At 40.3% G+C, this 63,593-nt stretch overlaps 1 protein-coding gene across 6 annotated transcripts; it reads right to left on the bottom strand.

Moving 5' to 3' along the window:
* Positions 1-704: 704 nt before the first annotated feature.
* Positions 705-38,731, bottom strand: SH3BP2 (SH3 domain binding protein 2). Of its 6 annotated transcripts, XM_071556927.1 has the most exons (14): positions 18,798-18,901; positions 18,366-18,428; positions 12,774-12,913; positions 11,645-11,747; positions 9,943-10,060; positions 9,276-9,346; positions 8,829-8,917; positions 7,468-7,533; positions 6,311-6,899; positions 4,638-4,749; positions 4,247-4,302; positions 3,769-3,850; positions 3,454-3,513; positions 705-3,032 (listed from the first exon to the last, which is right to left on the bottom strand). In XM_071556927.1, exons 2-14 carry the CDS (start codon positions 18,389-18,391, stop codon positions 2,895-2,897), a joined length of 1,650 nt encoding a protein of 549 aa, XP_071413028.1. In that variant the 5' UTR covers positions 18,392-18,428; positions 18,798-18,901; the 3' UTR covers positions 705-2,894. The 6 variants fall into 6 exon arrangements, with proteins under 6 accessions (XP_071413028.1, XP_071413031.1, XP_071413033.1 ...); XM_071556930.1 differs by lacking the exons at positions 18,366-18,428; positions 18,798-18,901 and adding an exon at positions 38,617-38,731; XM_071556932.1 differs by lacking the exons at positions 18,366-18,428; positions 18,798-18,901 and adding an exon at positions 38,466-38,475.
* Positions 38,732-63,593: the final 24,862 nt, after the last annotated feature.

A 63,593-nucleotide genomic window follows, 5' to 3' on the forward strand; every position in this document is an offset into this window, starting at 1 on the left:
CACCAGAAATTTAACTTCATTTGATTTGGCATTAAACAGACCAGACTAATACACAGGAGCAAGAGAACTTGGAATAAAGCATTTCAGTGGGTGCAGATTTTTTGGAATCCTTCTACCTGTTTCTGGAGGGTTGAGAAGATGACCTAGCACATCCTTATCTCTAACTCCTGCCTTGAGGTCTGGAGGTGAGAGATGGAAGTCCGCGAGGTTGTGAGCCCACTGCACTGCAGTAGCCTCCAGCTGTAACCCCACCAGGTGATGCTGATGTTCCTGAGCAGAAGGGCTGTTTGGTGCTGGGAAACAGAAAGATTCTCTTCTCCCAAGCAAGACCCTGAAGAACACCCTTGGACATTTGGCTTTCTTGCTCAAACATTCCTGCTCCTCCAAGATGCTCCTTTTCTTACAGCCATACTTGCATTTCGTATCCATAAATAAAAGGAATACTTCAGTCCCCAACCCTGCACTGGAGAAGCCTTTAAGTCAATGGAAAATAAGTAATTTCCATCCCCAGCTCCATCATCTGATGACCAGAATGCCAGATTCCTGAGTGTTGCTTACATGAAGATTTGCTTCTTGAAGGGGCTGAAAACTAACACTCCTCTAACTCCACAGTTAGAAGAATCTAACAGTATTTGACACCACCACAAACAAAAGCATCAAAACAGACACCCATGAAACTAAAGATGACCACACAAAATGAGGTGAACTGGCATCGGAAGTTTTTATCTATTTCAGAAATCTATACACTTAGATACAAAATGGAATTAACACAAAAATGTACATATTTGCAACTCTTGTATTACACAGGTAAAGAGAGTGTTATGTCTTAAACGTATGTTTACAATTTAAAAATATTCTGAGTGTATGGTTGAAAAAAGGTATCTGTATAGAACCCCAAAGAGAACATACTGTAAATATGACTGTCATGACACAATGAACACAATTATTCCCAGAGAAAAATTTAGCCTCTAAGCAGTATATGTGAATACTGCAAAAAAACTTGAAATTGCTCTGATATACATGTATTTATTTGCTAAAAATGTTTTTTAAATGCTGTCTTGGCTGGGCCTTCTTTAGAGCGGATCACGTGAAGGTAGTGAACCACAGGGTACTAATTTAAAATAAAAGGAATTAGAAACATAAAATATGCAATATCCAACAGAATCTGAATTTTGAATACCTCATGTACACATAAGCCCTATTACCACAGGAACAGGGAACAGACAACTGATATTGCGTAGGTCTGCCTCCTGCAAAGGATGGAGGCAGTTTATTGTCTCAATTCCTATGTATGATCCTCATATGAAATCTGATTTGTAAGAAAAATTCCTTGGGAACTAAATCCTGGTTTATTGCTTTCATAAATAGAATTTAAGTCTGTAGTAGTTTTGTTATGTTTTTAAAGTTGGGACCACCTAGTGGCAACAAGATCAAAACGGGCACATATACACTTTGAAAAGGTCACAGAAAAATAATAAAGTTTGTGGATACAGATTCAGACTGATAGAAACTAGACACCACCTCCTGTTTCAGGAGTGGCAGATTTTTTAAAATATTATTATTAAAAGTTCTGTAAACATTATTAGAATATGAAATCACTATGACAGTACTTCTGCAGCAACAGAATTACTCAACAGGTTACAAAAACATATTTCTCCTCCTTATTAAAATTTAGGAATAGAGTAATTTGGCCATAAATATCAAGCCCTTGGATTTAGGATACCTGTCCCCAAAATATGAAGGAACAAATATTACAAGCACCCTGGTACTGTCTATCACTGATAGTATGTTAAAAATAGATTTTATTTTGGATGCAACTCCAAACTGAGTAGAAATTTTAATAATGGAAAAACTGTTGGTAGCAGATTTGGGCAGTGTGTTTTGCCACAGAACAGAGAACAGTGCAATGGGCTGACAATCTGATCCCAAGAGACTGACCACAAAGATTGTGGAGCGATAGCAGTAACACAATCATGGTTTCAGTGGTTATTTTGTGTTCTGTTTTAAAGAACCTTCGGCTATGGCACTGTGAGAGAACTGTGAGCTGGAATTTGGGATGTTCCAAAGACTCCCTCCCTTCCCCCTGCATCCCAAGCAGCCCTTTCTCTTTTCTCACACCCATTAGAAACAGCAGTGGCACAAACCCTTTCAGTTCAGAACTGGGTAATGGGGCTCCCAGGAAGCCAAATCCATATTGTTCCACACCAATCTGAATGCATGTCATGAAGGAGTCTGAGGTGCCACAAATGTATCAGCTGGATAGCACCTGATGGTGATTCCTGCAGACATTGTACTCAAAAGTACATGTACCTATGAGGTGGCTTAAAAAAAAGCCACATTTCCTGATCATCTTTACCCATAGTAAATCAAACAGTTTGCACTGAAGTCATCATTATTTACACATCAACTATACAAGTAATACAAAAAACCCCCAAAAAACTATCTCAGTTGAGCACCACTGCTGACTTTAGGAGTACTCCCTTCAAGTCAGAGTATTAGTATTCCCTGTCACAAGTAAATTCTGATATACATTCAGAACCTTCCATTCTCTGTATCAGTTGTATTCAGATCACTTCTTTCTTCATGTCCATCTTCGACATTCCAAGGAGATTAGGAATAGCAGCAGTTTTATAAAAAGTCTGGGTATCCTGGACAGCTTTCACAACATAATCAGTTCAGATCTTTTTAAAAGAAAAGACCATAAAATCCACTGATCTGGATTGTAAGGTTTTACCAAGAGTTCATTATATGGCATTTACATACAACTCATCTGAGAATAAGTGGTGGGAACAGAATCAGTTTGTGTGTGCAAACAAAAGGATGGATGTCCACCAGTGGCAGGAGTCCACAGTTACCCCCAGGGCAGGGGGGGTCAGGGAACCACAGCTGTCATGTCATCTTGGCTTGGAGTAACCGTAAGGACACCCAAGCATCAGGCTGTCGTGACTAGGCAAGACATGAGTGCTGTAGTATTCAACCAAACTTCCCATGTTCAAAAACATGATGTCTGAATCCAGGTAGAACTTGTCATCCTGTTGTAGAACAAAAATGTGTGTAAGCATTGACAGTAATGTTACCAACTCCACGTTTAAAGAAAAATGGCCAAAACACCATCATCAGAACTCAGAAGTTCTTTCAAACATACCACTGCTCTGCAAACAAGTCAGTCACACAAGTAAGTCCACATTAAACTCAGGAATTTAATATTCTATCCTTTAGGATTTGACTGGAGATGAAGTTAGATATGAACATTTACAGTTTATCTTTTGCAACCACAAAGCCCAGATCTGAGCACTCAAACTCTTATCCTAGACAAAATATTTGTAAATCAGCTGATTCTTACTTTCAGTTCATGGGAACAAGTTTAGACTTTAACTTGTTAATTCCAATATATACCTCCATGCATGCACATTTTACACATACACACATATATAATACAGTGCAGCCACTAACCTTTTCAAAGATTCTGTAGTTTCTCACTTTTCCTGCAGGTTCATCCCATACAACCAATACCTTCAAGATGAAAAATGCGACATATTCAGTCTCTGCTACCAAGCTCTTCTAAGTCAATATATTATTAAGGAGTTAATTAAAATTCAGCCTAAAAAATTGTTTAAAAAAAATCACTGACATGACAGAAATTGTCTCAGATTTTCCTGCTTTAGGAAAAGAGCACATCTAAATTGTGAAGTACTTTGTCATATATAAGATCCAGTATGCCTCAACCAGGATGTTTTTTTAGGGGTAGATTCTGCAATTCCAAGTTACCTTTCCAGCCTTAGTAGATGAGTTCCTAATGCAGTACAATCCATTTTGTGGTTGTCCTCGTGGGCTACTAGCTTTAAATATCCTGAAAAGAATAAGCAATTACATATATTAGCATTTTCTGACTCAGATAAGTGAAGTGCTTGCAGTCTTAAAATTCTTCTTACAAATCTGTGTATCGGTAATAATAATTCATAATAGATCATGGCTGAAAGAATGTCACTGTTCTACCACCTGAACCAGCAATGCAGCACAGAAGACCTGGCTTTCTGCTCCCACCCTGGCAGAACAACCTTCCCCAGACAGAACAAAAGCATGATGCATTCTCGTCTGTCAATTTATACAAGAGCACTGAACTACCCTGAGAAGTGATTTCTGTATTAAATACTTCTAGTGTGTTTTTAAACACAAGTTGTACCTATCAAAATTATCTTTGGACTTCGTAGGACTTCTAAGTAACTATTTTAAAATCACATTTTACCTTTCAACTTCAAAGGATTCAGAGGTATTAAGAAATACTGAAGCAGGCAGCCCGACCTGTAAAAAATTGGAAGAAAATAAATCACTGTGTAAGTCAATGACAACTCAAAACACGAGCAACTTGTTATGCAAATAAGTTACAGCCATCACTATCTGAAATCATTAATGGTGATTTAATCAATACCTTAATGCTTCTTCCTCCTTTATATCTAATTTTAAAATCCAAAATTTACCAAGGCATTATCAAAAAGAAAATTAAAAAAATATTACACAGCACTGTATTTTCAGAAAGCTATTCTTTTCCTGAAATAATGCATTTAAAACATTCAAAAAAGTATACATCAGCAAGGAAAAAAGGGGTCTTTGAGAATGGATCATCTGCTTGATCTTACCTTTTCATAGTCGTCATCAGAGTCATCATCATCCCGTTGGCTTGGCTTGGATGGTAGTGCTGGTTTTTCAAATGTAAAGCTTCTAAAACTCTGTCCATCTGGTGGTGATCTCCTGGCAGAAACAGAACAAAAACTGAAGGGTATCTCATCAGGAAAACAGAACAAATACACACAAAACACTGAAGGGATAGTAAAACTAGAACAGAAGTTTCAGTTTAGCTCCCAAATCATAGAATGGTTTGGGTTGGAAGGGACCTTAAACATCATCTCGTTCCAATCCCCTGCCATGGACAGGAACACCTTTCACTAGACCAGGTTGCTCAAAGCCACATCTAACCTGGCCTTGAGCACTTCCAGGGATGGGGCATCCAAAACTTCTCTGGCCAACCTATTCCAGGGTTTCACCACTCTCACAGTAAAGAATTTATTCCCAATATCTAAACTAAACCTACATCTCCCTTCTTTCAGTTTAAAGCCACTCCCCCTTGTCCTATCACTACATGCCCTTGTGAAAAGTCCCTCTCCAGCTCTCTTGTAGCCCCTTTAGGTTCTAGAAGGTGCTGTAAGGTCTCCCTGGAGTCTTCCCTTCAACAGGCTGAACAATCCCAGCTCCCTCAGCCTGTCCTCACAGGGGAAGTGCTCCAGCTCTTGGATCAACTTAGTGGCCTCCTCTGAACCAGTTTCAACAGGTCAACACCTTTCTTGTGATGAGGGCCCTAGAGCTGGAGGGCAGAATAATTTTGGTAGGAAGAGACCTATAGAGGTCATTTAGTCCAAGCTCCTGCAAAAAGAGTTCCAACCAAATCAGTTAGCTCAGGAAGCCACGCCCAGTCAAGTTTTGACTATCTCCAGCGATGGAGATTCCACAGGAACCTGTTCTGGTTTTTCACCATCTGCATGGTAAAAAGTTTTTCCTAATATCTAACTGTAATTTCCCAAGTTGTGACTTCTGCCTATTGCCTCTTACCCCCAAAACACTACAGACCTGAAGTTTTGCTCAGTCTTGCCATACCCACTGATTAAGTAGTAGCAGGTACCAGTGATCTCCCACTGGCATTCCTAAAGGTTGAATGCATACAGTTCTTTGAGCACGTATGTGCTACAGCCCAAATACCTTGGTGGCCTGACACTGGACTCACTCCAGTCTACCAGTGTCTTGCTTGTCCTGCCTTTAAAGAGTGTATTACTTGGTCTTCAGAGCTACTGAATGATCCAATGGACAAAAATATTTCTATCTTATTCACAACCATAATTAGTTCCACATCCCTTTCTAAAGCTGATCGTGACATAAAATGGAACACATTTCCAATCTCCACAGAAGCCTAAAATTGTTTTTGCAGTTCACTGAGGTTCTGACATAAAGTCTTTGTATTCATTGCAATCAAAGGCTATTAAGGCTTCGTGACACATCTGAAAACAAATGAACCATAAAATTTTGGTGTAATGTTTTTTTTGAAGTTTGGTTTATCTCCTATTTCCTTCTGAACTATTTCAGAAGCTAAATCCATTACAGAATTTTCAAATAAACACAGGCAATAAAAGCACAACTCTGAGGAAGAGAGGGTGCAGGGAAGAGAAACAGATATCAACATGAATCTGAGAACAATGTCTGTCAACTAGTTAACTAATCCACAGAGGAAAAATGTAATAATGCATTGTGTTCCCATACTTACTGTAACTGGGGACAAGAAGACTTCTCTGCTCTAGGCTTGATTCCGGGGGGCTGGTGGCTTGGCACAGGTGGCTTTGGGAGCACCGGTGGCACAAACAGCCCAGGTTTACCATGTTCCCGTGGCACTTTGGGCTCCACTGGTTTTTCAGTGAGCTGTGATAGCTTGGGTTTATTGGCTGGTAGCGGAGGAGGAGTTCGTGGTGAAAGGTTTAAGTTTTTCAGCTTCTCGCATCCTTCTGGAGGGGCAAGAACTTGGGCTGGAGGCAGAGGGTCTGGAGGCAATGGGTGAGACTCCTTGAGACATACAGGCTTTTTGAAAACAGGCAAGGGGGGCACAGGGGGCAGCTGTTCGCTTAGTCTCCGGCTTGGGGATTGAATCTTTAGGTTGGGTTCAGCTCGGCACTGTAACTGGGCCTCTCTCACGGTCACAAGGTCCTCCAGTTTGATATCAGGTAAGCTTCTCTTGGGAGGTGGTGGTGGAGGTGGTGCAGTAGGTTTGCCAGCATAGGAATTTGCCCTTGCTTCTGAGTAGGCAGGTTTTCTGACGTGAGGAATGGGTGGAGGTGGGTATGCTGGGGGCAGGACCATATCTGCAGAAAGAAAACATCCAAAAAGCGTGACACACTGAGGGGAAATACAGTGTATCAACAAACATGACTTTAGAAACTGATTTTCTATGTGATTTAAGGTATTTCACTGGCATCTGGTCTGACAGTACCCAAAAGGCTAGATAAGCATTTAAATTTCAGCACAATTCTGAATGTTACAGGTAGTAAACTCCTGCTACTTTAATTCAGGCATGGCTTATGATGGCTTAGCAAAGACTTTTCGCTTTGCTAAAATAAAGTGAAAACAGACAACATTAAAAACATTAATCCTGCCCCAGACTGCTGGACGGATATGGGTTATCTCAGGCAGGAGGCCTGCAAGAAAACATGCCCCTAAAGGCACACAATGCTTCCTGTAAGTGGTTACTGCTGTTACTGTAAACTTCTGACCCTAAATACCTCTCAAGATTAGATGCCTGTGCATTACTTCAGTTATTTTATCACTTGCAATGTTTTAGTTATGACCAATGCAAAATCGTAACCTGGCATTCCACATGAATATTGCCTTCACTGGGGGCCCTTCATAAAGGGAATTAAAGAAATCACATACCATCTTTCACTATGTCACAAGTATCTGGCTGCAAGTAAGACTCATCCTCTTCCTCCTGGTCATAATCTGCAGATAAAAATAAGCATGTCAGACTCTGATAAGTACTCCTGGGACCAAGAAAGTGTATCAAGTACTTAGGGCTCTTTAGTAAACAAATATTTCTCTGGGATTTTTTATTTTAAGAGTTAAAAATAAATTAATAATTTTGGTCCACCTCTCTGCTATCTAAATAGGTGTTTCCCTAATTTTTTATGCCAATTAAGAAAGCAACCACTTACAACAGGGAGAGGTGAAGTAAACTGCACATGAAATTTTTATCCAACTTTGAAGTTAAAAATTATTTTTGGTAACACTTCCTAGTGGTATCGCCTTCCTGAGAAGCTGCAGAGACACAACTACATGGATGCACTGACAAAACTATTTGGAAAAAATATAATCCCCAAACCTTGACCCCAACATAGAAACATGTATGATTTTGCAATATGGAAATCTAAGCAAACCTGGTGATCTACAAACAATTAATTCATTGCGTTGCTCTGGCAAGAAAAAACCCACACCACAACAAATGGCTTATGTGGTTTCAGTGTTGCCTTTAACTACAAGTCAGAATAATCAAGACATGAAAAACGTGTCACTTCTAGGCAGTAATTTCTCATCACTGATAATAAGAGGAGGACAATATGAGAGGAATGCACTGAAACAAAATCTGATAAAAATCAGTTCTTCTAATTTTCCTAATTTAAACTTGTACAAGGCCTCTTACCATAATTCATCTTGCATGCAACCATTCTCTTCCATAAACATACAAGGACTAAACTAGAGTCCTACATGAAATGCTGATAAGTTGGTTTTCCTCTGCTTTGCAATTGAACCGGATTTCCCACCAAGACACAGTCCTGCCCTTTTGTCCTACTCAGGAAAAATAGTTGGGAATTTCCTTTCAGGAAATGAGAGTACTTGCTCCCATCAACCCTGCCCTTAGAAATCTGAAAGGGAAGATGAGAAAAGGCCTAGTAAAGGATTTCTCCTGAACCCTGAGGCAAGGTTTCTTATATTGGATTTTAGGAACATATTTCTTGACTTGGAAGTCAGTTGCTGAAATATGCTGTGAATGCCTTTCAGGTTTTCTGTCATGTCCTCACTTGTAATTAAACTCCTTGAAAGATCAGAATTTCTTCAGTTTATTTTTCCTAACAGAAAATCTGCTTCTGATTTGAAATTACAACAGCCATACACCTTGTAAGAAAAACCAGTTCCAAAATGGATCAGTTTGCTTAAGTTATGGGAATAATTCCTGTAGAATCCAGAAGAAATAAATAAGCAAATAAAGAAGTCTTATTCATCAGTGTCTGATTTGTCACCTTCATTGTCTGCTGAATGATGAGAATACTTGATATCAATGGGACGTTCTACTGAGCCATAGAAACTGTCTGCATCAGAACCAGAGTCACTGCAAAAGAAAAGACAGAGTACCTTCTGTTTAGCAGGACTGCAGCACTGGAAAGGAATGTTGAAAGAGCAGAAGTAATCTGTTCCTACTTCCTAATTAACAGTCACATATGTGGCTGCTGTCTTTTAAAAAGATTGTTTTACACAAAGCTGACATTTAAATTTCTCTTGGTAAAAAGATTTAATTTTGTCTTGGTATTCTTTGAAGTATGAATTAGAAAGGGCCTTCTTTCTTGGGTCCTACTGCACCTGTTCTTATTTTAACAGCAAGTTACTTGTAGGTGCAAAAAGCCTAAAATACCACTGTCAAAAGCTAGTGCAAAAGGGGCAAAAGGCCAATAAAGATTAAGGGTTTATACCTGAATTCTGTTATTGTTTCTTTCTTCTCATGGTAGTGATCAATTTCCCTCCTCAAGGACAGCATCCAATTCTAAATAAAGATAAAAATATAACATTCAACACATCCATCTTTAAGTCATTAAACACAGATGTATCTGTCCTCTACAAATACAGCAACTGTGCAGAGAACATACACTGGAATAGTATTTATCTATGACTTTACACTGAAAGGACTCATCAGTCAAATGTTTTGACTGCCTAAAATGCTGTAAGAACATACTGAAATACTAAATTTTTAGTTTGCAATTTTCAAGTTGTTATTTCTAAAGCCAGGTACCTATTCATACTATGTTTATGGGTCAGAGATTTCACTGAGCAGTTTTCTTACTTTATCAAAGGCTTAACATTAATATTTGCTCCTTGGCTAAAAAGAAATACGGAGTATTTACGGAATATGGAGAAACATGTGCTATATAGCATTCATTTACAGCCATTCCCTAAATGGCAAGTTGAATGAAGACTAACTTAATAGTTAAAACTTCAGACATGATTTTCAGAGCAGCTCAAAGAACTAAGTATACAAATTTCAGTGACAGCTGCATTTCCAGTTCATTTAGATTTTAGGGAAGTCCAAGATTCACTTTCTGCTTCAAGGAAAACTACACTGCAAAAGAAGAAGAAAGTTACCTTTCTTTCATCTTCAGAAGAAGCTGAAAAAAACCACGTCCTGTGCTTCTTGCTGATGTGAACTAACTTGAAAGGAAACACATTACTTGAAGTTGTCTCCTCTGCTGCCCGCATAACCCTGAGAACAGACCAGCCGATTCAGAAACACCTTAATCCATAAGTTAATGCTGCTGAGCAAGTCACAAAGCTCTGCCTGAAAGCAGTTTTACTGGTCAGTTGTGCCTTATGAAAAAATAACCCAGGAAAACACCACAGAAATCCCCATATGTGCCTTTGTAGTACTTCTCCATTTAAGGGGCAGAAAGGACAAGGCAAGAGCTCTGACAGGAGGAAGAGCCCTTGTTAAACCACCAGCCAGAATTATAAACCAATGCCTTGACATGGTCAAGTGTTTAAAAGAACAGCATTAATTCACAAGTGTCGCACACAGTAAGAAGCATTTGGGGTTCTTGTGGTCCTTCTTTCAGGAAGGCACTACTTAAGAGCAGAAATCAAAAACATACTTTCCATTAAAAAAAGGAAAATTAAGAAAATTAATATTAAAAATTAAATTAATTTTCCTACTTTTCCCTTATAAACACTTTCTTTCACTTTTATTTTTTACCATCTTAAAACAAGCATAATTCAACCTCTTTCTTTTTTTGTGCGTATAAGGAATTTCCTCATTTGAGACTCCTCTGGGGAAAAAAAATAGTACAAAACCTCTTATGCAGCTACCCAATCTAATTCTTTCATTTCAATTTCTTTTCCTATAATGTTTCTCTCTGTTCATAATGCTAATCAAGACCTGGTCCCTATTCCAACCAAGGTCTCCATGAGACTACTCAAATGCAGATATACAAAAAGCAGTGACACAGTCTCTAGTATTTACAAATTCCATGGTGTTTTTCACATCAGTGTGGATTACAGAAGCTCATGTCATGACCAAATTGCAGTGTGGGTTTCTTCTACAAATTGTCACTTGTCATGCTCAGTTAGAAAAGCTCTCAAAAAGATAATTCCTTATTCCAAAAGTCTTGAGAACATTATTCAGTGCAAGAATAACATATGCAAATATAATAAAATTGCTCTGATATTTCTTTACATTCTCTTTCTCATTAAACCTCTTTTAGCATTAATTACAACAGCAATTTCCTATTTCTATTAGTAGGCCTTGTACATCTGAAGCACTCAGTCAGACTCTGACAGGACTGGGTAACTTGAAAGCCAGGTATTTTTGTCTTCAACTTATAGAGCAAATATTAAGATTTAAAACGTGCAGCAAAAGCAATCAGATATCTGGCATGTGCATTTTGTTATTTATCACTCTGTAGTTCATACAGTTTCAACACTGGAGTTGCTGAATCAGTAACTCCTTTCTGGGTTTGTGATGACCACTGAAATCACTACAGAACAAAGGGCATCTGTCTGACAGAACTCACATCTATCTGCACTTGCAGCCTGCATTAAGTCAATCACAGGAAGCCCATTGCAATTCAAACAGCTTTACTGGTCAAATGGCAGTGGATGAAGGCTATCCCCTTGCCAAGCACAGGAAATGTCACATATACCATTAGAAAGGAATACAAGTCTTGGAATCCGAGATCAATACTTAACCCAAAGAGCAGTAGTAGTTGTGTTTAACCTAGTAGGAAATGAAACACACAATCTCCTGTATAAAGGAAAAGGAGTTTGGATGTTAAACAAGCTCTTTGGCACTCACCTGTTGTAACCTTTCAAAGAAAAGGCACCCTGGGGAGATGCAGATGTGCTGCTTTTAAAATAGTAGATACATCCCTCATGGATAATCACAAATCTCAATGGCCCTGAAAAGATAAATAGTGAGCAAAATACAAACCCAAGGGCAGTACAATAACTAGAATTTGGGTAAAATTATTGAGATTTTAATAATCTTATTAATCATCATAAATGAGCACAAACTAGTGAAGTGACAGCTTGCTGATGATCAGTCACATGGTAAAGCTGTCCATTCACAGTTTCAGGACTAGGAGCAGTCAGTATTTGATTTCCTCATTTAAGAGGCAGCTGATCTGAAAACTGCCAAGGAAGCCACAGAGACTGCAGGTCTGACCTCCACCTGTGCTCCTTTACTGGGAAAATAAGCAACAGGAGGAAGGGAACCACAGGCTACAAACACTTATTTACATCCATCACAAAACCATGATGGTGTCTCTTCTTTCACCTCAATACATAATGCTGCCCATGAAATGATGTTCTATTTTCTTTTTTTGAAAGTTGTCAAGTCTCCTTCTTTTATCAAAAGTAGTAATCTTTGTCCTTAACCATGTAAGTATAGTTATGCTATAAACATGGATACCAAATAAGTAGCATATAAATAAACCCAAAATCTGAAGTTTTCTCCATGTAAACACATGCTGATTTCAGAATAAATTACTGGTTTTAAGCATAGCCCAATGTTGGCAGTGAGAAAATTTCCATTTCACAACAGCAATAGGAGATGGGATGTTTTTCCAGTACAGATTAACCACTGGAAAAAAAAAAAAAGCTGAGTACTAATTTCTTAAAAGAAAAGAGTATTTGAAATTGATACATATCCCAGGAATCTGATTGTCTTGAAAAATCTTACTTGTGAAGGACTTGACAAGAAATTTAAACAAGTAAAATAAGATCAATCACAACATTCATTATACAAAGATTCAGAGTTCCAAAACAATTAAAGGAAGATCTTTCAGCATGGCTCTTTCATACATATATTCCAGTAAAATTGTATTCCAGTACAAAGTAACTGGAAGAACAGCTTCAATAAAGTCTGCTAACATGAAATGTGTTAAGGCAAGCATTTAATGTAGTTAATACCTCATTCAACTTACACTTCAAGATCTGCAGCTGGGTGCCTCCTTTTTTATGAAGATACCCTGATTTGGTCACTCCTCCAGGCATCGTCAGAAGGTTTTGTGCTCCAATTGCCTTCATTGGGACTGGCCAGACCTGCTCCTGCGAGGCCATCGTTCTGCGATTAACAATAGTTAAAAACAGTTTAAAACTTAGATTTGACCTTAAGGAATGAGCACTGAGAAACAAAGCTTGTTTCCTTAAACAAGCTTTCCAAACAACTAAGGTGGTTCAGCACTCAAGAATGTGGCACAGACGAGTGTTCAAAGATTCCAGGAACTTCCTAATGTATGAAAAACCATGGTGCAAAAAGTCCCGGTTTATTTTTATACAGCTCTCAAAAGTGATTGACAGTACTTGAAACAATGGAAGAGTGCTTAGTGCATGTTATTTAAGTATTTATGTTCTCAAAATGCTCCAGATAACACTGTCAGACTTAGGCAGGTCACTACAGAGAAAATTGGTTTCTCCTCCCAGTGCTGCACCACTCATTGTACAGTGACACTTTCTGTACAATGAGGGAATCAAGTTTAATAACTGAAGATTCCAATACTCCTTACTTCTGATATTTATATGTTTTATTCTGAATGAAAAGAGTAGTATATAATCTCATACTGGATATTATATGCCACAGTATCCTGTGCAAGTGAATTTTGTCTCAGATTGCTGCAGGATTCCATTTAATTCATATACCAATTATTAACACCATGCTCCACTAAGCACCTTTGCAGTTACCACTCTTTCTGCTGTCATCTTAATCCAGAAAGATTAGTTTCTTAGGTAGTAGCTTTTTCTCATATATAACTATGAACCCTTTCTTTCTGCAAATGGTACCAGAACTAGCCCACAAATCCTCCTGTGTAATAGAGAAAAGAAATCATGCATGGACTGAATGGGAATTTTGACCTAGACATAAAAGGGTCACTTATCCTCAGGTGTAGGGCTAGAGACCTTTGCTGGTAAAAGGCAAACTAATGAAGTTCCAGCTAATTAATTTCTGATAAAGGAATGATGGCTTAGAACTGATAGGCTTTCAGTGGAGGATTGAAATCTAATGGATCTTGTTTGTTTCTCCTACACCCAAAAGCAAGGGAGGGTCAATAGTGAGGGTCAGCACAGAATCCAAGAGCCTTGGCACAACTCCCTGCCCAAGCACTAATCCCTCCAGCCCAAGAAGGCAACTGGAAGTTCCCATACTGAAAAGAATGAGGAGGCGTTTCAGTTTTGTTGAGGGATTAAGTGCAACAGCAGAGTACACATCCACTGTATATGTGTTAGGAAAACCAGAAATGCACATCAGTGGACAGGCTTAGGATTCAGAACTAACTGCTTGCCCTTTGCTGATGTTGTCTACATGGGAAAAGGTGGAAATTCCCAGCAATTTCTACCAAGAGAGTTTAAACTAAATTAAATTTCCTGGCAGCCTAGAACAAAAATTAGGTTTTGGTCCCCAGAGTTATGAAGCAGACACAACCAGAGAAGGCAGGATCCAAGGCCCTGGAAAGGCTCTGACAGCAGACACATCAAGGCACCATGGTATCCCAAACTTCCCCCCTTGGCTTTCCTCCTCATCAAAAGCTGTTACTTTTGTTGTATTCAGCTACATCCTTCCTTTTGTTGCTTCCTCTCCGTTCTTATTATATGATTGAGATCTTTCCAAGCTGAGTTGTTCCTTCCTCTTCCTCCCCCTCGATGACATTTCTAGCACCAGCAATGTGTTAACAGGTCCAAGAAGGGGCTACTCAGATACTTTAAGATTTTAATAATAGTAATAATAATTAAAAAATAGTAGTAGTAGAAGTTAAAACACAGGCCCCCCCAAAAAAAAACCCCTTCAACTTGTTTCTCCACATCTTGCAGGAAGGTCAAAGTGAGGGAAATGGAGAGTGTCACCCAGCTGGCCACTGACACTGCAGTACTGCTAAGAGTGATTTCCTTGAAATAAGGAGGGTAAAGGCAAGTCCTGGGCTAAAGTCTTCTTTTAAGAACATGCCCACCGACATTCAAACATTACAAATTAATCTATGATTAAGTTATTTCAGTCTGTTTCTAGTTCTTTTCAGAGAAATGAACAAGTAAAAGTTGAACCTTTTTATTCAGATAAATATGCTCTTATGCCACTTTCCTTGAACTAACTCTAATTTTGGTCTCAATGCCATCCAACAGTTTCAAATTCATCATGGGTCTTCAAATTCTGTGTGCCTTCACTACACAGAATAGAAAAAGAAAATACTTCAGCGTCCAGAGTATGGCATGAAACTGTTTGAGTGTTTTATACGTAGGTAGAAACCTATCAGAAGAGGCAGAGTTAAATGTTTTAGAGATGTTATCCAAAACAACTAGTAAGCTGAAATTTCTCTGAAGCTAAAGTCAAACACTGGGAACAAGTGCATGAGACCCTAAGCAAACACAGAAAACAGAAATATTTGTCCAGGTCGTGTTGTCCTAGTGGGAGTATACCAGTCAGACTACTCATTAAAGTCTGACTGGATGGGCATTTTCTTCTTCACCTGAAAAGCCAGAATTTCAGGCAGACAGGAAAAAATGAAAAAGAATATCATAGAAGCAGAGGGAAAAAAAGAAATCCATTTCTACAGTGCGATGGCTACAGGATTTAACTGAGAGGAAAGGACAGCAATGTATCAGGTTCTGCTTCCTCTATTCACAATCATTTCTTTCTTTTGACTACTTACTATAAAGCAGTCCCAAGAATAGAGACCAAAACTCAGAACTTGCCCAGCCCAGCTCACTGAATAAATGGAGACATGGCTCAAGTCCATTCAACCAAGTACACACTACTTGAGCTAAAGAGTCCACCTAATGTACCATGCTTTTCAAGATTTAGAGGCTGCTAAGCCTGTTATCTGGATTTCAAAGTGGCTTATAGCACTCCCCATCACATCCATAGCTCCTCAAGCACTTTCATTTGCCAGCACATTGCAGACACTTAGGGAGGACTCTGGCATTCTGAGTTGAAATATGAGTTAGGCTTCTAAAATCCATTTAAGTACTTGGAATCTAGTCCCAGACAGATTTTTCTTCTTTTCTTGACAGCAGAAAACAACTCTGTAAGGACAGTGATGCTATTTTGCATCAGGCTGGTGAGACAAAGCTGTCAAAACAATGTAACTGCAGACTCTTTATTGTAGGGGTAGGAGAGAGGAAGGAAAAATGGAAGCTCTTAAAGATTTTTCTGGTCTTAGCATCTACAGTATGGTTGTCTTTAGCTCAAGGAATTAGTTCCTTCTACCCTTGATATTCATCTTATAATTTTTTAATACATTACATGACGAACAGATTGATGTTGCACTACCAGGTATGCACAATAGCAAGCACTGAGGTCACTGGAGGGTCTGTTAACTTTGACACCACCAAGAATAGAAAGCTATTTCCAAGTTATTCTATATGGAGTTATATTCTTGCACTGCAAGCCAAAGCCCCCAGCACACATTTTTAGTCCTGGTGCATAGGCAGAGTCTCTTCCAAGGAGCTGACAAGGAAGTTCACAGGAAGGACCCACTGTGTGCAACCAGAGCCAGGACAAAGCTCTCTGTGACACTGGTCCTCTGCTACAAACAGGAGGCTACATCACCCAGAGCCTGGTGAAAGCATCTAGTAATAGCTACATACTTTATTCTTCTTCCCACTCACAGACAAACCAGATGCACATTTTTATATCAACTTTTCCATCAAGCCCCAGCCCCATTACAAGTGGCTATTGAATTAATTTTTCCCCACAGAACAGAACCCTCTGAACCACGTGAGAATGGCAGCAGACAGGGAAAGGCGTTGCACTACTTTGTTTCTCAGGTGATCCCCACGACAATTCTATGTCCCTGAGGGAGGTGACAGGTCTTGGACCGTAGCAGGAGAAATGGCAGAACAGCAGTTCACAGGATCTGCTTCACCATTCAAGAGTACTTTTGGAAAGACAGAACAGTGCAGTTTGAGCTCTTGAGCATGAAATAAAGCTTATATAATTATTATTGTAATTATTTCATATACCAGACTGAAAAACAATCCAACATGCAGTGTATTGCTAAAGTATCAATAAAGTCAGTCCAAGCCTGTCATGTGAGCATACTTTTCTCAAACACTATCACAATGAGCCATTTTTTCCCAAAGTACTCTGAAAGTCACCACAGCATGAAAAAAGTGAAATTACACAGCTCATCATGTAACCAGCATAATGCCAGTCTGAAGGAGTTTTTTTTTAGTCATTATACTGCTACCCAGCTCAAACTCTAAATGAAGAAGACTTCTGTTGTTTTGTAGTAGAAAAACATACACATCTGTGAAGCAGTTTTAACCTCTCCTCTCAGTCAGTGTATATAGATTGGAGGCAAGGGCATCATTTTACAGCCTAAAGGTCCTTCCATGAGTAAAAGTAAAATTCTGCCACATTAAAAATCTGGATTACATTACAGAAGAATACTTATCCCTCTTGGCCTTAAGAGCTATTGGCATTCAACCCAATTAAAGCAAGTACAAGCTGATTCAATTAAGGATTGCATCCTGGAAAAGCCACAAGTCCTCAGCTCTTGCTTAACTTCAGCAGAACATCTCCACATCCTGCAGTTATATAGGCGTAAAAAAACATTACTCTCATCCTTGAAACTATAGATGCCAAAAGTTATATTAAAAGTTCTCACTTGTTATAATAATATTTATGGTCTGTCCTGGAGCCCAGTTTGGTCATGCTGGAAAAAAATAAACAGCCTTCAAAGCTGCAGTACAAAAATTAAACCTGATCTGAATTTATAACAACTACCTCTATGTCAACTGTGTCTGAGAACTCTTGAAACTGTAATATCTCTAACTCCTAGTCTTTAAATTCTGTTTTGAAAGTAAAACCTAAAGAGCCAGATGCTAGTTTCCTTCTGAATAGATAACTTACATATAACAGGACATACATAAACCATAACTTATATAAATGAATGTAATCCTCACATCATGCAGAGGGAGACTGAAGTACCAGTGTCTACAAAAGGCTTTACCAAAACCAAGGCAGCATTGCATACTGCAAAACCATAAAATGAAAGCTTCCCCTACGTGCTCTCATTAGTTCTGAGCAAAAATGAGTTTTCTGATTCAGCCATCTAAGTATTTACCATCTGTTCTTAAAGCTGCTTTCTGCAGACTTTTCAGGTCTTGTCCACTTATTCTCCAGTACTTCTGAAATACTCTTCCATATCTCTCCTGCTTTTTTGGTTACACATTCCATTCCTTAATACTTAACAGCCCCTTTCACAATAGTTTCTCAGAAAGATTAATAGCACAGTACAAACACTGTGAAGTAAATCTTACAAGACAAAGGGAACAGAGAACTAAGCTCAACTGTTGTAAGTAAGTTTACTCTCTTTAACTTGCTTCAACTTGCTTTTCTTTTCTGGCAAAAGTTTTCAACCAACATCCGACTCATCTCTTCCCCCTCCGATTCTATATCCTCTAATTTTCTGCACGAGTTAAAAGTATTTTACCCCAGAGATCATATTCTACTCCTAGTCGTTGTCTGCTCTCTACCTTAAAGAGAAAAGATGATAGAAACACAAGCCACAAAAAGCACTAACCTGGTGACATTGCTCGATCGACACATAGTTTTTCTGCCAGCAGTTTCACCGAATGATTGTTTCCTTTGGGATGACAAAGCCATTAATAACTTATGACCCCTCTCAGGCATGACAGGAACATCCCTGCCCTTCTCCCCGTCCTGGGTATTGCCAGGTTGGACGTGCTGGAGGCGAGAGCTGCTGTACAGTCCACACAGGAGGGAGAGAAACCCTTCCCTGCACCGAGCTGTGGCCAAAAGTGACGCCGCGGCAATGACTTGTTTCCTTTGCTGCTTCCTGTTTCCCCCAGTGTCAGTGGGCAGCACTATCTCTGTCAGATTTCCCGGCTTCCCAGAGCGGTTATAAACCAATTCCCGCATACCTCAAACTTCTGCCAGACATCGGGCTAGAAAGCAGAGGGGATTTTCCAGGGCTGACTTTCTTCCTGCTCACCTTTCAAACCTTTCTTCACCTTTCAAACAACCTCTCTCCCATGGGAGAAGAAGAAAGTTGTCCCTTTTTCTTCCAGCATTCTCAGGCTCTCACAGTGGCAGAGGCACACCTCAGAAACACTGCCTGTGCTGCTGCAGAGCCTGTGCCTCAGGTACTTGCACTGCACCCCAGAACTATTTTAAGTATTTAATCTGTTTTCCTCCCAGTGGTTGGAGCTTGTCCTTCCCTCTTCAACCCGAGAAAATCAAAATAGCCATTTGGAAAAATTCTCAAGCATAGACATGCTCTAGAGCAAGTCTTGCCTGGACATTTCATACTACAGAAACCACAAGAGACAATAAAATTTTAATTCGAGAGGCTGCAGTGCACAATTCCAAGGATGAATATCGCCAACTGATGATAACTAAATGCCATTCTTTTACACTTATTTTCATCTGGAGTTCTTAAAATGATTCAAGTATTTCACTGCTTTGTCTGGAATTAAACAATATCCCAGGCAAGAAAGTTCAAATAAGACAAAACCGACAAGCAAGTTTCTGAATGATAGACAAAACATACATAAGCAAAACTTACTTCATGTATTTTTGGGGAAATGGACATGAATCTGTACCCTAAAATAGAAAGGAGAACAACTCTCTATACAACATCATCTCCTCTTGTAAACTACTCAACAGTCAAAGCACAAAAGAAATTAATATTTCAGGTAGTGCCCATGGCTGTATTGGCAGAAAACCAGCTCTCTCATGGCTGGGCACCTGCCTGCACCCCTTCCATAGCCAGGCTCCATAGGAAGGGGAAGCAAACCATCAATACCACACAGCTGTTGTTAGCCAAAGGATCAGTACATCAACACAAAATCCCAATGCTCTTCAATAAGGATCAACACCCAGTTGTCTCAGGGGCTCAACTAACAGATTTTTCACACAGAAGATACGTAACAGAGGACTCCAGCTCAGTGGCTTGTGAGTTAAATTCACTTGCTTTATTTGCTGCAGTATCAGTTGCCCATTTAGACTTCAGGCAGTAACACATGCTGCTTTAAAGCCGCTTTTCCTCTCCAGGTTCTCTCTCTAAGCATACTCTTCCAGGCCTGCACTGGCATCTCTGCAAGCTTTATCTCTGCCCCAGTAAAAAACCTACAATCAAAATGACAGTCCTTCAGTGTATGTAACACTGGGAAAAAAACTTCAGTTCCTCTTTCCCTTTTCTGGTATGACACCAGAAGTCTTGGTTTTCCCCCTCCAAATTCTGCAACTTACAGTTCCAAGCTCTTTGGCCTCGACAGTGCCAATAAATTATGTCTCCTTTATCCAACACGTTTCTGAAGTACTGCTTTTGCACCCTAACCTTTCTGATGCTGTCCTCTCCCTTTCCTCACTTTAACACTCAAATGCAGCAGGATTTTTCATTTCAAGTTCCAAGATCCTGTTTTGACTTTTCTGGTGATTTCCAACACTATAAAGATGCTCCCAGAGTCAAAGCAAAAGCCATTTTACACTCACAAGCTGTTGTCCCACCAAGGCACAACACAAGTTTAGATGTTTCACAGTTTTGGTAAAATTAAAATTGAGCTTAACTTTCATCAGAAGGCTTGTGTTTTCAAAATTGCAAATAAGGAATCTGAAGAGACATGAAAGCTTTATGGATTTGATTGACACATCTGTCAGGGAAGTGAAAGAGTATTAAATATACCCTTCCTCACAAAGCAAAATTCTGTCAGGCATGGGCCTTTGGCATATGGTTTTCAGACCACTAACCTTCATTTGTCCCCACAAAAATCACCTGTGAGAAGCCGCCTTGCACCAAGCCAGTTACTTCATTGCTTTAACATTATAAGACATCACTTAGAGAGCCTTAAAATGAAGAACCAAAGCATCTGGAACCAACGTTTGGATTTCATTCCAGCAGGGCCACTGTCTGGGGAAGTGAGCCAATCCCCTCTGCCATTGGTAGGCACGGTTCTTGCTGGCAGAAAAAAGCAATCCTACTTATCATTAGTTAATGGAACATGAGAGCAGTAAAATATGGTATAAATTCACCAGTCTCTCTGCAGGGCTGAGCTGTCTGTGCACCAGGAGCGCTTCCTCTTGCCGGCAAATCTACAGGAAACTGCAAGAGTGGACTGCAAATAAAAGCAGTGCAATGAGAGCACGGCAACAGGCGGGGCAGAAAAATTAACAAAGCAACCAAACAGTTAAAACAGCACGAAAACCACTTTCTTTCAGCTGCAGCAAGAGGTCAGTTCAGTAGTCAAGCTCCACAGAGAATAATGTAAGAGCTCATACATTATATATTTCCATAAAAGCCCACGGTATAGTAGGCATTAAGGAAGGCCACATTCTGTTAATCCTCTTTAATAATCTTGGACCAGGAGTAGATTATTAGAAGTATTATTTTATCAATTCTACCAAACTAGTTTTGTCTGAAGTTTCTAGATCACAGTGGAAACACACCCACTGTACTAAGAGATGATATCTGTGTCCACTGTATTCTTCACAACTGCAGACTGTAAAAGAGCAAGAGCAAATCCTTGCCTGAATCCTTCATCTCCTAAGGCAATCTTGCAGAAACACAAATAACCAGGCATCAGAATTACTTCTGCTGGGGGAACTGCAGCATTATCACAAAAAAAAACCCCACAAAACGCAGCAACAGAGCAGAAATGAGGCCAGAACTTTCAAAAAAATCCTCTTTCAACGCCAAAAGAATTCCTAGTCTTTAAACTTCAACTATTATTCCTTCAGCTTACTTTAGAAGAGTTGAGAAAGTCCTAATAATATTTTTACTTATTTATTATACATACTTAAAAAGGTAGCTGAAGTCTTGATAATATATATTCAGTCTAAAACCAAGAAACACTTGAAGTCAAAAAGCTTCCAAATTGCTACTTATACTCATCTGACTCTTAAATTCTGAGTATCTATAGACATGTTTTTGGCTTGGAACTTCAAAATAAGCCAACCAGCACAGGTCCACAATAAATAAGCCATGCCTCAGAGAAAAAGTGTATCAATTTTAAAACAAAGTTAGAACTTTTCATGATTGTGTCACCAAACAGCTTGGCACACATCCCTGAAGATGATGTCATGACTTTGATTTTGATCAAAGTACACTCACAAAGTATTTGCAGTATATCCACAGCTTGTAAAAAAGTAAATTGGACTGGAAGACAAGACCCTTCTGCAGACTGTCAATATAAGAACATTACCATTTAACAGATTATCTTACACCCGATAACCTTGAAAAATAATGCAAGATTTTGTATTAATGCATTGTAGGGCCCCTCACTACTAGAAAGATACTGAGATGCTGGAGCATGTTCAGACAAGGGCAATGAGACTCATGAAGGGTCTGGAGCAAAAGTCCTATGAGGAACATCTGAGGGATCTGGGTTTGTTTAGTGTGGAGAACAGGAGGTTCAGACAGACCTTCTGCAACTCCCTGACAGGAGGTTGTAGCCAGATGGAGGTCATTCTCTTCTGCCAGGTAACAAGTGATAGGGCAAGAGGAATTGGCCTCAAGCTGTACCAGGGGAAGTTTAGATGGGAAAAATTTCTTCACTGAAAGGGTTGTCAAGCACTGAAACAGGCTGTCCAGGGAAGTGGTGAACTCACCGTCCCTGAACGTATTTAAAGACATGTAGATGTGACAGCTGAGGACATGGTTTAGTGGTGAACATGGTGTTGGTGCAAAGGTTGATATTGGACTTGATGATCTTAGAGGTCTTTTCCAAACATAAAGTTCTGTGAAATAAGGACTGAATTAAAATCAGTACAGATATTTCAGCATAATTTTCTATGTTGGCAATTTTTTTATGTGTAGCTTTTCAAGTTAAGTTTAAGGGATTTCTACTGAATCAAAAGCCTCCCCAAACTGTATAGGAGCATTCACTCAGCAATTTAACTAGGTCAAGTCTATGCCAGTCAGACCATACCAGTAAAATTTGGTATAAGTAACACTCAAAGTAGAAGGCAAGTTCGTAAAGCACTTTGCTGCTTTTTTTGTTGTTGTTGTTGGGGTTTTTTTGTTGTTTTTTTTTTTTTGAGGGGGGGGGGGTTGGTTGTTTGGGACATTTTTTTGCTTTTTAAAATAAATTCAGGTGAATTACCAAGATTCCACTTCCATTTACTAACTCAAACTAGATGGACAAATTCTTTGTTTCTTTTAACTGCTACCTATACACAAGGTCATTGAGAAATGACTGTAAATGCTGTTCTGGCTATGATTAGCTTCTATCTTTCATCAGTGCTTGCAGAAGAATTTAAACTAGAACATAGGTTAAAAAAAATGTCATGGAACTGAGTAGAAGTGGCACCATGATTGCCAAAGTCCTATTCCTGCAGACAGCTACAAAGGGAGTTCCCTAAATACACACAGACACCGAAAGTGGGACTTTCCACAAATGATTTATTGCCTTGGCAGACATTTTTGATTCCAAGATATTACTGTTCAAATAATTTTACTGCTAGGCTGGTTTGTGATGAACTGTGTACTATTCTATCACTAAGGTACTCATAACTGATAAATTAGGAAGCACTGTTGGACCTCAAAATAATTCCTGCTTAGATGTCAAAACAGCTTTAAGTATTTAAGATGGTAGACCATGGAAAATTAGTAAAAGTAACATTGTAGGGGGTAACTGTGAGTCCATACCTTAAGGAAAGTTGTTTGGAGTGCACTTTCAAGAGAAGAAAGCTACCTGGAGTGTGTGTGTGGTCCTGTGACCGATGAGACGCTTCAGTGTATGTGAGGTGAATTGGTTAACCAATGTCATGGCATGTTGGATGTGAGAGGATATAAAAAGTGTGGATGTTACTGAGTGAGATTAGATCCAAGAGGAACTTCTAGAACTATCTACTACTACTACTATGAGCTATGAGGAACTGTGTGAATCTATCTTGAATAAAGTCTTGTAAGCCTTCTGAACAAGCCTTCTGATGCCTGCTGTGCCTGAGCATTTTGGACCGTCATTTTGCTGCACCCTTACTCGGGACTAAGGGGGTACCCCTACACAACACCTAAATAAAGGCTTTTAGAAATTTATAAGTGGGAGTCATATCTATTCTGTCCACATCTGACAGGTACATTTACCCAGGAGACATCTTACCACACAAAGTTAAGCCTACTGTTAGGAAATATTTTTTACAGTTGTCTTACAATTCTACTTAAACTGATTTAAATTACATCAAGAGTCCAAGAAAAAAAGAAAGGCAAAAATCCCACCTCAGCAGCCTACACTTATATTCACCATTTTCTACCATTTCTGATACTAAAGCATTCTGAAAAATACACACCATCCATCAGTTCATTGCACACTGTGCTTGTACAAGACTAAGATAACTTAGGTCCAGGACTACTATTGCCAGTTAAAGAGACTATTTTGTGTGAATGCATATGCAATTGGTGGTGTAAAGGTGTAAAGGAGAGCACTCTGGACTCTGAATCCCAAGGACCTGAGTTCCAGTCTCAGTAGGGACTGTCCCCTGGCAGTTCAAGCCTCCCTGCCATCCCATCCCATCTCGGATGCTCAGCAGGGTCAGCCCTGGTCAGTACCGGGTGCTGTGACAGTCCTGAGGACTTCACTGTCACTGTCCAAGCTCGCTCGGCCGTGGCAGATGGACCTTGGGACTGAAACGGTGGGGCCAGTTCTGTGCACGCTGTGCCTCACCTAAACAATCCACTGAGCAGGCTGGAAGGGCACGTGAGGAGGGCCCTGCCCAAATCTGTGTTCCCAAAGTCTGGCCATACATACACAAATAAACAGAAAAATTAACTGAATATAAGCAATTTTGAAACATTCCTGCTGCAGTAGGATCTCAAAACAAACAAACCCACAAAAAGCTTATAGAGAAAGTCCTTTGGAAAGTCTATCAGCAAAAATCTGCAGTGAGTAAGCTCATGAACTCTCTTGCTGACCCCAATAACAAACTACTAAGTGGATCCTAAAGAAATGCAGCAGGCCCTGGTTTAGGGAAGCACTTGGTTATGTCATCCGAGAGTCCTTCAAGCCTGCGTGTCCCTCTCCTGGTGAACTGCAGGAACCTTAGAATTGAGCAAATGTACCTCTGCAGGCAAATGGCCGCAGCCAGCACCAAAGGGGAAGCCCAACTTCTGCCAGACCCTGGAAAAATGAAACAAAACAAACATTTTCTACTTTCATTTCGCTGGGAAAGAGACTATATGATACAATTTAAAGACACAGTGTAACCGCAAAGGCTCACTCTATACTTCACTGCTGTACAACACAGTGGATGGTACTGGTTTTTAAATAACTATTCAGTGAAGCATCTCAGAGTTTGCTGTTCTCATACCTGGAAACTCTGTGAACCAGACTATTAGAATAAGTTAATAACCATGCAAGTGTAATTTATAGAATTAGAAGGCTCAACTGGACTGTATCATTAATGGACTGTCCCCACCTTCAGCAGCTTTGAAGCCACTTGGGCTCAAAACCTCATGCAAGTAAAGTAGGTGCACCAGAAACATGTATTCTTTATTCCAATTCCAAAAACTGTTCCCTTTTAAATCACAATACCAACTTTTTCATCCATGTCCAAAGGATGTTGTAAAGCATAAGTATTTTGCCATTCCTACCTCATAAAACACTAGATCAAAGGACTGAAACAGGTAGGAGCAATTTAGAATAACCAGCATTTAAGGCTACCATGTATTCTATCACTTTGGTAAATCTTCAGGGTTTGGTGGTTTTTTTGTTTTGGTCTGTTTTTTAACAAGCACCAGAAAGAAGATCATGCTTAATTTCTACAAAAGCTGAATTTAATTATGAACACCACATCATGTGTACTTGGGATTTTAAGTGAAGATCTTAAAATTAAAACAGTTCTGCAAAGCTGTGCCAAAAGGACAGCAGTAAACAGTTTTAATCTGGAGGACATGAGATGGAACAGTCAATTCATATTACTTAAAATAACCATCAAATGTATAATCACATGCTTCTTCTACAAGACAATTTGGACAATGGTCTTTTATATTACCATTTCTTCATGGAAATCACTACTTGCTTCAGAAGGATGACCAAAAGCAAAAAAATCCATTCCCCTAAATCTTGTTTAAATGAACTACAAGAGCAAGGATTAGCCTGACATTGACCTATGTCTCCAAAGCTGTCGAGTTGCACTCAAAAGTAAGTTTACACAGGGCTATTTTCAAGTGGAGAAGACATTCATCCACAATGTTTCATAAGTTACAAACATTCATATTTCACACCACAGATCAGTTTGCCCAATCAAATATAGCACTGGCACGGTGCCAGCAGTTTGCAGAAAGGTTTCTCAAACTGTACAAAACCCATGCAGAGTATTATAAAAGCACCAAACACCTGAGAGTAAGACAGGCCACAGGCAGGGAGCTAAAATTCTAAATTCTAACTTTCCATCTGACCTTGACACCACTTAACTCTTCTCAAATCAGCTCCTCCTTTGACCTGTCTTGTATGTCAAGACACATACACTTAAAAATGCCTTTATAAGGATGAACTCCTTCACACCGGGAAAAGGACTTCAGAAAACTACAGGTAATGGGAACAGATTTAATAGTACTGCACATGTAAATCAAAACTCTTCCCAGACCAGTGACCATTAAAAGAGGAGGAAAAAAAGAAAAAAAGCTGTTATGCATCTTGCTTAGCACACAGCAACTGAGAAACTGGAAGTACAGAAATCCATCTCAGATTCCAAGATCTCAGCCTCTGGCAGTTCAAAATGACACCAGTAAGTCCCTGAGCTGCAAATTCTTAGGCTGGAAGAATATTCCATACCTGTGCCCAGTTCTTCCACTTTTCAGCCAGCACTCCTCAGAGCTGACTCCAAACAGCTATTCCTACTGTCCCATACAACTTTGAATGTCTGTTCTTTCCATTCTTATGGCCACATCAAAGATGGTCCAGGTCATTTGGCCGATTCCTGGCCTCACTGACTTTTCATCTCCCAAAATTACTTTTCTTTACTACAGACTAAAAAGAAACACACACACATATATATATTATATATAAATATATATAAGCTCTTAAAGAAATGGTGTATATTATAAACTTCAGCAACCCTTCTTGGTAGGATGAACCACAAAGAATAAGAGCCTTTGGGCACTGTTCTTTGTTACACTGTTTTCTTAAAAAACTCTTTTAAAACAGTGGAGCCAGACCCTTTACAGAGATGATCTGGTTATGACAGAAGGGCTCCCTTCTTCATGACCTCTGAAGTCTTACATTTTGTGCACTGCTAGAACTAATAGCCATTATGTCCAGGGAGTCTGTATAGTATTCTTTCATTTCCAAGTTTTGGTTCTACATAGAATTCACATCGACCATATAACATTTCCAGCAAAAGCTTTTATAGTATTTACAGAATGTTTTCCTTCTATACACATCCTAGACAGTCTTAAGGCATTCTAAACAAAAGTCACTTGGTGTTCACAATGAAGAGCTGAAGCTGGATTTCACTTGCAGAAAGGAAATTCAGGAATATGGGTCAATGGGATTTGTCCTGTTTCAACCTAAGTAATCAAACCTGACATCTTTGTATAGTAAACACAAGAGCAGTTCACTCAGACCCACACGAAAGACAGATCACACATATCACAGATGCACTGATTCAGCTGTGTGCATTACAGCCACCACAAAATAAAAAGGTCTACAAAAGCTGAACTTTAAGGAAAAAGTGCCCTTTCTGTACACTTTAAAAACATTTAATGATATTTGTGACATTTTATTTAGTATTTGAAACCACACAGATTGATACACAACATACTTTAAAAACTGCACAGAATAACTATAGCAAGGTTGAGCTGCACTTTTTTTACAGCCATAAAAAGAATTCTCAGCTTTAGATGTGTACTAGAAAGCATTAAAAGTGCATTACACTCTGTCCAAAAAGCCTCTCCTTCTTCCAGAAAGCATGTGACAATCTTTTGTGCATTCTAGTAATTAATTTTTAAGTAGCAAGCCACTATTTTAATGAAAGACATTCCCAAGATATAATGGATTTAATTTTCAGTTTCTGTCAGGTACATCTTCAACAGACCAAAATGCCATCAATCCCAACACTTCAAACAAAAATTATCCCATTATATACTTAAAACAGTTTTGTCTACAGAATTTTATGAAAAAATTCTAAATTGTCACAGATTAGCAAAGATTGACCTAATCACAAACTCACTGTGGGTCATATCCATTGCTCCAGTGCCACTTCCTCTCCTGTGCAGTCTATCAGAGAACCAGCAGCTGCCAAGGCACAGTCAAGAATAACAAGTACAAAGACTGCACTAGTTGTAGTTTAACTGAATGTGAAAAAATAAGCCTTTAGTCAGGAAGAACAGGAGAATTTTTGAGTTCTGGCTATGTACTGTATACCTTGACATCTTAAAGCTCACACTTTTTGTTCCTTTGGAATACTGTGTAATTTTTCTCTTTTTTTTATTCCACTTTGTTGGAGATTAAAGTTATTCTTGTGATAATTCATGTGATTATCCTTGTGATTACAGTTAGAAATCACAAGGAATCTATTCTCCAAGTCTCACCATTCATTTTGTATTTTGGCTGTTCAACAGAGCACTACCATCAATACTTTTCACTCTAATACAACCTCCCTCTTCTTTTTCTAAGTCATGTCGCTGAAATACACAACATAAACCCATCAAATCTTAGATCACTAAGGATTAAATAGTGAACAGTGATATAATTTATCTTCTTCTTAACACAGCATTTTTAGGAACAGACCAGGTTTGTATTTGCCTGTTTTGTGGACTCACGCCCAAGTATCAGGCCAAGTTCATATTTGGTCTTCACCTGTGAGTTACTCAAAAACCTAAAAACCTAACCACAAGAAACTTAAAGAAAAGGAAGTCTGCCCAATGCCACTGCTACAACTGATAGACTGTGTGGGAGACAAAGCCCTTCCACAAATTTGGTTTCTCTAAGAAGGACACTTCACAACTCCTGATTCATGTGTCAGGTGTGTGTCTTCCACATACCTTCCCAATTAAAATAGACAAGCAACCACATTTAGAGAAAAGTTAAACCAGGCCATGCACTTCATCTGCTTAGAGCTCCAAAAATTACAGGGGATGAGTAACACATGGCAGGCAAATTACTCAATATGTGGACTAGAAAGATGAAATGGCATAGAAACAAGGATTAATTAGAAGCAACTAATTAGCATGTTCTTTGCTATCTAAAATGGAAGAGAACAGTCTAGGAAGGAAGGGAATTGTGTAAAGATGCCACATTAAGATTTTCAAGCAAGAAGACCTCTATTTGCTGGTTTTCCTAGCAAAGACTCTGCTGCAAATCCCTTCTGCTTGGCTTTGCCTCAATAAACAAAACTCATCAATCAAGTGCCACATTCTTCGGAGTAAGATCTCCAACTTGGAAGAAGAGACACAACTTCCAGTTCAATTGCTCAGCAGTGAGCTTCCCACTGCCAAGGAATTATTAAGCAGCATGGTAAGCCCATTAGATCAGCATTTAGTACATCTTTAGTAATTAACATATTTATCACTAAGTCCTTGCCACCTGCCAACCCAGTTTTGCTGGGGAGCCAAATCCCAGAGTGCAAGTGCACAGGTGGCACCAGGAGTACTGTGACACCCTCTCTCCCACTAAGATATTCTCCTCCTCCTGGCAGTCGTCTCAGTTCTCTAGGATCAATAAGCTAAGCAGAGCAGCCACCAGCCTGCAGGAAGGATGGGAAACACAACTGTTACCCACTGAAGGAGCAGGCATGCTGTGCAGAAGTGGGGAAACAGCCTGGCAGCAGAGGCACAGCAGGCACAGTGCCAGCATGACAGAGAGTTTCCAGACCTAATCACTTTGGTATCATCTAGTACTGTGCACACTTGGAAACACGGTATTCCATCTTATGAGCATTGTTTCCATCACTATTAGAAAGGTTATCTGCACCTCAAAGCAAAAGATGTGACACTCAATGAATCCACACAGGCCTCTGACAATGTTTAATTTGCCTCTTCAGACACTTGGATCAATGGTGTTCTGAACAACAACCTTCACACCAGCTGTGGGATTTGCCAAAGGACAGAAATAAAGGATTCTTCTCTTCTTTTTTTTTTTTTTTTTTGGGGGGGGGGAGGATTGGGAAGAGTGCAGGAGGCAGATGACTCACTGAGGCTTCGAGTTGTGAAGGAAAGAAGAATTTCACTGTGTGTTCTTCCCATAACAGCTTCCCACAAATACAGTAATTTCCTCTATGTGGCCAGAGAACAGTTTGGCTATCTAACTCTGTTCTAGTTTAAACATGAAGAGTACATTTAAAATATTCCTCTTTCCCTTCCAAATTTCCTGTCCTCCCCCACTGCACAGTCACACATCAAGTATTTATCTAGCATAACCCTAGCAGTCTGCCATGCTTAATTTACTCCTGAGTAAGAGTACCCACACAAATATATTGGTGGCAGGACTGGAATATATTTGTGCCAGACTATGCATCATCTTATTATTTGTTTGGGTTCTCCTAAAGCCAGGATGACAACTCTGCTGTATATAACCCCAACAGTATTTTTCAAGGTAGTTTTCTACCTTCAGCTCCATAGGGGGAAGAAAACTACTAATCTTACAGCAAGACTTGTGTGCCCCTTTGCAATTTGTATTCTGCTTTCTCAGAAAAGCCTTTCAGGTTAGCACTGATGAGTGTATTCACCTATTTACAGTCCTAATGCAAGTCCTCAGTGAAATATTGAAAGTAAGGACTCCTTCCTAGACACCAAATAGAGACTGCATAGCACTGGCTGTCCCGCGTTCCTGTATGTGGTGCACCCACTTGTACAGCAGAAAGAGTATTCCTTCACACAGTATGTATACAAAAGTCTGTTTACACAAATCCCACTCTTAAAATGCGCCGTGCTCTGGAAACATGCCTACCTGGCATGGCAGCAGAGCATGATCAACTGACTGAAAAATTAGAGTGGAAAGCTTGAGTGTTTAAGCCTGACTGATTAAAGGCAATTAACAGCTGCAGATGCTCAGCAGCTGTGCAAGTCAGGTCACTTTTCTGCCCAAACATAGCTTGAAGTGCCTCATTTTGATTAGTCAAGCTTACAGATCAGTTTTGAATTAGCTAATTACAAGCTTTTCATCAGACAATAGGACCTGTAGGCTCATAGTCCAGGTTTCCTTGTGCTAAATTTCTCTCTACATCATTATCAGGAAAAAAAATAGAAAAAATGCTAATCCTTCCTGGAATACAGGAAAGCACAGAACACAAGAAAGACGAGTAGCTCTTACACTGCCTCTGTATCTAAAGTGTACAGTTTTATCAATAAAAGGACAAACCAGAAGCTGACTTCAGTACATATGCTTGGTCAAAACACTGCGATTACTAGATTGGTGTAAATGGTTTAGGACAGGATGTAATGCAAAACCAATGTCGAGTAACAACCATCTCTGCAATAAAATCATATCACAGTGCTCCGAGATAAGAGATGCTCTCGCCTGAGGAAACAACTCTTGCAATTGCAATGCACTGAACTGAGTCTCTTCAGAGCTCCAGCTTGGTGCCTAGGAGAAACAATTCTCTGATATGTTGTAATAGAATTTCTGTTAAGCAACATCATGGTAATGATTTATTCTTTTTAGTAGTGTTGTCACAAGACTCGAGGCTAACAATTTTAGCCTGTGCTGCTTGGTTGCAGGAACGAGCTCTCAAGTAACTATGTTCTGGTTTGAATGCCAACCTCAGCACCGACATGCATGCAAGCAACTTCTGATGAAGCTAAGGGGAACTGGGGAGACTTTGAGGTGAAATTTGTAAGGATGTGGCATTCAAACCAAAAAACTCTGCTATAAAGTTAAAAGTTAACAAGTCTTACAAATACACCAATAGAGAGTTTGTTCATTGCTCAAGTCAGAACGTTAGGGAGTATGGTAAGTTAATAAAACATGATATGAATGACCATTTCAAGGAGATTTTAACTTTGAATAAGATTTGCATGAAGTTATTGAAAGGAATCACAGATAAAAATCTAGTTTCTAATACTATAGGTATTTATAAAATTTATATTTATAAAAGTGATTGTTTTCAGAATGATGATTAATCTCTACCACCACAGTAGCCGAGGTCAAAATTAGAAGAAGGAAACAAAGCTTCCTACCAAACCACTTTGTTTTCTTTTTCTTTTTTTTTTGGTCTTACAAGACATATTTCAACAGACAAGACCAAGGTATTCACAACACTCTACTTCCACCTCTCTTCTTCCTTTTTTCACTACTAAGCAGTTATTACATGAAAAATGAAAACAAGTAACACACTTTTACATTTATTAAAATCTGTTTCAGGATCTGAGTTGTCACCCTGGAGTCCCACATTAATAAAGACATCTCAGTGACTGATTTCAGCAGAGTAAAGCTCTGCTGGAGAGTAGGAAGCTTATTTGTCTGGAGAAGAACTGAACATGGAAGTGGCAACTGACGTGCTAAGTAAGAGTTCCCTCCTTCCAGGGTTCTTGTTTTTCATTTCGCATGACCCTAAATGAAAAACTGGAGTTATTTAAATCATCTCAGCTGTAAAGCATTTAGAATTAAACCTTGCTTTTGTTTAACGATTAATTATTAAATTGCACAGCACAGGTTCATGGTTCATCTAGATAGGAACACTGCCAGCTAAACTAGACCTGACCTTATTTCCATCTGTTACAGCAGAATAACACCAAAAGACACAGTTCAGCTGGCAGTTCCATGCTGATTAACCTAAACAATGAAAAAGTACATTTACACTAAGTAACAATGGAGCTCAGGTCACTGAAGTCCAATCTAAATTCACATTCTTGTCCTAATAAAGAGAAAACCACACATGCAGACTATAGTTCCATCACCCAATATGTTTTTGCTTCATTATCTTGGCCATACAGGTACTAAACCTACACATCCTCAATCTTTTTACTTCCTTCTACTATTTGTTCTTCTCTTGTTTACTTGGCTATGCTTCAAAATGAGAAATCCTTTGCTTTTAGTCACGTCTGTTATCGTAAATCACCTTTCATGATGGGTCTTGCAGCAGACATATCATGTCTCTCTCTCTACTCAACACTTACACAAAAAAACATCTCTGAGGTAGCAACAGATCCAGACATGTACACTGGTGCCACTGGACTCTCTCAGTGTTTTCTTTCCAAGCACTGCCAGAAGCAAGAGTGAAGAATAACATTCAAACTCTAATGAGCAGCTTTATTTTCTACAGCAAACTGGGATAAATCACTTAACTGGAACTTGGTAACCAGTGTTAAGCCAGGGTGCTGGAAAACTACAAATCAGCTATAAGACAGCAGATGAACTAGGACATAAAATACTAACAGCCATCTCTAAGAACTGCATATTTAGGTAAAATTTCAGTATACGTATTGCTGTTCCTCCCCTGCTCCTTTTCTGCTTCTTTTAAGGGTCCAGCTACTGTGATGAGGGATTTTAGTTTCTGGTTTTTAAAAACTGCACGTTATCCTTCCAACTAGAGGAAAGGCTTAAAACAAAGTACAGGCACACTGGAAGAAAGTGAATAATAAATGCTTGCTTAAAATACACACATCTTTTTCTTACAGACCTCATTCACAACTTTTACATACTTGTGAAGTGTTCCTGCCAGAAAGAACAGAACTCTAAAGTTATAGGGTTTTGGTACTCACAGAAAAGGTTAAATATTACTCAGCATGGCCACCAGATTTCTAGAAAAATTATTAAGGCTGATAATTCACTCAGTTGTTTCTCCTACATGAGCTCCAGTAGAAATTCCATTTTCATAATTTGAGGAAAACATCTGGAATGAAAGATTTCCTGTTTGAAGAGCCCTGACAAGGGAGTTCATGATTAAAGGCATAAATCCAAGTTTCTCCTAGTACTCTCATTTATGGCAAAGCTGAAGGCATAATAAATAAAAGCCTTGGTTAAGTATGTTCAATAATTTTTCTGTTTGGGTGTTGCAATATAATCCCTGCACTGAAACAATCAATAGTACCAATGAAGTGTTTTACAGCAAGGTATGCAAGCCCTTAGTGCATGCACATGGCAAGATGCTGTACAGGGAAACAAAGTTTAGTGGCAATGTCTACTGCATCAAGCAACAAAATCCATGATCTCTTTACATGGACCACTCTAAAACCTTCATAAAGTGATCTTAAATCCATGTGCAGGTATTAAGTTTTCTAAATGTTCCATGAGACAGTGAGAGCCATTTCCACACTGCAGAAGTCTCTGTAGGCACCTAAATCCATTTGGAATAATCGGAAATTATCATAGTCACCCTTAAGTGCTCATACATTACAATATACATAAATTAGAGTCAGTCAAACTACAAAGAACAGAACCCCAAACTCCTGTATTTCTGCCCTAACACATCCAAGGAAGTGGTCTACCATGACCAAAACAAATCTCTTGTTTTTATAAGTTACAGTACAGTGGTTGCATTTAACTATGAAGAAAGTGTTTACCTTTTAAAAAGATAAGGATACAAAAGCAAGTTTGAATTGGGAAGTTTCTTCTTGGACAAATTAACACTAGAAGAGCAGGGCAGGGTTGGAATTAAAGGCATATGCATTTTCTGGAAGACAGAACAGATTTCATGATTTGAACATCCCTACTGTTCCACGAGGATGCAAGTGATTCTGATCATACACAATTAATGATATAATGTTTGTCAGTTGAGTAAATAAAATCAAAATCCAGAAAGCTTTAACCATAACCAGCTGAACAGTGGGAATTCTCAAATTTAAGAGGATGAAAACAGGCATTCCCTGGCCTTCTTGGAGTTTTACATGTGGCCTCTCCAGAAAGATAAGATTGTAAGGAAGTAAAGGTGTGTTTTTCCTACCTGAGGGCAACTACAGACATGCAAATTAATCCAGCAACAAAATTCAGTGAGCAGCTATTCCTAAACTTAGCAAAGACTTGCTTATCTCACACCAGCCAGATAGCTCAGCTCTTTACAAGTGTTTTAGGAGACAATCAGAATGTCCACTTTCCATGAAGCTTTGCCAGAGGTACTTTAGAGAGAGCCCGAGCTACAGATTAGGTGTCCCTGAATTAGCCTGGTCCAACCAGCCTCTGACAGTGGCAGGAAGACAGCAGGAATCCTTACAAGAGGCATGTAAACTGTTCTCTTCTCTGCTCCTAAAACACAGTTTGCAGGAGCTGAAGCCACGAGTATTGCCAAGGTCTGATTGCTGAGCAATTGTAATTCCTTCTCTGCACTGTACACCATCTTTAAGTTTCTTTCTGCCAAAGATATTCAGATATGCATAACTACTGCAATAACACCACCTTGGAAGAGATAAGAACTTGGCCATTACTGGAAATGAGCTGGCATGCAAACAAAATAAATAGATTATTTCAGTTATGCTGGTATGCTGGGATAGGAGAACAACGTTTAGATTTGTTTCCATAGGAAGTCATGTCCCTGCATTCTCCCCTAAGTATTGCTTTGTTTAAAATTAATCCCTTACCTCAGGAAAAATTGTTTTCAGATTCCTGAACGTGTCAGACAAAATGTACACTCTTCTACTCCCTTTCTTTTTAAGAAAAGAAGTAAGAAATTCAACATAGGAGTGCATGGAGAAGAGGCAAGACTGAAAAAAACTCGAATCAGATCTTGGAGAAATATTGTTTAGACAATGTGGTCTTAAAAAACAGCGTACTACGAATTCTTTTATGAGTTCTAGTCAACCAACTAAAGCAAGCAATCCAAAGATAAACATGCTTATAACATATAACATGATAAATAATTACCTAAATTTTACAATGATACCCAGTGTAGTTCTACTGATCAAAACTTCAGTGCCTGCAAATCTTGCCTCAACATATCACAAAAGGCATAACTCATTTAGTAGTTCTAGCATAAAACAGGTAGTGTTGATAGAAGGAGAGGGTTGTTGATTAACAAGAGAGTTAACAATGGTCAATACATATTAGAGGAACAGTGACATAGGTACATGTGACAACAGTATGAGAAACACACATTCCATTTAGTACCATATTTACAGAAATGTATTGTGCCTCTCAGACTACCTTTGAGCCTGCCTTAAGTCCCCCTGACTTCTAGACTCCAAAAATCCCTTCCCATCACTGTTCCAGTACAATAGAGGCTCAAAAGCATTGTGAAGCAATGTTACGAGGAAATGCCTTCATGGAATAAGTTTATCTTAAGAAAATGACAGAAGAATGCTTAGCTACACAAGAGAAGAATAGCCATCTAAGAGGTTATTTTCTCTCTTCCATTGGAAATCCCACTCAAAAGACAAAATGTACTGTGGAAAAATCATTGTATCAACGAATAATTTTTAATCTAAGCAAAATCAGTTTAGTCTGGCAGTTCCCTGGTAAGAGTTAGGAGTCCTCACCATTGCTTACAGAGCTATTCATTAGAACTACTGAGAGTCTGAGCTTCTATGAACTTTCCTCCAAGGTCCAACAGAAGTAGTAAGCCAAGATCCTGTTCCTACAGTAATACCAACTGTAACTATACAAACAGTAGGGTTACTTACATCTGCAAGTGCTTTTAAGATCAGGGCTTAAGCCAGAATAATTAATGGACACAATACTTTCAGGGCTGCACATTCCAAACTCATGAAACTGCTGGATAGTCTGACAAAAGACTAAGTTACCCATTGTCTACCATCCCATGGAAGATACACCAACACTAAGGCAATGTTGTCAAGTCAAAACACATACCCCTCTATTAGAGCAACAAATGCACCAACCCAAGGGCTGTGGGGCAAAGAGTAACCAGCAGGGCTGGAGTGTCAGAGGCACTTTTCCTAAAGGTAAAATGACAAATACATATGTGCCTTTTGGTCATCCCAGTTTGCGTTTCACTGCTGTAAAGAACAAGTTAACAGTTCTTAACGCATTTCCATTTCTACTTGGCATTCATTACCAAAGTGGCTATCGTGTTTCATTTTCCATCCAAGGAGAGTGCTTCCCATCCACTTAAGCAAGAAGGAAACTTTTCATGCCCCCTGTTTTTTGGGGTTTTTTTTGGTTTGGTTTTTTTTGGGTTTTTTTTTTGTGTAGGCTAACTAAATTTTCTAACAGCAATTTTAGATTGTACGTGTGGTCTTCGAAGTACAAGGGGTTCATCTGCTTATAGGAGCTCACAGATTCACAGTCAGCTGATCACATCAGGCACAAGCACAGGAATTCTCACTCAGCCCTGCCTGAGGTGTCTGCTGGAACTTATCTTGATGTATTCATTCTTACTGCTTTGAAAAACTTTAAACCCTTTAACTCTTTCCAGAACTGTCATCTCTGCATTTTCCTCCTTTATAACTTAAAAAAACCCCTCTTTACTCTCTGGCTCTTTCAGTATGAAGTTTACGGAAAGCTGGAAGATTTCAAAACAAAACAATTACAAACAGGAAACAGCATTTAACCCACCACTAAGCTGACCCAGCACTGACTCCTCACTAATGGAATATTGGCAAGGGGTATCTATTAATCAGCTCTTCTGCAACATCAAGATGGCTCCAAAATAGTGTAAAAGAAATGTGTTATGCCTAAAAGAAAAACACCAAGTTAATTCTGCTTTTGTCTGAAGTGTGAAAGAGGTACATGAAGGAAACAAACTGCAGAGGCTCCCACTCTATGTTTCCTGTACAAATACAACCAAAAATAAACAGAAGAGGTGTGTAATTATTTAGACCTAAATTTGTTTCATAACCCCTGAGACACTAAAACTAAGAGCAGAGTGAAAGTGGAAATTTGCTTTTCACAGTAACCAACATACCAGTCAAATTCAACTAATTTCTAAGGGCAATCTTTAAATCTCTCTGTTCACAGCCAATCTGAGCTCACAAACCAGCAGGAGACTGTGAAAAGTGTTTAGTAACACTGCTGCAACTGTAATGATGAAGTTAGACATGGTATGAGACCAGTTCAGTCCCACTACTGACCTATACTTAGCTAGCATCGAGACTCAAGAAGTCTCAGCAGACAGGATGGAAGGAAGGGAAACATTTATCCACCTTCTCAAGTTAATTCTGGACAGCAGTAACTAATTTGCACTGGTCACTTGTGAGATAAAAGCTGACAAATCAAATAAGCACATGCCAGGTGTCCGTGCCCTCTACTAATCCAAAAGTCACAGTCCAGAGCTTGCACAGAGCCTGCACCTGTCGAAGAACGGGAACTTTATACCTAGGTTGAAGTGACAGACCTGAGTAAACAGGAGAGGACTTCCAAGATTGATGCAGATGATAACACTACAGAAAACGCTGTCACAAACGCATTTGTACTCTATGTTTCATCTCTAAAAAGTCTGACCTCATCATTTAACGTTTATTTAGATTATCAGTGGAAACGTGCTAGGAAATGACTCCTGATGCTCACAACGCCAGAGACGCAGCTCAACACAAGTGGGAAATACAGCTGCTGGAAAACACCTGCATATTTTTCCGCCCCCTAAAGAGCCTTTCCTTCTCACACGGGCGAACTCACAGCGATGACCCGACCCCATCCCGCCTCCCACCTGAAGGCGACCAAAGCAGCGTCGAACTGAAGCCGTCGTCCCACGGCACGGGGAGACACAAAGCCTATCCCCGCTGTTCCCCCTCGCAGCGGGAACAGCACATTTTCGAGGGAAACCCGCGGGTCGGGAGCGCTCCAGCGCCGGGTGGCAGCTGCGGGGCTGTCCGGGGCCTCCCGAGGCTCCCGTGACTCACCCGAGGAGTTTCCCGGCGCCCTCTGACACCGCAGCGTCGGGACGGGGGAAGGGAGACGCGGACACGTGCGGGGCGGGGAGCGGGGCTGGGGAGCAGGGATGCCTCTGCCCGACCGCTCCGGGACAGGGCGCCGTGAGGACAGGGCGCTTACCTCGGCTCGGCTCGGCTCGGCTCAGCTCCGCGGGCAACAGCCGCCGCTCCGGCCCCGCATCCCCACTCCACAGCCCCACCACGCTCAGCACACCCCGCGCCCTCCTCTTCCTTCACCTGCCGGGGCGGCACCGCCTCCCGCGCCCGCCCCATCGGGGCAGTGCCGAGGGAGCTGCGGGGGAGCTGCCGGCGGGCGGGGCCCGGGTCTGGTCCGCGTCAGGCACCGCTCGGCTCTGCCAGGACTGTGTGTGCCGAACCTCCCGACCGCCGCTGCCTCGGCTCTGTCCAGAGCCGGGACAGAATCAATGAGATTGTAAAAGAGACCGTCGAGTCCAAGCCGTGACGAAGCACCATCATGTCAGTCGTACCGTGGCACTGAGTGCCTCGCCCAGTCTTTTTAAAACACCTCTAGCGACGGCGACTCCACCGCCGCCAGAAGTTGCATCCCCAAAGGACGTGACTTGGGGATCTGGTTTTATCTGACTGGCAGCAGGGTTTGACACAGGTGCCTGCCTGGAAACCACCAGGGGCAGGGGGAAAGCAGATTGTATCCCTGCATTACGCTGAGGATCCTTTGCAAGTTGTCTTGAGTCCATGGGGAAGCAGGGGGAGGCACTGACCCGAGTGTCCTGTGTCCACTGGGAAGCAGGGGGAGGCACTGATCCGAGTGTCCTATGTCCATTAGGAAGAAGGTGGATGCACTGACCCAAGCCTGGTGCACTGTGAGGGTGTGGGTCAGGTCTGGGCAGGGCACTGTGGGTACAGGTGGGCTCCCAGTGCCTGGCTTCTGGAACCAGGGCACTGCAGGGGCAGCCCGTGTCCAAAATAGCCCAGGTCCCTGCCAGCTGTGCTGGCTCCAAGCTGACCACACACAGAGCCATGCATTGCCTCCGCACTCAACTCTCATTTTATCCAGGTTTTCCCACATCTCTGGTAGCACACCCCTCACTCTGCACCTTATCTGTGCCCCCAAGAAGTGTTGCATGGCTGGAAAAGTATTTTTAGGTGCTCTAAAAGATGACTTTTAAAATGAAATTTGCTTCATTCTCACATGTTAAATGTTAATTTAAGATATGCTTTTATTTCATTCAGTATTTTGGATTTTATTTGGCTTTTGTTTGTTTCTGCACTTGCCTTCTATTACTTCCCAGATGTTTTGGGGGGGTTTGCAACTAAAAAGGGGGGGGGGGGATGTTTGGTTTTTTGTTTTATTTGGGTTTTAATTATATGAGCAGAAGATGGAAAAATCAAAATTATGTTTAGAAATATAGAAAAGGAAAGGAAGAAAAAATAGAAAAAAGCTGTTTTAAAATGTTCAGCAACTCAGCAACTTTTGTCTTGTAAAAATGATCTACAGAGTAGTGTTGCTCCTGTGAGAGTACTGCTGAGAGGTACAAAGTGGTCACTTTGAACTCCATATACTTTTCTAACAAGAATGTAATGAAAAAAGAGCACTTAATAAGGCAATATACCCTAAACACTGATCTTTATATTATTCTGATATTTATTTGAATAAAAAGCAGCAGATTCCTTTGGTGATTAGTCAGCTAATACTTTAACTTAGTTTTAAAGCCTTTAACCTTTACAATGGTATCAGAATAGTTTCTGTGGTCAGGAAATAAAGTGGTGCAATATTTCCTGTCAATGCCATTTATTATTATTTCTCTTTGCCATTCACAGAAATTTGCATTAAGAAGTAGCAAAGAGAACCCCTTCTCTGAATATAGTAGAGAGGGGCCTTGGTCTGTGGAATGAATCACTGTGTTCTAAGTACAACAGAGACTGGTAATAGCTGGAAATGGGGCTTGGTGATGACCTTTGATTGATTCATAACATAAATACAGCGCTATTAACACCTGCCATTGGATTTGAAGGGGTGTCTATGTAAAGAAAGTCATAATTTCTCAGTACAAGGAAGGCTTTACGCTGGCAGAGCGTAAGGAAGTTTCTTAAGCCTTCCCATGGTGTGTATCTCAGTTGCAGCCAGCAGCAGCCTGTGCCCTGGCTTCAGGTTTCTGTTGTACAAAGACTCAGAGCTGTGTGCAGCCGTGGGCAGGCTGAGTAACACAAGTCCCATATGAAGACCACAAGCAGGAAAGCTGTTTGAGTGTAGCTCTTCCACTGATTCTGGTGTGAGTTCTGTGTCAGAACATCCTGACTTTGCTGGTGGAAATTACAGCATTTATTTTCCTGCCTGACTAAACCCAGAACTTTCAGTCTCCAGAGAAGACAGATCAGTGCATTAAGCACATTAAGCTGAAGCAGGTGTGGGGAACCTTCCCTTTGTTGGCTGAATATGCCCTGTGACTTCATTTTATAGGGTACAGCCCATGATTAAAATTAGTGTGTATGTTATTACTGGATAGCAGAGCATGTTAATGTGTGGTCTGCCAAATGTGTTGGAAAGGCATGCTCGGTCCTTAGCAAGGAAAATGTTCCCCATTCCCAATCCAAAGGATAAACTGACAACCCCTAATACAAACTATATTGCAGGGTAATCAGCCCTCCTCCATCTCTCTTCTGAGTTGAATTTTGGTTTTGTACAAGCTAAGCTTTCTGTGTGACCTAACCCGTATGCTGTGTTCCAGATGAGAGGACTTGAATCCTCCTGGAAAAGCCCTGCCCAGTACCTTTGAGGATCACGCTTGTGTAACATCAGGAAATCATAGTTATCTTATGAGCTTGTTCTTTCTCAGTTGTCTTAAACCAATAAAACTTAAATCTGAAGCTTTTACCAGCTCACAGCTGTATTACATAGTATTGAAATTACAGAACCATAGAGTATCCTGAATTGGAGGGGACCCCCAAGGATCATCGAGGCAACTCCTGACTCTGCACAGGACAACCCCAAAAGTCACACCATGTGCCTGAGAACATTGTCGAAATGCTTCTTCTGGCAGTTTTGGTAATCCTTGAAGCCATCCAGTTATTTTTAATTACATAATCTTCTATAGTGAGGAAACATTCCAATTTCATTTCATCAATACATATTTTATTACCTTAACCTCCGAAATCCACTTACTCTTCAAGGAGAATGGTCAGGTCAGTCTAATATAGTCTGCTTTGTGGGAAAAAATTTCCATGGTATCCCATTGATCTCTACATCCTTAACAATTTTTTTCCCTTCAAATTTGCATATAACAAATCAGATTGAAGGGACTATAGCTGTGATACTGCTTTCACCTCTGTTCTTCTTAAATACAGAATTTGCATAAGCCTCATTATGAAAAATAGTGTGTGATTTTTAGCTGAATTTGATTCCAAAACTAACAGACTTATGAAAGTATTTATTTGTGATTTCATTAGCCAGCTCACCCAGAATTCTGAGAAAGGCACTGACCCTCACTGCCTTGTGGCTTTGCTTCCTCCTTCCTTGTTCTCTTTTTTGTTTCAAATGTGCTTGCAAAGCCTTGGTCTCTTTGTTATAATTGTCTTCACATGTCTAAGCTAGCTGACACTTGGCAAGTCTCATTTCCTGGCCTCGAGACATGGCTTACCTCTGGTGAGCAGTCTTTCTTTCTGTTTTCTGTACAATCCCTGCTTATACCTGATTTCCTATTTGTGATGGCTTGTTACACATTTTGAGCTCCAGCTGCTCCAGAAAAGTTTCTTTCCGTAAAAGTTTTTCCTTGCTTTTTATGCAGTCGTGGCACAAGAAGTCCTAAAGAGCCCCATGTAAGCTGTGTGCACCTAACTGGGCATCATCCAAATTGTGAGTCTGGGGTAGGAAGTAAGAGTACGGTGCTTGCTTTTTTTGGTTATGATTATTTGTAATTCTATCAATTACCTGGTAAAACGTGCAGAAACATGCTCAGTCTCGAGGAACAAAAGCATTTGTGTCAAATTTCAGGTACTTGTATTCTGCTTGAAAAGTGTCAGAGAATTATATCCCTACAGAAAGACAGAAGTGACAGATCGAAAGCTGGTACTGATACCAATAAGATTCCTGACTATGGAATTCAGGACTGGGCTACCTATTTAAATATGCAACACACCTAATGCTTTAAATATGCTCAGGTATTTCTCATTCTATTGCTTACTCCAGAACCACAGCCAGTTTTCATTTACTTGCTGCTCTTTGTTTTTGCTGCTCTCCCATGGGAATGCAGACTGAAAGCACGAGTCTGGCTCCAGAGACACTATCAAGGGGCCCTAATGGGGCCTCTCAGTAACAGTGCAGTGCACATCAAAAACAACATTTGCTCCAAGAGGCACAAGGATTCTGACAATATATTTAGGTGCAAAGAGGATACTTTTATTTCTTTGTTTCTTAGAAGTGCCAGAGAAACATGAAAAATATTTAAATTCCAAAGATAAAGAGATCTAAAAAAGAGCAAATGTTTTCATTAGTGATGTTCTCTGTTGTGTTTATAGGACTTTTACCAAGCCTTTGGTAAAAATAAAACCTTTGTCTTGGCTTTTTTGTTGTTGTTTTTCAATACTGACAAATACTGCAATTAATTTGTTACATAACCCATTCCAGGACCGAACTGTATCCCTGTAGAGACAGAACAATCTATTATGGATTGAGGAAGTATGCCAGAAAAAGCAAGGCTTCGTGAAGGCATTTTGCCTATTCCTGTCACGCTTTCCGGCTGAAGCTTTAAGGACATAAACTCACTAATACTCTGCCAACATCTCTGGCTGACAGCTAGTACATCCCTTCTTGTCTTCCCCATTGCAGCGTTGCTGATGTGCAGGGTGAGAGTAAAGTGATCTGTCTGCGGTCGTTCCTGTCGCTGGCAACACAGATCATTCCATTTCTTTTTTGCTGCGCTGCATTTGCAATCAAATTGTATCATTGCTCCCTACAGAAAACAACAATTCCTCCTGCCTGGCTCTTAGTTTGCATTGAAGCAGCTGCAATTTGGGTTTGGTGTTTACACTACTGAGTTCTGTCATGAGAGACTCAGGGATGTCCATTTGACTAACATGTTTTGCAGTTACATGAAATATCTAGAAAGAACACAAACAGTATTTGAAACCCAGGACTTCATAAAAATTCCAAGAAAGTAATCTGTCACATTCCTCTGTCAGAGGAAATAACCTTACTGTGGATAGCTGGGATTTTCAGTCCTCATGACTGTACTTATTAAAGTGAGGAGAAGGCCATTATTGAGACTAGATGAATGTATTTTCCTCAACTTGCCTGCTCTTACTAGTATAAAGTATGAACTTTTCTCACATGATCTCATCTGCTTACCTGTGTTCTGGCAAGCCAGGTGAGAAACATCAGTTTCCATCCTATGTTCCAAAGGAATATTTCCTTAAAATCCAAAATGAAACCACTAAACATAAAATTAGAATTAACAATAAACACCAAATTTTTAGTAACAATGAAACACATCTCCAGGTAGAGTGCTCTATTTTTGTTTTACTTTTGAAACTGAGTGAATCAAATGCAGCCTCAGTTGCAGAGGCAGAGAATCCCAAATAACACACTGCTAAACCTCCATCGTACGATTCATGATTTGAGTGCTCTGTGCTGTGATCTCCTCCTACTCCTTCCAGTCCGTCACAGCAAACTGCCTGGTAACAAAAATCATCAGAACAATTCCAGTCTGCTGCCAGTGAGTAAAATCATTTTCATCTTGTCAAAGCGATATAACTTGCATGGTCATAAAGGTTCCAGAAGGAAATTACTACTCACATAACTACAGCCTTTTTTATGATGGCTCTCACCAAGCAAGACATAAAATCCAGCACAGAAATACAACCTTTCAGAGCTCTTCAGCTCCAGACATGCACCTGATGGCATGAAAATCAGAGAGCTTTGTGGCTGGGGGTTTCAGGATCATGTAGGAGGATGAAATCATCATTAGGAAAATTAGAAACTGTATTTTTCTCAGGAGCAGGGTTGATTGTAGGCACAACAAAAGGAGGAGCATCCCAGGCAGCACCAAAACCCTTGTCATGTGAGGAAGATGGAGCTCCTGACTGTGCCTGGTGGAGAAAGCTGAAGATGCTGGTGTGGGTGGCAAGCATCACTAGGGAAACCAGGGCAGTTTCTAGCCTTGCTCCCTAACAGGACAGTGAGTCACCTCATCCTGTCCTTTAACTTTGCTGACATCCTTATGGCCTTTCTCAAATCTTTCCTCACATGTGGGCCGTGTTTGCCCTGTTTCTCCCATAGTTACCTTTAAATCCTTGTTAGCACGAAGACTATTTAAGTCTCTTAACCACTGCTTTGAGCATCTTTCTGGCAGGAATCCTCATTACAATTGTCCTTTTGAACTGAGTAAAGCTGAGCAGATTCTGTAAGGGTGTAGAATCTACCACACCATCCTTTAAAAACTGGTATGTATGCAAGTGCATATATAATAATAAATTTAAAAGACTTAAAAAGCACAGTAAAATGGGCCACAACTGTTTTTTAAAACCAACTTGCAAGAAGTATAAAAACCAACAGTAAATCCTTTTCCAAATGCATCAAGTGCAGACAGCAAACCAGAGAATCAGTAGAGTCAATATGTGATTAAAGTTTAAAAGTACCCTCAGAGAAGATAAGGATCATAGCAGAGCATTACAGAAAAGCTGAATAAATGTCTTACTTCTCTAAAAGAATTACAGAAGTTTCCATGCAAGACCCTTTCACCAGAATAAGACTGTATTCTCACAGGAGTTCTAAGCATATATAGCTCAAACTATGGTGTATCACCATTTGCTTGAAAGGAGGTTTTTATCTGAGAAGAGAAAGGTAATAAATGTGATTGCAGTTTTTCTTTAATTGTTCAAAATATCAGGATCTACACGTGTAGATCAGAGTGAATTAATAAAAGTGTAATAAAACAGTTAGGAGAGGCAATAAAGATAATGTGTTAAGGAGGAGTCAGTACAGTTCTTAGAAAGAGGACTTATGTCTTAAAAGCAAATCTGCTGGAGTTCCCTAAAGGAGTCACCAGGCATGTGGAAAGGTACACCCAGCACATACAGCCTCTTTGGATTTCTAAGATGCCCTCAGTGCAGTTACTTATCAAAGACTTTTCAAGAAACTCCATCAATGTAAAAAAAATGGCTAAAACATAGCGCGGGGGCGGGGGGGGGGTGTGGGGAAGGAGAGGGGAAGGCAGGAGTTAAACAGAGAGTTTTCACTTTGAGGAAAGGCATTTTGCTTCCTTGGGAACTGGCATGTCAGTGAAACTGTTCAGCATATTCATACATGATACAAGGGCTGTAATACAAAACTTACTGTGAGAAAGGTGATGAAAAAATGTGCTGATATTGAGTTACTTGGGGTAGTAAAGATAAACTCTGAGTGTGAGGAAGGACTTAATACTGGGCAACACAGCAAGAAGAAATACAGTGCATATAGTTACAAAAATCTTCCTAACAGCATATAAAATGATCCCTGAGCTGGTTATCACCACTGAGGAATGAGCACTTGGGCTGTAATCATCCAAAAAGCTACTGGTTCAGTACTTAACAATAGTAAAACTGCAAACAGAACATTAGCAACTATTAGCAAGGGAACAATAACAAGTCTGAGAACAGCCTCTGCCATAGTATAAATCAATCAAGCTTCACCATCTGGAAACTGCTCATAGGGCAAGATGCCCCATTGCAATAAGGGCATAGACAAATGCCACAAAATGTAGTGATTAGGCTGTAATGTCCTTGCCTTGGAGGCTGTGGGTGTGTTAGGAGTTCAGTCAGGTTTCAAGTGAGCCTGGGAGAACTTAAAAGCAGGAAAATCCATCATCAATTGAAAAACTACATTTCTACCTCCAGAAAGTTCACCCCTTTCAAGGTTTTGGAGAAAAAAAAGTACGGGGTTAGAAGAACCTTTCATATGACTAATAAAAACTTTCTTACATTATCATCACTGCTCTTGAAGTATGTTATATAAATGGCTTCCTTGTCGTTGTGAGAGTGCCTCAGCTGATTCCCCTGATGAACTGTACCTTGGCTCTTAGCACCTGAATCAGTATTGTATTTCATCAGGCTCAATCCATTTTCTGGTACATTTACCATGAATTTTGTTGGGACTTCCCATAAGATCTGGGAAAAAATTGGCAGAGGTAGTAGCTCTCAATTTATTTTTTTTTAATGTGTGTGTTTTTCTCCAATTCTCATGTAAGAAATATCTGCAGATTTGATACAACTTTATTATTGTGACATAGCAGTGCTATCAGGAGAAAGATCAGAGCTATGAAGAGAATTGCCATGACCTTCAGAAAGGTGGTGGAGAGGACAGCTATGTCTCAAAAGGGCATAGACAATGAAAAGGGAGCTGAAAGTTCCTTAGAAACTAAACCTAACAACCATAGGCCCCAAAACAGTCTTGTGATTGTGACTGCTGTGGACAGCTGTCCAACAACTGTGCCAAGAATTCAACTAATTAGCCAAAAACCCAGCCAGAAAGGAACAAAGGAGTGCTGTCTCCTTGGGGAAGCTCTCTGGTACCGTGCAGCCTAACTCTGAAGGGCACATACTCTGTGAGAGATGTGATACAGAGGACTGCAGATCCCAAACCCCGTCTTTAGACAGGAATGTATTCGAAATGTAGTGTTTTCAAGACAAGTTTGCACATCAAACTGTAATAGTCCTAATGAAAGTACGTGATCCTTGAACTGAGAATAAGGAAATAAGAGATACAGGTTGGCGTGTTCTATGACTCACCACTTGAAGACAATTTTACTATCCATAAATAACCTTGATGCTTTACAAGAGACAAAGTTATTTTAACAATAAATTATATCCATGCCCCACATAATCTTAAGGCAGAAATAGATGAATTATAGGATGGATCAGTGTAAGCAAGCACAAGAGATGCTGTGGAGTTACAGAACAGAGCTGGTGCTTGGACCATGGGCTGTAAAACATTGCAATATGAGGTAGCAACATAGGAGAAATTACACCAATCTGATCTTTGAAGCCTATCAGTCAGCTCTATTTACTGTATTTGTCTACATATTAAGAACAGAAAACAATAATGGTATGAAAAAGCAGTAGTCACAAAGTATACAGTTACATGAACAACTGAAAGGCTATAAGAAGACTTTTAGAAAACATGTAGGCTATCCAAGCCCTGGTGAAACAAGGTACCAAACATTTCAGTACAGAACAAAATTGTCCTTGCCTGAAAGGTCTCATTCCTACTGCCAAAAAATCTGACGGGTTTGAGCTAATATCTAATTTATAAATGGTCAGTGTTTGGTTTTTTCCATATTTTTCTAATAGTATTATTATTTCTGTTCTTGGTACAACAATAAGGAAGCTTGCTTATTTTTCCAAGCCTTATATTTTTCAAAATTGAGCCAACCACATATTTTCAGCGTGACATGAATTTTCCTTCACCTGGCTTTACATCAAGTGTTATGAAGCTTATTTTCTTACTGTTTGTAAAGCAATTTAAAATCTTCTCATGACAGATATAATATATCCAAGTAATTATTCAGCCCCATTCATAGCTGAATCTTCTCCAATGCTTCAGGGCAGAGTTATCTGGTGGTATGTTGAGCAGCTGAGAAAAAGAAGGCATTTCTTCTCTGTTTCTGCTCACGCAAAACTCACCAATGACAAAACCCATTTCCAGTGATCTTCTCTTCCAGGGAAGTGGAGCAAATTTTGCCTTGATCAGAACTGAGGCATCTGTAGAACTCTGTGTTTCTAATGTGAACAGACTGGGGCCTGAGAAAGTCTTTGCAATATCCTCTTTTATTGCAAAACATGTCTTTGCATTAGGAATAAAGGACAGCGAAACCAAGGTGACAGAAGCTGTAATTTATAATGGCCAACCACACAGTGTTGCAGCTCCTTGCTCACATCATATTAATATGCCTCCTTCACTTCAGGCCAGGGTGCACATCGCTGGGTATGGTGATACTCTCCCCTCCCTGTCCCTAATGTGCATAAACTATTCAAAGAGACTGCAGGTCTCAGTGGTGCAAATGACAGAGATCTGATGGTACATTCTGTTTCTACAAACAGAGCACCTGAGCCTAGGATATATCCTGCACAGGTTAAAAATAAACCACGCAAAGTATGGCTACAGCAGCTACATTTTGACATGCAATCTGGAAATGTTATCTTTTGAAACAAACTAAGCACGTCAGGCTTGGAAATAACAATTATTTTAACGTACCTGAGTCCTGTGTCAAACACAGCAAGCAAGATTCAGCTCCAGATTAAGGTAAAGAAATTTGAGTATGAGCTATCTGGGTAATGTTCCTTTGTAGCCAGTGGAGTTTCAGGACTTGATTATGGCTTTCCTGTTGCATGTATAGATGACTAATGCTATTGAAGATGCTCTGCTGTATCAGTGACATCTGCAAGGGAGCAGGTACAGCACAGGCCCTGCCTTCCAGGAGCAGCAGCCAAGGGCTGGGTGAGCTACCCAAGGCACCTGCCCAGCCACAATATGCCTCTGTTGGGGCAAAAGTGTCCTGTCCCTGCTCAGTTTTTCAAAAGGGCTACTCAGCTTAGCCAAATGATCAGATTACTAGGGTGCATTCCCTAGATTTCCATTGGCAATTTGCAAATAAGGAATCTCCACTTAGCTTCCTCAATTATGGAGTATTAAACTTATTCCTGCTCAATGGGCTTATTCAGGTGCTTAACAATTTGCATTTTTTGTCATTTGAGATGCCCTAAGGTATCCTGAGCTTTCCCACAGAGCTGCCAGGTACAACACAGGAGCTCGATGAGACTCCCATACCCTTGGAGCTGCAGCTGGAGACAGGGCTCCACTGCTGGGAGCACCTCAAATGGCACTTGGTGCTCATCCTTAGGCAATCAGAAGTGCCATATGTCTGTGTGCTCTCTCTTTATCTTTTCCCCTCTCCTAAAATCAGTATACTTGATTTATGAGAACCACATCAAGCCTAGGATCTGCTGCTGTGCTGAAGGTATGATGTGTTAACCGTTTCCTTCTCTTTATCTCCGTGGCCTGTTCCAAAGGTCCCTCCTCTGCATCCTCCACTGCTGCAGTGCTCAGAGGTTCCAAGGTGAAGGTCACATTCTCAGAATCTGACCAGCAAACCCACACCCTGACCTCAAGGCTTTTTGGACATCAAAGACGTGGTTACCCCTTGCTGAAGACACCTTCAGCTTGTCATGGGATCAGGCAGTGCAGCAGCAGCACCTCCAGGCAGCTCACTCCCATGAATATACTAAACAACCTAAATGCTTTGAACTCAAGTGGGCACTGCTTATCATGGAAATGTTTTTTCCCCACATACAGGTACAGATGGTCTCAGCCTTGTGTCTTCTGGCTTGCAGGTAGCTCAAGTCCTGCTGTGTCTGAGCATCCTTTTTTTTCCAGGAAGCACCTTCCTAAGTGGATTGTTTCACAGTCTGCCAGAGACAGGTCTTCATAACAGGTTGCCAGGGGGTGGGCGACTGGGACAGTATGGCAGAAATCTGTTAGAAGAGAAACTTGGGAGTGAAGTTAAGGTAGCAAGAAGACATTTTAGACAGGCATTAAGAATAATATAAACCCTAGCTACCATAGAAGACCCATTAGTCAGAGGAAATTATAAATCTGTCAATAACAATGCAGAAAATGCAGAAGTACTTAAGAGTTTTAGTTTATATTTGGAGAAAGGAATATGATGCACCCACATCACATGAAGATGATGAACTGTGGTCAAGTTAGCAAATAAAGTCAGATGATGGTAAGATGCATCTCTGGGGATACATACTGTTACATCAACCAGCCTGCATTATTTGCACCCAAGAACTGTAAAAAAGCAGGATGTGCAGTACCTCTTGCCTACTGATACTTCTTGATATATTTTGGCATTAACAAAATCAAATGTTAATTAGTGTGAAATTTCAAAAGACTGGAAGTGTGCAACTATTGTGCCAACATTAAAACATGCAAACACATTGTGAGGGAGATCTATGTAAGAGAAGATTTAACTTTGTCAATCTCAGATAAAATAGTGGGAAAACAGATAAAGAATTCAATGAAAGCACAGATATGTATTCAGAGTTTCAACTTTTACATCCTATACAAATGTGGCAGTACAAAATACAAATAACCCAAACAGTGCATAGATTCAGAACGGGCTGAAAGATTTCAACAAGTCATCAGTGGGGCTCATCATGGAATGGTGTGTTTCTAGCAGTGTTTTATGCTGCACTAACACTACTGAATATTTCTGTTGCTGATGTGGAAGTAAAAAGAAAATAACCATTGATAACTTTGCAGATGACACAAAGATGGAGTCCTAAACAAAGATGAGCCCAAGACATTTGTATTAGTGGTATGGATGACTAATACATAAAGAGTGGAACAAAGTAATCAAGGAAGCAAATTTTCCTTCTGTTCATATTGGGAGATTAAGACCAGTTCCCTTTCTGGTAATGATGCCTCTGGTAAGTATAAAATACGCTACACTTTACTCACATCAATTATCTTCTAAACAATACAAGTTTTGCTCATGTACCTTTGTGACTGAGTGTTGACACATGAACATTTGTACAGCACTACAGCTGTGATTGAAAACCCAGAGTAACTCCCCTAGAACATGTTTTCTTATCTGCCCTCCAATATTTCTTATGCTTTGTGGGGCATTCGAGGCCTTGATAAACTTCTCCGAGAATCTCCTTGCCTGAATCTAATCCTGTTACCACCTCTCAGGCAATTTGCTATGAATTGCTAGAGGTTTCTCTAAATCAGATTAGGTGTCATGGAGACCATGTTTTGACACCAGCACATCCTTTTCACCACTGTTCTGACACTAATGCTTCCATCTGGTGAACAGTCTGCCAGCCAGCACAGTAATACACCATCCTCACTTCTGACAAGGGTCCTGCACCACTGACAAATAAACAGCTAAAAGGACACACCCCTATTTCCTGCAAACCATCCTTTCTCCCAGATGGCATATGGACACCCTTCTCTTTGGGGGCTATTGTACAAATTCAGCTTCTTCACCACTGCTCCTTCAGGCTTCAGATTTACCAACATTCATCATGCTTTTTCAGATAGATTTCAGTATAATTTTATAGACTTTATTCTTTTCCCCAGACCTTTCTATGCATTTGCATTTCAGTGCTCCATAATCTGTTTCTAAATTGTATTTTTTATTTTTAAAGGACAGCTAGAAGTCAAAAGAAAGAGAATTATTCATAAGAAGTTATCCTTGTTCAACCCTTACGTAATTGATTATAGCTTTGACAAAGAGCACTGCATTTTCTTCCCCCTATGTTTTATATCCATGTGAAGATAACCCACTTAGAAATATCTTTCTTTAGCCTGCTTTACAGACTCCTTTGTGTGCTGCTATGTAGGTTGTTTAATCTTTTCACTGGAATATACGTTTGCCAACAGTGAGAGCTACATTAGAAATAATAAACAAAACACTCTGCTATGCTGGTATTGCAAAATAAAAGGCATCTCACAGCAGTATTAAGGAATTTTAATATTAAAAGTCATTAAATACATGTGATCTATCTTATCTAGGGCAGGAAATACAAACTGTACCAGTAAATAACATGGGGAAAATTGGGCCTTTTTCACTAGTATATCCTGTACAAAGGGCCTCTAGGACATATAATGATATGGATTAGCAATGGCATGTGCAAGCAGTAAGAGTGAAGTGATTTGATGTGCAGAATGGGGCACATATTTACACAGACAATGTGCTACTGTGTAGAAATATCAGAGCTGGCCCTGACCAAACTGGCTCAGAAAGCAGATGCAGAGTGACTGCATTAGTATTGCTTTCCATCTGGGCTAATTAGTCCAGCTAATAGACAGGCTAAATCAGCTGGCACAGAGCTCTGCAACTCTTCACATGGGTTTGTTCCTCAGCTTGCTCTCTGTGACCCAGCTCTGATTGTGCTATTTGAAGACCTGTTTTGCCACAGAAGCCTTTATTTACTGCTGCACAGCAAGTCTCTGTGAGGTACAGGGTGACTATAAAGATAAACCCTTTTTTTGGAGGGAATGCAGCATGGAGGGTGGGGTTCCAGCTGCAGGAGGATGGTACATTTTCCATAGGTATCATACAATGCAGTGCATTGAGAATCTCATGGGCAAACCAAGCATCCAGATCTTCCTTGCATCTCCTCTCCTAAGCATCTATACAACTGGGTTCATATCCCAGGCACAGAAAAAAAACACTTGAACCTGGATTTCCCACGGTGTCACTGGGAACACTGCCATCATCACTACTGGAACAGAAAATACTGGATAAAAGCTGTCTAATTTGGAGAATTTACATCGTACGAGGAAGAAGGTGTGTCCCAGTAACACTGACCGTGGTGCCCAAGACCAGGTGTGTTTCAGGACATGTTCCCATCAGCTGTTGTGAGCGGTTCATGCACTCCCAGAGCTGTGAACTCACTCCTTGCCTCCTGCTCACCATCAGAGCAGGGCTGAGCCTGCCAGTGAAAGTATTTCCCTACAATCTGGCACTGGGCAACGCTTTGCCTCGGGCTGGCATTTCTAATCTTGCAGTATAACCTAGACTGTCCCTGAAAGCTGAGAACTGCTTCACAGGGACACCTGGGATTCAGGTGAGGTTTGTCCTCACCTTGCCACATGCCAGACAGCTTCCTCATTGCCATTAGCCACCAGGAGATGATGCTGCTTCTGCCAACTTCTACAGCACCAGCTTTCAAACAGGCCTGTGCAGTTCCTGTGCACAACATTCTCTTACCCTCTGGGTATTTTGGACCAGCATAAGGAAAGCTGAAAACTTGCTTGGAGTGTTCTGGTGTTAAGGATCACCACTTCTTTAAAATTAAAATAAAGATTAGGATGCTACTTTGAAACCACCCCTGTCTCCAGAGAGATCAAGTACAAATATATACTTACACCATTCAAACCAGACAACAAAATTTAAAAATGCTGATAAAACATTAGAGAAGAAACAGGGGAAAAAAAGTTCAACCACCAACAAAAATCTCTGTCTATCTACTAAATTACTTGTGCACATTCCTTGACCCCCATGGTGGGAGTTCTGCTGTCCTTACATTCCTTGGAGAGAATCACAAACAATGGGACCTGTTACAATTGGTCTTTTGCTTAGACTTTTTTCACGAGGATCCTTCCCATGCAATTAATCTGTGCAAACCTTCCAATTCTAATCTATTTTGAGAGTCATTTTGACACAGCTGCTGCAAGCCTGCCAGTAGCACTGCCTGGAGCTGCAAGTGTGAGGTGCTGTGTCCCAAAAGCAGCCCTGACATCGTGAAGTCCTTTCTCCATCTGGTGGCAGGACTTGCAGGGAAGGGAGTGGAAGTGCGGCTAAATCCACTTCTTTCAACACAAAAATTAAAGACTTCCCACTCTTACCCCTTTTCCAGCACTACATAACACCACTTCCATAAGTATAGCTATATTTGCCTAAGGGTTATGAATTAGCTTTATCCACTGGAACTGAGATTTTATACCTATGTGTAACTTAAGAAGTGATACAAATACATAAATGGAATTCAATTACCTGCTAATTTTTGGCTTCTGCTGTTCTGCAATGATAATGAATAGAGGAAACCAGTTCCCCAAATCAGCCTTTGAGGGGCTTTGCAAGAACCCACTGTGTGCTGGGATCTCTGATTTCACCCAGAAAAGACCATCACAGATAAAGCACAAAGAGGTATTTCTATGAAGAAGAAATAATTCAGCTCTAGGAGCTTTTGAAAATTTTCTGTGTGTTGAAAAGGACACAAAAGAAGATGCATTGAGGTCAGGACATACCCTTACCTCTGAGAGGTTGTAAATCTGTGTTTTCTAGTAAGACTGGAGATAACGTAGCTGCTATACCAGGAAAAGTGCATCAACCAGCTCACATCCTGTACAGCTGTAACCAGCTCTAACCAAGGCCCTTGGAAAGCAAATACAGAAAATCTGAGCAGAAGTGTAGGGGAAAGTGGTAGGAGATAATTCAGAACTAAATGTTGGTGACCAGGGGTGACTAACCCACCTGGTGACTGGGTATGAAATGTATTTACAGGATGTTAAGAGCCATATATTGCCCACACAAGTTGGGTGCCCAGAGTAAACACACTGCATGAACACTAACCTTTCCTGAAATGACCAGAATTATGGCCACAAGATAGGGGAAATTTACTTAGTCTACTGTCAAGCTATCTAAAAACCAAGACACTGGGAAATGCTTTAAACAGAGTTAGAGGGGGAACAAAAAGGCAAAGGAGTCTGGAGACAAAATGACTGTTATTGTAGCTGCTTAGGGCCAGGACATGAGTAGCTTTAGAGGCTGAATTATCCTTAACTTTTAACAAATAATCTCTTCAGGTTACACTTCAAGAACATCAGCTGGGCAATATATCAGTGTGTGTTGTGTGGGCAGAGGCTTTGATATCCAGAGTGTCAATCCAATGTTTTGGAAGGCACTCTTATCATTAGAAAAAATATGTTAAGGTGAAAAAACCCCATCCAACCTGCATAAAATCCCCTCACAAACAAGAGGGACAGGAAAGCCTTGCGAAAAACACACCTCATAAAATTATTTACAGTAACTGAGACTGAGGTCAAGGGAGTTATTCTGCACTTCCACCATCACAGCTGTGATAGGAGTTCAGTCTGTAGTCTTTGGAGAGGTGAAACAATATCTTGTTTCAAAGGGAAATCACTGAAACAAGCTGTACGGTTTTGTATCATGGTGCAGATAGAAAGGCCAAACAAAACAAACATTGGAACAGTTCTTGAGAGTCAGCAGAAACTACATTATATCCTTCCCTTATTAATTCATGTTTATTTTAACCATCTTTCCTCCTGACTTACTTTTCTGTAGACAAGAATGTTTATAACCAGAGACTTAGACCAGAACCTTTTATTCTTACTTCTGGTTTTGGTTCCATTTGAGGCCAGTAACAATTCTACTTATTTGGTGACCTTGAACTGCTTCCTAGAAAAAACATGCCACTCTTAAAAATGGGAAGTCCTGTGATAAGATATGTCTGTAACCTGCATTCAGCTCAGACATCAGGTGTTTGAGTTGGACTAGATGACTTTTAAAGGATCCTTCCAACCCAAACCATTCTTTGAGTGCCTTAGCACGGCGTTTCCCCTTCTCTCCACCTTCTCCTTGGAGCTGAAGGAGAGAAGCTGTGGGGTGGTTCTCTGCCATTCCCACACCCACACCTAGCAGAGCTGCGTCTGCTTGCAAACAATACAGAAATGGAAGGGCACAGACACACAGAGGGAGGTGAGAGACCATAAATGCATAATCCCACAGCCATATGCAGGGACAGGCAATGGGACTGACAGTGGGAAACAGAGACTGAGGGGTCTGAGAGGCTTTAGGGGCAGTGCTGGCAGCCACTCACCTCCACAACATGGATGGCAGTGTCCTTCTGCCAGCAGTGTTCAGAGCTCACTTTATGCAAGTGCAAAAAGACACCCGTGCCAGAAAGATCCCTTCCAAGGGCTATGGAGCAGCATGGCATCATGGTGAAGGGGCAGGAGTGGCTGCACACAGGGCAAACCATACAGGCAGGAAAAATGAGGACAGAAGGGAGGAAGATGCAGTGACACACCAAAGCTCTCCCCAGGCTGAACAGATCCCTGCAGGGAAACACAAGCCTTTCCTAAGCTGCTACTCTGAGAGGGCTTTCATTTCCTGTAGGAATCAAAAGAAACATAAAATTAATGGTTCAATGTCAGTTAGAGGATAAAAAAAGTGTTATCAAAACTGCTTTGCAGGTCAGGTTTGGTTCAGTTCACTGTTAATGGCATTGGTTCCCTTTAGTGAAATTTCCCTCTGAAGTCCCAATAGCTTTAAAGGTGGCTGAGTGCCTAGACTGACCTTAGACTAAGCCACCAAGCTTATACAGAGCCTCATCTCACATCCTCACATACAAGTGAGACATTTAGTACTTTTGGAAGGACTTAAATACATGGAAATGGTGGTGAAGTAAGCAAGGACAAGATCAGAGAGAACTGGTAACTTCACTCTCCATGTAAGGGTAGAAGTATTGTCATAGGGAATGAGCACAGAGTAAAGAGTAGATCATAATTTCACTCCTTAATTTACCATGTACTAACTGCCCATCATAAATAGCCCTTCTTACTACCTAGAAATACATGCCATGTTAAATCACATTTTTAGACAAGAGATTAAGTCAAAAGAAGGACTAGATCCTTCTATGGCATCTTGGATTAAGCACCCAACATATTCTCTAAAAAACAGAAAGTGTGGGTGTACAGTAAGTAAGTTTTACTAATTTGTTCCATTCAATTATTGTTAAGAAAAAGGAAATTATCAACAGCTAAAACACTTTTCATTTGTTTCCCATATTGGTCTTCCTTCTCAAAAGTGACTCTCACCCTCTCAGCCCACACACATCCACCTTTGAAAAAAACAAGAAATCACCAGCCCAGATTTGACTTTTTGGCCTCACTTCTATTATTTGCAGTGACACGTCTTTATTTTTGGACTGCGGCTTTTAAATTTGAGACTAACAATAGCAGCCACCCCCAGCACACCATTTGCGTGGGGGGAATGTTTTGTATACAGAACTGTCTATGTCCCTTCCTCCCATCACTCACTCCGCCTACACATCATCCTCCGAGTTAATCTTGTGTGAAAATCGGTGAGACACAAAGCAGAAGCCCAGCTCTGGGTTAGTTAACACGAGGAAGTTCAGTCAGGCATGGTAGCTTGTGACTCCTTATTCCACACTGCAAACAGGACAGGACTTCACAGCAGTTGGGTCCTGTCCTAGAAACAGGCTTGCAAGTGAGCAGTTCATTCATTTCACTAATCTTATCTAAATCAAAGGAGTGATACATATAGTTACATGGGAATGTCCTCACTAGAGTATACGAATTTTCCACTGAGTTCTCTAGCAGTGCTCAGTGTTCAATAATTCTGAGGGAGGCACAACAAAACATCAGACGGAAAATTAAAAACTAACTTCCCTATAAGCGAGATTTCCAGTGTTAGGTACTTCTTTCACGCCCTAAAGTGTTTGCATGTATCTCTGAAAAAAACCCCAAACCAAACTTATCCCATCTAATACCCTGGGATTTGTTTCCAGCATTGTGGATTCTGAGCACTGACTCCTGTTGCACTGCTGGCCTCAGCCAAACCTCGAGGCAGGTACGAGCACAGGAATCTAAGAACACACCTGCCCTGCACTATTTGCTGTGCACACCATGCCCATGACTAATGATTTCCACTGCCTGCTTTAGAACCCTGTTTATAGCTTGAATTCTTTAGACATGAGTATAGCTACAAAGAACATGCCAGTTAAAGCCATTCCTTTGACTGTGGCACTGTATCTTCCAGTTCTTAATGCATCCAAGGATTTAGGTAGTTTTTCTGGCTGGTGCTCCACACTGAGATAGCATTTTCCATAGACAACATAGGGATACAATTGGAGTTAATTAGTAAGTGATGACAAAGGGTACAGAAACTACTGGGAAAAATTTACAGTTTAAATTATTCCTTTCCCTGTTATAACCTGAAATTTTTTTTGCCTAATGCTTCATCCCAAGGAGCTGAGTTCCTCTGCAGTTCTCCCCAGCACTCAGAATGCTGTTAAATGTGAACTGGGCATTTCTGCCATTTTATCTAATGCTTCTTTTCCTAAGCTGTCACAAAAGAGGAGGTTAAAGATCCTGATCCATCTGAGCTGTGCTTAGTGCAATTTAAGTTGGATATCAGAAAAAAAATTCTTTACAGAGAGAGTAATCAGGCATTGGAATGGCCTGCCCAGAGAGGTGGTGGATTCACTGTCCCTGGAGGTTTTTAAACCGAGACTGGACATGGCACTGAGTGTCATGATCTGGTAAAGGGACTGGAGTTGGACCAAGGGTTGGACTTGATGATCTCGCAGGTCTTTTCCAACCCAATCAATTCTATGATTCTAGGATTGAATATTGCACCAGGAGGTGCCTGCCTTCCCTAATGATCTCCCAGCTCACCTGAAAAGCAGGGGTGTTCTGCTGAATCCGCAGGGAAAGCATCTCCAACTGGCAAGAGGCATTAGCTAAGCATCTCAGAAAGTTTGCCCATGGAAGGAGAATTCCAGAAGAGCTCTTCTGATCCACCAGAGGTCAGGTAAGGAGGTTTTTCAGAAACAGCTCACTTTTCTAGTATCTGATTTAAATTTTTAGCCATCTCTCTGTTGATGAAGGATATGGACTGACAGAAGGAATAGAACTGATATTTCACTCTTGAGGAAAACAATGCAAGTTTACTAATTGTCTAATAAGAACTCCCAATGTCAGCTCAGAGTAAGTGCTATTTTGAAGAAAAGCATCTGAACTGTGTATCAAAGTGTCCATGGTTGTCATAGACAAACACTACACCTGCACATTAAACAGCACTTGTTCTGGCAGTGGAAATAGAGAGCCCATTTTGTTTCTAAAGCTATTTTGAATTTTTGAGATACAAAGGCCCTCAGCTGGAGTTTCACCAGTCACTGCCATTACACACAGGCCATGATGGGAACCTCCCACTATGTGTATACTCTGAGTAATGGCTCAGCCTGGTTCAGTTATGTCTCCCTGAACTTTCTAGCTCTATGTCTTCATGTCTTCCAGTGTTCAGGGAGAGCTCAGTTCCCAAGGAACAACAAAATACATTGATGTGTCTAGCTGAGCCTTGAAGCAGTATTAGTAACTGCTCCATGTGAGCAAATACAACCTGCTGTAATTGTTAATTGTTCTGGCTCTGTATGATGGATGTTTCTTAGCTGTCGACCATGATTTCATCCACATGACTAGATCAAGACTTGGGTTGGCAAGAGTCACAGTTAGGAAAACACGGGGGTTTAAGGTTCAGGTTGACAAGGGCTATAATGTAGGGTTAAGAGTGGATGTAGAAAACTCTGCTGAGGCAATGTTGGGGCTTGTGCCCTACCTAACTTTACAGAAGTCTGGATGTTAAGATTATTTCTAAGATTTTTGTTGGGAAAAAGTTTAGGCCAGGAGGGGTGATGAAATAAAATCAGTACTGGATTGAGCAGAAACCTTTGGTAAATTTAGGGCTGGGGCCTAGAGGAGTATGAACCCAACACCAGTGCAAATCCTTCCTTAGCTTTAACACAATGAGCCCTTCCAGCCTCATAAAAACTAAAGATGTCATTACTGTGTTCAAACAATGAAAACCTTGCCAAATCCAGAACTAAATAAAATTCACTGACTGTGCTTGCCTGCACCCTCTTTGATCACCTCAGCCTTAAACTCAGTTCTTCCAGCAGACCTCAGTCATTCCCAGGCCCAGACCTCGTTCAGGTGCTAAATTTAACTCCAATTAAATTTTTTGTCACAGCCTGAATTATAGCCACTCCTGTCATCCAAAAAACAATTTAAGCTACTCCTAAATTTAATCTTACTGGTTCCTTCCTGCCCCAAATCTCAGTGTTAGGCGGGGTTGGTATGATAGACATTGCATGGTGTCTGAAATGAATTAATAAACTAGCTTACGATTGGTGTTAAAATTACAGTTTTGAGAAGCAAACCCCAAGGATTTCAGTTTGTGGTTGTCTCCAGCAAAAATCTGCCTGGCATCAACACAAGCCACATCAATAATTTCAGATCTGGGGCTAGAAAAGGTCAGTAGATTCCAATAGGCTGAAGAGTTTACAACCTCTGGAGCTCCTCCTCTACCAAAATCAGGCATCAAGCCCAGAATTCGTAAGTCCATGTTTCTGACCTCTTCTGTAGTACTTGGTATATGCACTCCTGTAAACAAACTTCATGATGAGACAACCTAGGAATTAAATCTAAGTGACAGAATACTTCTGATAATTCCAACGTTAGTTTTGTAAATCGCTTAGAAAAATACAAAGGTAATGAAGTCCAGGCCTCAAAAGCTGGGAAACATAAATAAACCTTATTAAATTCATTAAGTGCACACATGCAAAAGCATTAAAATTCAGCCTTTAATTGCATGACAACACAGTGGTTTTGCCTGTGTTATTGAATGCATTGGGAGATTAGTCCTCCTCAGCATAAGGAAGAATATACTAGTGATGGGTAGTTAATAATGGTGTAATTAGTAGGGTTCCTACCTCAGAAGCTGAAAAAATGGTAAAGTGTCTGGTAAATGGGGGAAATTATTCCTGAAAGGAGAAATAAAAACATCACAATTAGGGAAAATACAGAATTTGAACATGCAAAACACTGTGCTCACTAAAATCATCATTAAACCAAAATGATGGTCATCTGACACTTAGTATCTTCAGATGAGAGACCTTTGCTGTAGGTCAAAGATAACACTACCTGAAATCACAAGAGTGTTATGAGATAATTAATTTCAGTGGTGAATGCAGATTAATTCAGATATCATGAAGACACAAGCACAGGAGTGCCTGCAAAGAAATACATCAATACCAAGCTGGATATATGAAAACATATTTAAAGAAATACTAATGAAGTACACACACACTCCCATCTTATGGGGGGAAAATAGCACATAAGAACAGAATTTAAAAACCTCACCTGCATGCCTTTATGCAAGTATTCTGATACCTTGTTTACAAAAAAACCCCAAAACACAAAAACAAACAAGACAACATAAGACATTTCCAAGAAACATGTAAAGAATATAAAAGTCTAGATGTTGAAGTTAGCAACCAGTCGCTCAAGCTCATATAGGAAAAAAAAACAGAAGTAAAAATAAAGCGTTGAGACTATCTGCGTGCTTAAAATAAGACAGGTTCATTTTCTGTGCTCAGTTTGGACTAAGGACTCAATGGAAACAACAGAATCTGTTGCACAGTTTTACACCACAGTGACATCAGCACATTCGTGAGGAGACGCTTCAGTGCCCAGCGCTTGTAGCTCGATGTGCCTCATTGAACATCAGGGTCCAGGCCAACACACCCCTGAAAGCTGGAGCACTCGTGGTCCCAGTGCTTTCCAAAGGCATTTTCTTTGCAAAGAGATCAAACAGGCACTTCAGTCATTCATATGACCGTGCTGAATCAGTAACACCGATGAACAAGACCAGAAACTACTATGTCTGATCTAAATAACATTTAACTTCTCTGCTTTGTTGGGAGGACAGTAAGATATTCATGGTGTCTACTCTTGAAAGTGATTGTTGTGAAGACTAATTAATATGTGCTGTATAATTCTGCTAAGACTGAGAAAATTGCTTAATAAAACTGAATTCCTGAGTGGCTTATGACTATGATTTACTCACTCAGGACTTTCATTGAATAATGACAAAAAACTATAGAATGTGTTGGATATTAAACCAGGCTTTAAGGAAGGACAGGGTCTAGAAAGCACAGCATTGAGCATGGACAGTATTTGTGAGAAATGTAGGGAGGGACAGCTTTCCAGCTGGGCCCCAAAACAGGACCAATTAGGAGCATATTAGGAATTTTTGTTTTCTCTCTCTTACAAAGAAAAAGAAATTTATAACTCCATAAATATTAAATGTATCAGTGAGAAAGAACTCATTTTATATATTTAGTTACTGTAATCAAATATATTCTAGACATAGAAAGCTTCTTCATCCACTTCTACAGCTCACTGTAAGGGTGAGGGTCGAATGCACCCCATGGAAAATTCTTTACTATAAACCTCAGAGTCTCATACACAAAATACATTCGCAATTCTAACATGTGAGAGCATTCTCAGGCAAAAAGCAATAGAAGTTTAGTACAGGGAAATATTTGGTAGATTTTGTCCTCTAGAGTAAGTAGAGTTGCTTTAGTCTTACCAAGTGTAGGGGCTCAGAGAAATGACCTTAGCCAAGGGGTGGGTTGTGGTGGTGCCTCCCCCACCACCCCCAGGCCACACTGTGATCTGAGGAACGTTCAGGATCTCAGGTGCTTCCCTCCCCTTATGGGTGGGCCATTACACTAAACACAGATTTGATAGCTCTGACTGAGAAAACTGGAAATAACTTTCAGCAGCAATCCCACCCTAGTCTGTTCAAGCATAAAATTCTTGAACTCTGTTTCACAATGTGCTGGGTTGAATTTTAATTGAAAAATCAACATGAATGACCAGCAAATCCTATAATTCTTTGGTAGTAGTAATAGTAGTAGTGTAGTGGACCCCAAAGAACCTCTTTTATAAACTCAGGCATAATTATTCTAGATGCTGCACAATGAAAAATATCCTGTGTCAAAGAGTTTCATGTGCAAGTGCAACATGAAGCACAAAAGGATATAGAGACGAAATATGTGAAAAGAAATAGGTAATTTGTGCCAGCATGAGCATGCCAGTGTATTGACTGGTCTGCTCCTGGGGAGAGGCAGCTCAGGAAAGGAATGTTAATGACAAGCCAGCAGGAAGATGATGATGAATCTTGGTAAGTAATTACAAGATGGGAAAAGGGTAGACTAGACAAAAGCCACTTACAAATCTAATGAGTAGGAGGCATCACAGGTCACTTGAAAGCAAGAGTCAGTTACTCATTTTTCCTTTCCTTGAACTTGTTGTGTGACTTCAGACAAAGCACACTTTGTCAGGATTTCCAGAAGTAACTTCAGCAAGTCATTCTTTTAGATGTCTAGTCCGAGGTCCTTCAGAAGCACATGACTTTCAGAGAGCAGGTATCTCACCTGCTTTAGAAAATCAGGCTTTTATAACACTTTGATATTCTTATCCTTTAAAAGGAAACAAAAATGCTTACCTGAGTTGATTATTTCACTGTACTAGTTACTGAATGCATGGATGAAGTGATGGATGAAAGGGTACCAAAAAGTGAACAATTGCAAACATGTATTAACCACTGATTGATAAAGGCTGGTATACACTTCTGAAGTGTTACCTGGAAAAGGGAAGTATTATGGTAAGGCTACACAGCACCTATAGATATAGAGGCAAATAAGGTCCCATGCCAGCTAGAATAGTAAGAACAAATGCAAGTGAGGCCAAAGATCACATAGTGAACTTTCTAGCTATATCTGAGATTTTGAATCTGTTTACCCCATAAAGTAAAGCATATTGTTTCCCAAGAAATCAGAGAAGAATAGAACTGCCATTCTTCAGTCACATCAGGCCACCAATACAGGTGAGACAAGATTCGTGTTTCATAGATCTCTATCCCAGGGAGTCAGTGACCTGTGAACATCAAAGAAACTCTTCTG

Source organism: Pithys albifrons, chromosome 5 (genome assembly GCF_047495875.1).
Source record: "Pithys albifrons albifrons isolate INPA30051 chromosome 5, PitAlb_v1, whole genome shotgun sequence".
In the NCBI taxonomy this organism is placed as follows: Eukaryota; Metazoa; Chordata; class Aves; order Passeriformes; family Thamnophilidae; genus Pithys; species Pithys albifrons.

Excerpts from the sequence above, each read along its gene's own strand:
- SH3BP2 (XM_071556926.1), bottom strand. The coding sequence starts at position 18,475 with ATGCCTGAGAGGGGTCATAAGTTATTAATGGCTTTGTCATCCCAAAGG. Across the intron at positions 3,514-3,768 it reads CATCTACTAAGGCTGGAAAG|GTATTGGTTGTATGGGATGA; the intron begins GTAACTTGGAAT and ends TTCATCTTGAAG. Across the intron at positions 3,033-3,453 it reads ACTACAGAATCTTTGAAAAG|GATGACAAGTTCTACCTGGA; the intron begins GTTAGTGGCTGC and ends GTTCTACAACAG.